The following is a 71,580-nucleotide window of genomic DNA, read 5'->3' on the forward strand; positions in this document are numbered from 1 at the left end:
AGTGAGTCCTCTGTGAGAATCATGAATGTCAACAGAGAGAATGGCACAAAAGACCAGAAAACTCATTGGTCTCTTTTGTCTAAGTTCCTATGTTATTAAAGACAGTCACCCTTAACTCTGAAAAGCATTATTTATTGGAAAGAAATATTAAACGAAGTCTTCTTAATTCTGGCAAGGACAGATATGGCTCCCCTAGCCCCCAAAATATACCTCCCATCTGCTCACGAATTCTTCACCCTGACTCTTGGAATCCCTAGGATTCCTCGATCGGAGGCTCGATCGGAGGCCAGGGTCTACATCTACAATGGATACGGTTCCCAGAAGGCCCGGAAGCGACATGAAATAATGCTACCGACAGTTTCTTATCAAGGGAGGATGGCTAGAAAGTCAACCAATTGAGGTGCGTCACTTGACAGCTTATCTTAAGGTCCAGTTCTTTAACAAAGCCTCATACGAGCCAGAAGGTGAGGCGTTCTTGGGTGAAGTCAGACTTCCATGATATCCTGGTTCACCGAAACTAACGGACGATTCCAAGAAGTCTTCAAAGTAGTAATTATGCCAAGAGAGGAATCCACACGGTCAAGACATGGCTTTCTTAGGAAGACGCAGCTATTTAATCCTAGCAAGGGCAGCCGCTCTTCTTTCTGTGTTCTGGAACAAGGCACGAATTAAAGCTCTTACTTCACTGGAAGAGAATGCAGCTGCCAAGGGCCCTTTTCCATCTGCCCACCTGCAAAATAAAAGATAAAATTCTATTTCCTCTTATGTCTCTGTATAAGCAAGATTTTAAAACTGCTTATTTATTCCCAAATGCTCATTCGTCTTAAATGGAAGTAAAACAGATCCTGGCATCCTTCCCCCTCTCGATGGCTCTACCACCCAATCTCTTTAACTTTTGCTTCTCTGAGTTATTTTGGAATCAACACAGTTAGATGAAGAGATGAGGTTAGGAAGATAACACTGTTTCCCCTTATTCTATACTAAGTCCTGTTTGAACTTGAGAAATATGGCCACATCCTCATATGGTTAAATGGAGTCTTGGGATGGGTAACTATTTTTAAAAATGAGCCACAGGCAACAAACTTTAACCAACAAAGGACTGGTATAAAAAATACACAGTGAACTTCCCTGAATCAACAAGGAAATCACAAACAATCCCGTAGAATAAAGGGCAAAAACCATGTATAGGCATTTTACAATAGAAGAAAAATAAATGATCAATAAAAAGATGCCCAATATCATTAGAATTTAGGGAAATATAAATTACAATGACAATGAACTACCATTTCACACTAACAAAAATTTTAGAGCCTGATAATACCAAATACCAGGGAAACTATGAAGCAACAGGATAAATAAACAACAAAATATCTGTACAACAGAATCTGATACAGCAGTGAACACAAACTACAGCTCTGCATACTCTCACGAGTGAATTTCAAAAACAGAATACTGAACACAAGCAGCAAGTTATGGAAGACTCCGTTTATAGAAAGTTCAAACACAATCAAGACTAAACTCCATTGTTCAGGGATATGTGCAGATGTGGCAAAACTCTAAAGAAAGGAAAGGAAGTAAGTAAAATTCAAGATAGTGGCTGCCTATGGTGAGAAATGTCTGGAGAGGGGCCCACAGGAGTCTTCACGGTACTGGTAATATTTTTCTTAAATTAGGTAATAAGAACACAAACATTTTACTTGTTTTAGACTGTAAATATGTTTATATATATGTATATTTTGTAATATTAAAATATTTTATATGTATACATATGTATATTTTATAATATTAAAAGATTTAAACTATATAACTGCAGGTAGTTTCCTCAGAAAAAAATTACCCAATTAGTTACCATTCTTAGGTTTAAGTGAAATCTCTAGGAGAAAAATTCTTCCTAGGGAGAAAATACGAAGCTAAGATACACCAGTGCTCTAACTGTTCTCCCAACAAAGAATTAATGATTATTAGGCTGCAGAAGGGTTAACAGCAGAAAGAAAATTTCTTATCTGCTGCCCTCTGGAGTCTTACCTAAAGACATTACCTACTAAGGACTTGTAAATAACAAATAAGTAAATCAAATCTTATACTAAGGTAGTATAGATAGTATAGGTAGTATAGAAATCTCATTTTCACTGTTTTAGGACAGACAGCATACACTGAGAATAGCTCAGGCACACCGGTATGACTGGTCTGATACACTGGAACATCTGTAATGAACTAGTAAACCAGGCTAAAACAGGCAGACAGGTAGCTCTGAGGATGGAGATGGACCTGAAGGCCGACTCAGGGAGTTCCCTATGCAAAGTACGCGTACTCATCAATAATTTACCCAGACAATAATAAAAGCACCCGCAAATGTATAACTAACCCATATCTATTCTCTTCTGTGCAGCATCAGTGACCTCCACACACCAGGTATGATACATTAAAGCATGTATTTACTGCTTACAGCAATGTTAACGGACGGTCTCTGGTGTCGGGGAAAACCACCATCCACTTTATTTAAGAAAAGATGAATCTTCTCTATGTGTATGATGCTTAATCTCTAAAGCCACTGTATCCCTGCAGAAGAACTGCTGATTGATCAAACAGTGGTTTGATGCTGAATATTCCATTCAAACAAAAGTCACTTCTCTTTTAACAAATCAAAGTCAATCTTAAAAATGTATCCACTTGGGGCACCTGGGTGGCTCCATCGTTAAGCATCTGCCTTCAGCTCAGGTCATGATCCCAAGGTCCTGCTTCACCCTCTCCCACTCCCCCTACTTGTGTTCCCTCTCTTACTGTGTCTCTCTCAGTCAAATAAATAAAATCGTAAAAAAAAAATTTTTTTAAATAAAATGTATCCACTCTTGGTTAAAATGCGCAACAATTTCCACCCAGGTGTCAGAAGGTTGTCTTCTTAAAAATGCAAGATTATTGGCACAGCCTGCCAGAACATGTTTAAGACCAAAATAATATGAAACAAGAAGTCTTTATGTTATCAAATAGGAGAAAGTGGTAATGAGATCTACACTATTAGAGATTATGCAAAGGCCCCAACTGCTGTGACTCAATATGAAACTTCCCTGAGCAAAATCAAGAAACGGAGAAGAGCACTGCTATCAATGGCACCAATACTTTGTAACTATCTTTGGAGAGACAAAGAGACAGAGAGAGAGAGAGAGATAACCCTCTATAAAAGGGTTATACCCACCGATCCCCAATTTCTTGCAGGCTGGCTTGTAACATCATCATCAATTCCTTGAATGGCATCCACTTTGGCACAAAGACTGGAACCTCTTCTTGGTATTTCTTGTTCTTGCTTTCTTCAGACAGAGGTGCAAATACTTGGGGTCCTTCATCCATCACTGTTTTGCATAAGGAATACAATCTATCAGCATCTTCAGTAGAGATGTCCTGGTTTTGCAGAGAGGGAACACAAAAGAACAAATTGGGCCAGCTTAGCCGTCAGGAAGATCTTTGGTGCATGCTGTCCAAGGGTCAGCTACAGCAACTCGTTTTCCAAGCACCTAAGCACACCTTAGCAGACATGAGATATCATCAGCTCCCTGACAGTACTCCTCATGCTAGAATGACACAAAGTGTGTTTCAAAAGAACGTCAATAACTTAGTATACCTACATGAAGAAGCCCATTTCTCTAGCAGAAATGTTGGACGGCTTGCCAAAAAGCAGGGATATTTTTATAAACGAGGATTTGGCCAATCTATGCTGTAGAGACATCAGCCGGCAGAGTCCAGGCAACCTGCATCTAGGTTCACATATGTAATCCCAACGGCAAGAGCATGCTGAAAAAGTGGTATCGGCACCAGGCTGCATCTCACTTTACCAAATCATTTAGTTCACTTGCAAATTAAATAAATATATGACTTCACACTTTACAATACATCTAAGGACTACACGGCCTTCTCATTCATAATTCACACGATGCAAAAGGGAGAAGCAGTATAATCCTACTTCCTTATATAAGTATAAAAGATAGAAATTAGCAAGTCTCTAGCGAAACAGAATTAAGATGGAACTGAAAAAAATAACAGTATAATGAGTTAGACGTTAAAACATGAGCAATTTCTTCTACCATCTGTGTTGACTAGAAATGAGATTTCAACATCATTTTCTTAGTAAAGTGACAATCTGAGACAAGGACCGCCCTCTCAAGTCTGGTGAGCATCTAACGGCCCTTACCTCTAGAGCAGTGATTCTGCCAATGATCTCAGAAATTGCTGTATTGAGTAAAGTCCCCATGGCCTTGCAGTATATATTCACTGGCAGGACATCCTGCCACACAATTCCAAGTCTCTTCAGCTGGTGTAGTACCTGTCAGGAGAGCACAGCTGCTGACCCGAAAGAGAGACGGGTGCCAACTCCATTTTGCACATTCACACTCGGCACATGGATATGGGAAAAGAGGCATTATAGGAAGGGGAGGTAAAGTCATCAAAAGAACAAGCTTCTTGAAAATGTCACCCTAGTGATAGCCCTGCCAGGTGAAAAGGAGACTTATCCCAAGGATGGGAAAACCACTGCAAGAAGATAAACCACACTCACTGAGAAATGTACAGGATTGTGGACTTACTACGTTGTATGCCTGAAGCCAGTATAATACTGTGTATTAGCTTTCACTTCAATAAACAATAAACAAACAAAAACCATGTGCTCATTTGTTGTCAAAGACGACAAATCACGTAGGTGATTTGTGCCCCAGAGGGGCACTGAGGTAAAAGCTATTATTTCAGATTTCCAAAACTCAAGTTTGTGGATCAAAACCTTGCTAGGACTCTTATTAATAAGTAGTCATGTTATTGGATGGACAGAAAGAAAGATAGCTTCCTACTGCTTGGTGGGATAAGGAAAGGGAACGATCGTAAGCATGACTATAAAAGGTAACCCTATCTTCCCATGGGCGTTATAGAGAATCAGCTAAGCTACCTACTTACTATACATTCTCTGCTGTGTACAACACGAGGGGGGAATTATCTAGAGGAAAAGTACAAATCCCACAGCTAACAGCAGCTGCCCACCTGCCGGACTGCTTTACTCGCTGCGGAGTAATTCTCTTCATCGTCCATGTTGGAAAAGTTTCTAGCACTTGACAGTCTTTCCAGAAGTTCTCCTTTCTGTGCCCTCATCTGGCCCAAAAAACACTCTGTCCCTATGGTGCGGAAATAGAAGAAAGAATTCTAAAAGTTGTTCCGTCGCATACTAGAACTCCAGGGTGGAGGAAGAGAGACAAGCATGAATCATCCATAATCCTGCTTATTTGAAAACAACTGCTTGTCTGATGACATCATAAAGCTGCTGTAAGGTTACTAGAAATAATCACTTCTAATACATTAGCCAGTCCCTCCAAACCCACTCTCAGGATAATAAGTCTTTCCCAGTAGTCTGTCCAGGGTCAGATAAGAAACATTAGTTATTCCAAAGAAGCAGCTACTTATTTTTCTCATAGATCTACACCACCTAAGGGAGAAATCAGGAAGTAAAAAGCTAAGTGAATCATAAACGGTCCCTGCTTTTCTTAGAATATCATTATAGTAAACATATTGATTTATTCCACATTTCATTTCTTTTGATTTTTTAATAATGCCAAGTAAACCTAGGTAGAAGGGCGGAGAGCTATCTTGAGGTTTTGCAAAAGAACAAGCAGTGACATTAGTAAGCTCTTACCGACAATGCTAACAGAATTATCACAATCCAAATCTCATTATGTGTCATTCTACTGAAATGACTTTGATTTGGTGAATTCACGGCACACCAGCCATGTAGCCTGGATCTCTAATGTACCATGAAATCATGTCATAAAAAGTAATACTTCCACAAAGACTGCATTCACTTTATAAAATTAAATAACCGGGAACAGTTGCAAACTAAATGCTCTCCCATTTCCAATATAGCGCAGGACCACCATCTAATTTCTAGCTTCCTCATTCATAAGTTACAAAGACACTAGGCTGAGAAGCTGCATGATCACTATGTTTTCCTAAAATGAAGGTATCCGTTACCAAGTCTCCTGAAGCCAGGTACGAGATCCACAAAGGTCGTGGTGCCATCACAAAGAATGGGGGCAAAACGCGATCTGAACTGATGTCCAAGCGTCAGCAGGTGGTGAGCAATGTACATACAGTTGTTGTGGTGAATAGCGGCCAACTGGGGAAGTTTTTGAAGGTTCTCCCTAGGCCAGGAGGAGGGGGAGAAAGAGAAAGAAATCACAAGTTACTGAGGCTGAGACAAGGTCCAGTCTCATCACTCCCACCCCAGTCAGTCAGAAGGAAACTATTCTGCCCGAGTGCAGCCTGATCCTATAATCCTATCCCTGTAATTAACAGGAAAGAAGGAGCAAGGGAACCCAGATGCTGACCTGTGCTGACTCTGTACGTAAACCGAGCAGAGCTGTACTCAGTCATTCCCTTCAAACCCAACACTGACCGGTCAGTGCAAGCAGACTTGCTTGCCCTTCTGCCAAATTCCTTTTTCACTTAGACAATGAAGCACTAAAACTCTTCTAAATCACTAGTTTTCAAATTGGCTACAGATCAGAGCCACCTGGGAAAATTTTAAATATATAGATGTTTAGACTTGAATAAATAACCAATATTCTTCCAACATGATATTTTAAATGGCTTATTGCATTTCATTCTGAATTTTAGTAACCAAAATATTTTTGGTGGGAACAAACAATTACTGGTTTTAACCCCACTTACGCTTCAGATACACAGGACCATAGAGAAATCAGACACAGTGGCACTTACTTATGATATGTTGGCACGACATCATGGAACAAATGGAAGATATTCCTCACTGAGTAGAAAAGTTGAACAGCACTGGAGAAAAAAAAAAAAAAGTTTCAACAGGAATGCATTAGGATATTGGCAATGAGAAAAAAAGGTCAAACTAAGTGCACATTAGTCATCAACCAAAACTACAGTTCGAGAGAACACCTGCCCTGGTCACTGCTGAAAACACCCTTAATCTAGATGGAAATATATTCTCAACCAGTATTTACTAACTAGATTGCAGCTCTAAAAACCTAGATCTATTAATAATTTTCAGAATAGCAGCATTAACCCAAAGCCTCTTTCCCTTTATCAATTTGCGTTCTGCCAGTACCCAGAGTATCCCTTCAGTAACAAATGGAGCTAAGCCTCAAGCAAATGTCACCCTCTCACTGACACACTCTGCAAAGGGCAAGGTATCAATAAAGGCATTCACTTGGTTCTTTTAGAATCAGTCTGACTTTCAGCTTTTACCTTTTCTCTTCCTTACCCCGATGCAAGGAGATGAATCAACATTTCTAGGATAGACTCTAACCTCAAAACTTCTTGCCCTTTAAATCTGGCCTTGGAACACCTCAAGATTATTATTAAAATGCTCTTAGAGCAAATATAAGGTTTACACAGCTTATTCCACATAAGACTATCTTAAACTGTGTACCTTGAATAAGTAACAGGAATTCCACAAATATTTAGAAAAACAAGCCATGGTTACTATATCTTGAAACACTGTTACTACTTGATTACTATTTCATTTTACTTTGGTGTACTTGTTGCTATTCAAGGTTTGGTAATGGGGAAGTGAGTCATAATGTAGTTGTGTTTCTGCTTGTCCTATTTAAAACTATTTCTTTTGGAGGAAAGAATGCATATAGATATGCAGTACAAAAACTACTGTTCAGTGTTCTGTTATCAAAAAATTGAGGAAATACTGTCTTGCCTCTCTAACTTCTGGTCTAGTATGTTTCAGGTGAAATAAGAGTTACCCCTAAATTTATTTTGCCAAAGGAATATATATATTTTATATATATATTTTTTTTTTCTTTTCTTTAAGGAATATATACTTTTCTACATGCTTGTTCTTCCTCCTTATATTTAAAACTAGATGGGCTTGTGAACACAATTCCCTGAAGTCATGGAAGTATCCTGGTAAACATGTTCTTTCTAGAGCAGAATAAAAGGGTTTGTTTGCACAGGGAGATAAAAACGAAAACTCTGGAAGCCAACCTAAGTGGCAATGTAGTTGAGTCAGGCCCTAACTGGGACAGTTCTCTCCTGTGAGGACAAGGAGTAAAGAACCTAAAGGGGCTTTTGTCAGTTGACTCTACAGCCTGGGCTCCAGCCTGGCCTCTTCTCCTCAATTTTGCCTAGGAGTAGGAGAGGAGCTCATGAAGCAGAGAGGTTGAGAACAAAATATGGACTAGAGCTGGAGGTACCCTGAATACAGGGTAGATTAAGAGAAATCATCATCTTGAAAGGATAAAATCAGATCTTCAGAACATTCTATGCTTTTCCTTCTACCGTTGGCCTTCCAACCAACCATTATTGCGTCAAAAACAAAAACGTAAAATAATTATAATTAGGGACTGGATTTCAAAACGTAAAATGAATGCTAAGCTAAAAGGCCAGGGTAGGCTGCAGCAGATGGTATAACGACCACTATTACCACAGCCAGCAGTAATAAAATGAATATTGGGATACTGATCATTGTCCTGGAAGTATTCTAAGTTCTTTACATGTGCTTCTTCATATAACATCATTCAACCCCTATGGAAAATAGAAATTAAATAAAAATTAAAAGAGCTTTTTGTAAAAAAGTGATTAACATCTTTAATGTCAAAGAAACTCCATTCGTTCATCCATACACATGCTGCCATTTCTAATATATGCTCTGAGAAGTACATGTTATTGCAAATAAAAGTGAATTATTGATATAGATCTATCTGCTACACTGTTTTTCTAGGGGAAAAAAAATATTAACTAATGGGATAAGAAAACCCAAAGAATTCCGCTAATTTTCTCAATAAATGTCTAGTTTAGATGTGCGTATCACCACGTCACGGCCGTTTTCAGAACTCTTACCACTGATCACTGCTGGTTGTTGCCTCTAGTAAAGTCTGATAGGCAAGTTCCATTAACTGCTTCACAGATTCACTGATGCGGCACGTGGGCAAAGAGAAGGAATGTTGGTCCAATGTATTTTCAGGCTCTAAAGTCACCACCTCGTTGTACTGAGTTGTGGACATTTTCTGCACTTCTGGCTTCTCATCCTTCTCAGGATGGGGCAAGTCCGGCACACTTATCTTAGAATCAGGAGTAATCTAAGATTCAAACATAAAACAGAAAATGTATTGTCCTCAGAATAATTCAAATGCAAGCAGACAGAGAGGAATTAAGATACTGGTGGACTTGCATGATGATCAAGTTTTGGCTCTACAGTGTAATCAAAAGATTTGAATAAATATGAAAATTATTTTGATGACTGCTTGATCTTGGGTGAGAGCATGTCCTAAGAAACTAAGAATCCCCTTTACTGTACCATTCTTCCATTTCTTCTGTGTACTCTTCATATTGGTGGAAAGAGCAAAGCTATGAAACTGGCCCAAGATTTCAGGCAAATGAAAGGACCTTCAAAAATCATCTTTCTCGGGACGCCTGGGTGGCTCAGTTGTTTAAGCGGCTGCCTTCGGCTCAGGTCATGATCCCAGCGTCCTGGGATCGAGTCCCGCATCGGGCTCCTTGCTCCGCAGGGAGCCTGCTTCTCCCTCTGCCACTCTGTCTGCCTGTGTTCACTCTCTCTCTCTCTCTCTGACAAATAAATAAAATCTTTAAAAAAAAATCATTTAAAAAAAAAATCATCTTTCTCAGACTAGACACCTAATTACTGCAGACCAGTCTAGTTTTGTATTCTGTTGTCATTAAATTATTCCCCATCAGTAAGACGTATTGGCTTAGTCTAAGAAATAACTCATTCAGGTTACCTCTGCTAAATAAAACAGAACTTCAAACTAAAACCAAAAAAGCTTCCCTAACATTTATACAGAATGAGAATTCCAGGACAGCTGGGTGGCTCAGTCAGTTAAGTGTCTGCCTTCGGCTCAGGTCATGATCTCAGGGTCCTGGGATCGGGCCCCACATCGGGCTCCCTGCTCAGCAGGAAGCCTGCTTCTCCCTCTCTTTCTGCCTGACACTTGCCCTGCTTGTGCGTGTGGCACTCTCTCTCTCTCCCTTTGGCAAATAAATACATACATACATACATAAAATCTTAAAAAAAAGAAAGAAAAGAAAAGAAAAGAAAATTCCTACACTTATCAAAACCTACTGAAAGAACACTAGGCTGCTAGCCTGGAAACATCAGTGATATTTACCTTGACTTTTAACAAAGTCATTTAACCTCTCTGGACCTCAATTTTCTCATCGTAAAATGAAGAAACTGTGCTACAGTAATGGTCTTCAAACCTTGTTTTCCCAAGATGCCAGAGGGGCCGAAAACCAAAGTGACCACACAGGCAGAGCAGCAGGTCTGCTCTGCACATGCTGACCTTCTCCACAAGCCGCTAACAGAAAAAGCTCCAGGTCTAATAAAAATGTTTACATCACCAAATTTGCCTTCCTGATCTACAAAATGGTATAATAATACCCATTTCAAAGGGCTATTAAGGAGTTTAAATGAGAATATAAATGTCTGGGAGCTGGCAGTCAAATTTATGGCAAAGATAGAGAGAAGAAAAAATATAATTATAGAGATGATTTAAAAAACACTAATGTCTGTCTGAAAAATAATGGGCCCAAAATACACACGACCCAGTGAAGTGACTTCTTGGGGAAGTTGAAGGAACCACGATGGAAGAATATAAGATCTGGTCTGGTATCTGGGAAGTTAAAATGTCAAAACAACAAAAAGTAGTTTTAGATCTTTTGGGAAAAGAGTGGGTATATATAGGGAATTGTTTAGAGAGAATTTAGATGAAAACCATTAAAGGCAATTAAATTGAAAATGGCTTTTAGAAAAAGGAAACGGAGCTTTTCAAAGTTGAGCAGTTTAGAAGATCTAACCCGGGGCTTAAATGCGAAGAGAAAGAACCAGGATTGAATCTAGAGCAGTGGTTCTCAATCAGGCACTTTTGCCCTCTGGGGGACATGTGACGATGTCTGGAAACATTTTTGGTTGTCACAACTGGGAGAGGTGCTACTGGCATCTAGTAGGTAAAGATCAGGGATACGACTAAGCATCCTACAAAAGGGCCACCAACAACAAAGAACTACCTGGTCCCAAATGTCCACAGTGCCACTACTGAGAAACCCTGACCTAGCGAAAGCTACTGTTGGGATTTGAGCTCTTGAGGAAAATGTAGTCTTAAAGAATGTCAGAGCTAGCTGAGTAGGGAGCTCAGAGATTACCTAGTTCCATTCTGTCACATTACAGAAAGAAAAATGAGGTCCAGCAAGGTTAAAGATTTAGCCCAGGGTCACAGAGCAATTCAGTAACGATCCTATTTATATCAAGAAGTTTTGGGACAGGAAAATGAGAAATACATTAATTCATTTACCAAATATTTACTCAGTACTAAGTTTATATAGTACTATGTACAGGTATTTTCTTGGTGCTGGAAATAGAACAGTAGTCAAAAGGGTGGCAGGGCAGGGGGAGAAGCCCCACATGGAGCTTATTCTCCAGAGAGAAAGAAACGATAAATAATTCATAGGGTATGTTTGTTGATAATAAGAAATATGAAGAAAAATAAAGCAAGGAGAAAACGGTGCATGATTGGGGGAGGTCACAATTTTAAAAAGAGTTGCCAGAAAAGGGAACAAGTCATCCAGGTATCTGTAGTGAAAATGTACCAAGCAGAGGGGACAAGAGACTCAAAGGTTCTGCAACCAGGTGGGCCCAGCAAATTCGGAGAACAGCAATGAGGCCAGCATGTCTGCAGCCTGTAGCTGAAGAAGAATGTAATAGCAGAGCGGGTCACAGAGGCAATGGTGGGACAAATCCTACAAGGCCTTACAGGCTACGGTCAGGCTACTGGGTCTTTTTCTAAACGGATTTTGTGCAGGAGAATTACATAATCAAGTAATATTTATGTAAAGATAAATAAAAGCCCACAGCACAGTTGCTGACACTGAGTGGATTATAGCTCCTTAATAATCCAAAATACCTCAAAATGTTTTAAAATCTGTGCATCTCAAAGGGCTAATGAACTGTTTTGCTGGGTGGACACCATAACAGGGGACCCCCAAGAAAAAGGGAGGATCGCAAAAGAAGGGAGAGAAGGAAGAAAAGCCTAGTCCCTATCACTGTGACAGGAGAAAAAATGGCTGACGAATTTTCTATTTGGGGACTACCTTCGTCTGTTTTAATCTAAGTAATACCTTGCATTTACCAGATGTTTTATATATGCAAAACAAAACAAAACAAACAACCCAGAAAAGAAAATACACAGACTTATCTAAGGTCAAAGGAGTAAATTACCTCTCATGCAAATTAAAGAGCCCACTGACTTTGCAGATAATTGCTGAAACCCTACAATGATTATCTTTTTTGTTTTATTACTTTAACTTCAAAACTAGTGCCTCTGTTAGCCTAAGACATGAATTCAACACTTTCACAACACGGTATAATCTCTGGACATAACAAAACCCAATCAGGGCACCTGGACGGTTCAGGTCATGATCCCGGGGTCCTGGGATCTAGTCCCACATAAGGCTCCCTGCTTCTTCGGGAGCCTGCTTCTCCCTCTGCCTCTCTCATGAATAAATAAATAAAGTCTTAAAAAAAAAAAAAATTGCAGGGGTGCCTGGGTGGCTCAGTTCATTGGGCAGCTGCCTTTGTCTCGGGTGATGGTCCTGGCGTCCTAGGATCAGGTCCCACATAGGGTTCTCTACTCGGCGGGGAGTCTGCTCTTCCAGCTGACCTCTCTCCTCTCATGCTCTCTCTCATGCTCCCTCTCTCTCTCAAATAAATAAATAAAATCTTTTTTTTAAATAATTAATTCATTAATTCATTAATTTTAAAAAATTACACCTGTCCCAAAATTGTGTACCAAAAACCCAAGCAATGAAATCGAGGAAAAATCTACATAGGTTGATATATGGTCTAATTTCAACAACAGGAATCTCTTATATTTACATGGGCTTTTCAATGTCCACAACGCTTTCATGTACACTATCTCATCTGCGCCCCACAGTATCCTAGGAAAGACGCAGATATCAGGACCACTTGAAAGATGAGAGAACTAACTACTGGAAGATGAATAACTTCCCAGTGCCTCAGCAACTGTCATGCTCTTTCACTCTACTAAATGTGTCTCAAAAATGCATGCCCCTTCCTAATTACAACAGAACATAAGATAACTCCCAGCACCTTCACAGTGTTGTGAATTTCAGAGGTCATTAGGTTTCTGGCTGCCACAATCACATCCTGACATTTCTTGTTAGCAAAATGAGAATTGATGTTACGGGCGTATTTCAGCAAATCGGTAGTATCTCCTTTTAAAAACCTCATCTCCTTGAGGGCATTTTCAAATTCTTCAGTAGACTGTATGATCTGAGAAAGAAAGAGAAATGGGGGGAAAAAAAAAAAAGAATTACATACACACAGTCTATTCCAGTATTAAAATTTCAAATCCAATGTACAAAATATAACAAGGACCAGCTGGTCATTTAAGTTTTACAGCAAACCAGCAGCTTGAAGGTATACATATATTAGACATTCTTCCAGCCCTAAGTTGATTAGGAATAGTACCTGCAATATAAACTTCTGATCTACTGAGTAAAAGTGGGACGATCTCTAAAATAAATACACTTATTTTAGTGTTCAAGGAAATGCTAAAAAAAAAAAAAAAAGCAAAAAAGTAAAATGTCACATAGTAACTACTATGGTTGATGAGTATAAAAGAACAACGGTTTTTCAAAAGGTAGCTCACTCACAAAAATATACTTAGAAAGTAAACACACTTCCCAATCAAAAGGTAGAAAGCAAGGAGAGAAATGAAGTAACAGTATTTTTGCTTCCACTCCCTATTAATAATTTCCTTAAAGATGTTACTAAACAGCAAAAGCTCTCCCAGGAAAAACAAGACACTGATAGGCACCTACAGTCTAGTATAACCTTCTGTGGCATGTCTGCACTCACCTCCTCATACTGCTGTAACTTGCTGCTGTTAGTTGGGATAGAATAAACCAAACAGTTTTTAATGAGGCACTCAGACAAGTCCTCCCAGATCATGTCACCAAGCATCTCAGCCAATACGATCTTAGGTGTTTTTTCATTTTCTAGGTCAGCATCAAGAGGTAAATCTGAATCAAAAGAAAAACTTTTAAACAAGAAGCCATTCACAGTTCAGATTATGCGCAAGTTCCCTAGTTTTCTAGAATTCTTTCATTTTAGGATGAGGAAGAACACAGCACAGACAATTCTACAGTTATCTCCAGTACTTGCGTGGGACAAAGCATGACATACACTTATTACTTTATTTTCAGTGCTCAGCTCAAGAGTCTGCACTGTATTACTGCCTGTACTCTACAACAATGAAGTATTAAGTCATCTACATTATGCAGTAATCATCTACCGCTAATCTACTGATCTGATTATATGACAAGCACTCAGAAGTTCTGTATGCCAAGTTGAAACTCATTTAGAATAAAATCCTAGTTCTTTAATAATAAACATCCTCTGTCATCTCTGCCTAGGATCTGCGTGTTTATCCTAAGTAAAATATCAATAAACATCTTATATTACAGCGTAATACCTAACCTGGCAAACGGAATACTTCAATGCCTCTCTGTAATATATAGTAAGGTGGATTTTTTTTCCCTCAGCACATTTTAATGGAGTTTTTAAAAATATAACATTAATTAAATAATCATAAAGAATCAGTGACCAATGTAGAGGGAAAAGGAACCATAAAAAAGACAAGCTATTTTTTTTTAAAGATTTTATTTGAGAGAGACAGAGATAGCCACAGAGATAGTGAGAGAAGAGATAAGCGGGGAGGAGAGGGACAAGCAGACTCCCCTCTGAGCAGAGACCCCCCACCCCCACCCCTCCACCAACCTGGGACTCAATCCCAGGAACCTGGGATCATGACCCAGACTGAAGGCAGAAACATCACCAACTGGGCCATTTAGGGGCTCCAAGAGACAAGCTATTTTTAACCTAGTTCCCATTCGCCAAGGAAGACCTTAGGGTATGAGAACCTTGAAAGAAAGTGAAGCGTATTATCTCAGAGCCTTGAGAACCTTACAACGTCTAAAGTCTACACCTGCACAGCCACCGGCCACATTTTGCTGCTGAACACTGAGGAACTGAATTTTTTAAATTTTTAATCAATTTCAATTTCAGTTTAAAAATGGAGCCTGGGTGGCTCAGTTGGTTAAGCATCTGACTCTAGATTTCTGCTCAGGTCACGATCTCGGGTTATGAGATGGAGCCCTGCATCTCTCTCCCTCTCCCTCTGCCCCTTACCCCGCTTGCATGCTCTCTCTCTCTAAACAAACAAATTAAAAATAAATAAACAAAATCTTTTTTTAAAAAAATGGAAGCAAAAGTGTGTGATTATAGAGGTAGCCCAAAGCAGCTGTGGTGCTAGAACAGTCCGTATCCTGATTAAGGTGGTGGCTACAGGAATCTATGTGTGGTGAAACTACACAGAACTACACACACACACACACAAATACACACACACATACACACGCACACACACACACACACAGGAGTGCAGGTAAAACCGGTGAAATCGGAGTAAGCTCTGTGAATTGGACCATCGTCAGTTTGGTGGGTTTGATATTGTGCTATAGGTACACGAGATGTTAACACTGAGGAAAATGGCAGAAGGGTACATGGGACCACTGTACGTTTTTTGAATAAAACTCTTAAAGTAAAAGAAAAAAAAAGGAAGTAGTATAGTTTTCTGTTAAGGACAGCTTCGTTATTTCAATAAGACTGCAATGTCACTTGAACCACTGTACCACGTAAGCAATTACGTTGTCTGTACCGCTCATGGCTGGCACACACATCATTTCCAGAACAGCACATGAACACATCACCAATCCTGTCCGTGTAAACAGATTCATTCCATTCGAATTATTTTTTTTCTATTCACCAATGTAACACTGTAATGCATTTATTTAAATATTTATGCATACAGCACAAGCGACAATGGTACCTATATAAACTGTAAAAGGCAATTAAATAGAAATATTTACCTTATTAATCATGGTAGAATTATTTTTCTAACTTTAAGAAAAATCACTATGGACAAGGTGTACTACCAATGCAGAATTAAGTGAAGATGCAAAAGCGAGTAGAATCATGGGAACAGTAAAGGAAAAAAAGACTGGAAGAAAATATGTCACAAATTTCACAATAAATGGCAGCTTCAAATTACTAACACAGAGCAAAACAAAAAAAAACTGTCCTTTTTTGTTAATAAAGTAAACAATATTAAGAGATATTTTCAGCTAATATCAAACATTTCACCATACTACGAAAAAGTACTCTATTCTTATTTTAGTTTTTTATTAAGAAAGGGTACTGAGTTTTGTCATATTTTCCATATCTAACGATGTAACCCCTTTTAATATGCTGACATAATAAACTGGTTGATAGCTTTCTTATGCTAAACACCTCTGTACTCCTAGAATAAACAATGCCTCCTTTCTAAAGGTACTGTTGAATTTAATTTACATATTTTGTAAATGTTTCCATTTATAAGCCAAAGGTAAAATCAGTCAACAATGTCTTCCCTGTGTGTAAACTATCATTATTACATTTTGGCATTAAGTTTATTCTGTTTGGTTTTTTTTGGTTTGGGTTTTTTTTGAGATTTGATTTGTTTATTTGAGAGAGAGAAAGCATGAGAGAGAGCATGATTGGGGGTGGGGGGGAGAGGGCAGAGACAGAGGGAGAAGCAGGGTCCCCCAGTGAGCAGAGCAGCGAGCCCAGTGCAGGACTCAATCTCAGGACCCTGGGATCACGACCTGAGTGGAAGGCAGACACGTAAGTGACTGAGCCACCCAGGCACCCCTATGCTGGTTTTTAAAAACTTAAGCAGAACATACTCATCTTTGTTTCTAATGACCAAAAGAGTTTAACACAGGATTATCTATAAACTGAAACAGACACAGAATTTAGCTATAAACTTTTGTGCCTAATGGTGGCCTTCTTAGTGGCAAGTCTTTAAAAACCTTTCAAATTTCTTCTATGATTATTTGTATGCTGAGAGTTTCTGCTCCTTGGTAAAAATCTGTAATTGAACTTTCTAGAAAATCATTCATGGGAAAAGCTATTTTGAAGCCTTAAACCCCCAATGTGACTGCATTTGGAGACAGGGCCTGGCCTTTAAAGAAGCAATTAAGGTTAAATGAGTTCATTAGGGAGGGGCTCTATCCAGCGTGACTAAGTTTCCTTATAAGAAGAGGAAGAGACACCAAGGATGCATTCTAATAGAGGAGAGACCAGTGAGAACGCTGTCTGCAAGGCAAGGAGAGAGCACTCAGGAGAAACCAAATCTGCTAATACCCTCATCTTGCACTCCCAGCCTCCAAAACTGTGAGAAAATCGGTTTCTGTTAAGTCACACAGCCTATGGCATTTTGTTATGGCGGCCCCGGCAAACCAATACAATATTCATATAAGGGACTGCTTTCTTTTTTATAAAAATGGGCTCATGGCATAGATTTTATACTTTTTTTAAAATCACTTAACAACAGATCACAGCCATCTCTTAAGTCAACATAGCTAGTTCTACTTCAGTTCTTTCCCATAGCTATAAAATGTACCATAGTATGGCTCAGACGTAAGTTATATAACCATTTCTCAAATGAGGCCCAGTCCAGTGTGCAAGGACACATTACTCACGCACACAAACATAAAGCCTACTGATCTCACTTCTGTAAAGAATTAAAAAGTGGAATACCTAGCTCAAAGGAATGCATATTTTAGATTTTACTATACATACACTATAGTAGAGCTTCATACTATTTTCTACAAAGCACTGACAGAAAGCAATGAAGGAGACGATCATTCCACTTTCTTGCCAGAAGTGTCTCCCACAGAATCTCTTAATGTCAGCCCTAAAGACCACAGTTCCCCTTGAGGGTGTGATTTCCATTCCTCTACTAGGGAGGGTAAGCAACACATTTTTAGGTTTATTAACAAATTGCACCTTTTCTTCCATGAGTTGCCTATTCAAATTTTTTGCCTGTTTGTCTATTCATGTTCTTTTTCTTTGGAAAAATGTCCTTACACTAACGCCTTATCTGTCAAACATTTTACAGGAATTTTCTCCCAGTTCACTATTGTCTTTTGGCTTCATTTGCAGGATTGTTTGGCACACGGAACTTAACATGTAGACACAGTCAAATTTCTCGGTCCTTCCCTTTACGCCTTCTGAGCTTCCTCAGCCTATTCACGGCTCCTGAATTTTCTTCTAACATTTTTATTGTTGTTGTTGTTGTTCAACATAGAGGGCTTTAATTCATCTTGAATTTACTTCGGCATAAGTATGAAGCAGGAATCTGACTTTGCTTTATCGCACAGCCGGCCAATTTTGCTAGCACCATTACTAAATGAACTATCTGTCCCACTAAATTGAAATGTGACTTTGATCAAACATCAAGTTCTCATTTATCCTGGCTCTACTTCTGGACTCTTGCACTCCATCGATTTCCTTGAACCAAGAACATGGTTTTAATTTTAAAATTATCCCACGAGTGTTTCTTAAATCTTTATTGGCAATTCTCCAAATCTATTTTTGATAAGCTTTAGAGTAATTTATTGAGTTTGAAAATATATTTCGTTAGAAATGTATTAGATTTATAGACTGTTTTGGAATGAACTGACAATTTTATGAGACTTCTAATCCACAAAAGCCACCTTTTATTCAGGCCTTACTTTATGTCCTTCGAAGTTTTATGGTTTTCTTCACATATGTCCTCCTCTTTTCTCTTATTATAACTTATCTTTATGAATTGTATAGATTTTGTTAGCATTATAAATATCTTTATATTTTAATATAACTGATTATTATTAGTGCACGAAAATGTTACTGATTTTTATATCCTCATACTGTATCTAAATAATTATTAAATTTTATACAATAAATTAAAATTAAATATAAAGAAGAAGTATAATTTAGATTAAATTATAGGGGCGCCTGGGTGGCTCAGTCATTGAGCATCTGCTTTCCGCTCGGGGCATGATGCCAGGGTTCTGGGATCGAGCCCCACATTGGGCTTCCTGCTGGTGGGAGGCCTGCTTCTCCCTCTCTCACTCTCCCTGTTTGTAGTCCCTCTCTGGCTGTGTATCTCTCTGTCAAATAAAGAAATAAGATCTTAAAAAAAGAAACCTTAAAAAAATTAATTAAATTATGAATTTAATATGATTTATAATCGTATTAATTATAAAAGTTTTACCAGAGTCTTTTGGTTCTTATGTATGCAATTATATCATTTATACATAAAGATAATTGCTTCTTTAAATATTCATACTTATTTTAATTTTTTCTTCTTTGCATTAGCACAACCCCTAAAAAATAATACTAAATAATGGTAGTATGCATTCCCGATTTATAACTGGTTTTAATGGAAATAAATCCTTCTTTTTTTTTTTTTAAGGTTTTATTTATTTGACAGAGAGAGACAGTGAGAGAGGGAACACAAGGAGGGGGAGTGGGAGAGGGAGGAGCAGGCTTCCCGCAGGGAGCCCAATGTAGGGCTCAAGCCCAGGACCCTGGGATCATGACCTAAGCTGAAGGCAGAATTTTAACGACTGAGATATGCAGGCGCCCCAAGTATTTAATCCTTTAATAGAATGCCTGTTGTTTGCTTTTTAGAATCAGTTAGTTTTAAAACCAATCATTACTTCAAGAAAATTCAATACAATAAGTATAACATAATTAAGTGATCTATTACATAGCTATATAATTTACTTAATCATTTACCTATTCTTCAAAATTTCATTACTTTCCAGTTTTCAGCATTGTAAGTAACATTATGATGAACAACCTTATATACAACCTTATATATAATTTTATATATTTAAGATTATTTCTGTAGGGCAGACTCCCATAAGTTGAAATCTTGGTTCAAAGGATTTAAAGATATTAAGGCTTTTTATATATTTTGCCAAATTCTTTCCAAATGAATTTTCTTTCTCCTCTTTTAAAAACTCCTTTGTGAGAGGTGCTTAGGTGGCTCAGTAGGTTAAAGCATCTGCCTTCAGTTCCGGTCATGATTCCAGGATCCTGGATCAAGCCCCGCATCTCAGCTCCTCACTGAGCCAGAAGCCTGCTTCTCCCTCTCTTTCTGCCCCTGCCCCTGCTCATGCTCTCTCTCTCTGGCAAATAAATAAATAAAATCTTAAAAAAAAAAAAATTAAATAAAAAAATAAAAGCTTCTTTGTGTACACCTGAAATTAATATAACATTGTAGGTTAAACATAAAAATGAAACTAAATAAATAAAATTTAAAGATATAAAAGCTCCTTTGTCATTGGTATAATAATGCTTTCTAATAAAGAAAAGTTTGAAGGAAAAATACAGATTTAAAAAGGTGAAAAGAAGAGCATATAACCAAAGGCAAACATAAAAGAAAGGGCAAGAGCCCTTAGGAAGTTTCAGAATAACTAAAATCCAAAGAAAACAGAGGATTCCAAAAAGAACTAAGGACTCAAAATGGAATTTTCAGGTTATATTTAGATCAAGAAGATGAAGGAAGGGAATGAATGCTGACTGACAGGTATCAAAGAGAACAAAAAATTCCTGAACTCACTCTGATACCCTCTTCTTTGTCAAAGACAGTGATCTCTAAACCAGAGGGGAAAGAATAAATAGTAAAAGAGAAACTAGAGCCTAAAATGCATAAAAAGAGATTAGAAAAGCACCTGGCAACACTAAATGAGCTGTCTTCTGCTCTGAATATCCTAGATAGAAGAAAACTTACAAAAGAACAACAGGTCTAGTACTGATTAATTTAATGGAACAAAGTAAAATCGTAAAGAGGTCCATGCCAGAACTCCCCAGAGCACGCTCTGACTGTGACTCAGACGTCATCGTGGACTCAGATTAAACTACGTGAAAGCTTGGGTATCCATTATGCCCATGACATGAAAGGGAAAGGACAGGAAACACATTGCAAAATTGTATCAGGTAAAATTTAACAAAGATTAATGTTAATTCCAAAAAGTCAAGTCTAAGATGGGAGAGCAGCAGCTTGCATTGCATTAAGTATGACACAGGATTTTCATTTGGATTGAGCTCAGTGAGTTAACCGTGTAATAAATAAAAAGCCTTTGGCTATACTCACAGAAGCACAGAACTGAGAATGAGGCCATGAATGCTCCCAAACTATGCTGAATTTGTTCATACTATACCTATAAAAGTTTGTCCTGTTCTGAACATTATACTTTAATAAGACTACAGAAGAAATGGAATATATTCATAGAAGAGCAATGAAACTAAGAACTTAAAATGTTATTAAAAAAAAAAAAAAAAACCTAAGGATGTTTATACTGGTGGTAAAATATAAAGGAAGTAACAGCTACTGAAAAGAGTTTAAAAGTCCATCATACGTAATGGGAATTTAACAAGTTCTATATACTAAACATAGTAGAAATAGCATCAACAAAGCAGGCATTACAGAGCACTGTATTTTGAACAAATTTTTTAAACAACTACCTTGAAGATTCAATTTGCAATATGGAGGTTTTGCTAATAGTAATTACTACAGATACAGGAGACATGATTTTTAAAAAACAAACAGAACTCCATACAAATCAGAGCTGCCCAGAGGCAGGGCAGAATGCATCAAGAGGAAGGGACCTCCCCCTCACTAACAGTGCTCACGCTGGCTATGTGACCTAGAGAGACTCCAGCATCCGAGATCTCTGGTTCCTTCCAATCCTTGGATACTTTGTTTATTTATACCTATGTATTATTTCCCTAAGTGAAGGAACAAGAAAACTACCTTGGATTTTTGTAGTTTACACAAGTCTAAAGACTCCTTTTTTTCTTCTCTGCTACTGTTAAAACTAGAACCAGTTCCTTCCTTTACACAGAAATTATTTTATGTAAATAAATGAAACGACTACCAGGAAAGCATACAAACAACACCAGCATTTTTTAGCTTTTTTCTACATCAAGAATGTTCAACTAGTCAGTAAGACAACTGAGAAAAGCATAAAGAAGGTAGTCAAAATAAACAAATAAATATTTTTTAAAAAGAAGGTAAATCAATGGGGCGCCTGGGTGGCTCAGTGGGTTAAGCCGCTGCCTTCGGCTCAGGTCATGATCTCAGGGTCCTGGGATCGAGTCCCGCATCGGGCTCTCTGCTCAGCAGGGAGCCTGCTTCCTCCTCTCTCTCTCTATCTGCCTCTCCGTCTACTTGTGATCTGTGTCTGTCAAATAAATAAAATCTTTAAAAAAAAAAAAAAAAAAAAAAAAAAAAAAAAAGAAGGTAAATCAAGTAACTAAAAAACAGTATTAAAACACCAGAAAAACTTTAGTAGTATGACAACCAAAAAAATTATTCAAAGAAATACAGAAATTGGCTATTTCAATCGTGAATATATAAAGATCTAAACCATAGGCTAAAAGGGAATGTAATTTATTTATGTTAAATCTGGTTTATTTCTATCAGATTAATGGAGATTTTCCTAATGAAATACATAGAACTTGGTTCAGGCCGCCTGGAGGGCTCAGCTGGTTAAGCGTCTGACTCTTGATTTTGGCTCAGTCATGATCTCAGGATTTTAATATTGAGCCTGTACTAGGTTTGGAGCCTGCTTAAGATTCCCTCTTCCTCTCTTTCTGTCCCTACCCCCACATCTCTCTTTGTCCCGCTCTCTAAAAAAACAAACAAAAAACAATATTTAGTTCATCTCTGCTTCTCCCATAATTAAAGCAAGAGTCCCAAAGTGTGATGTTACTAGAAGTCCAGTGAGAGAAGTATATCCTAAAATTCAACTAAATATTACAAATACAGAATCTGGGGTAGCACTAGTGACCCTATTTTCTATATAGGGAGGAGAATGAATGTAAAGCAGAGCAGGAAATAAGCAGGTGATAACTTTACTCCTTCGGCATCATTTATTCACCTCCAATCCTCCAAACATCCTTATTAGGGGCATTTTTATCTACTTTAAAATAATGTTTACTTTTAAAAACAATATCCACTTTTCCCAGACATAAAAATAGAAAAGCACAACCTTGGAGATACAGACCTAGAAGTTGTTTCTGGAGCATTTCCAGTACCAGTCTGATCTTCGCAAAAACCTCAGACGGTGACGGATGTTCCAAGTCAGTCATCACAGATTCAAAACGAATAATAATGATGTTGGGCTGGCTTTCTATAACGGCATGAAGGGATGGGCAAGATGCCAGAGGCCTAAGGATATACTTCAGCAGCATCTGACCTGAAAAATTATATGAACATTCATCACAAATCACTGGAACAAACTTTTAAAAAAAGCAAGCATGCCCCCTCACCACCAAAAAAGATCTTTGAACCCAACCATAAAAATACATATCCTGTGACATCACACACCACTAATGAGTGTACAGATTTTTATTTAAATCATTCAAAAAGTCAAATTAAATAAATAGCAGTAGCTAGTTTAAAAAAAGGAAAAAAGAAAAGTCAATAAAGGATCCAAGCCCTTAATAAAAAGGGTAGTATTTATGAGAATTCCATCTGATGAATCTTAAGGTCAAACCCTAGGATCCATCATCAATATTATTTAGAGAATATTTTATAAATCTCCCTGTCATTCCTTTAACACTAAACATTCTGAGATGTCACAAAAATGAAACAAAGTAGTATGCCTTACCAAATGATTTAAGCTTCATTTGTAGCTCCCCAAGAGTAGAAAATGCCAAGAGGACAGAACTGATTGGTGGTACAGGTATCTTCTCTTCCTTCTGAGACTGTTCAATGCATAAATGAAGTTCTGTTTGCAGGCAAGATTCCAAGTTGCTGGTATCTAAGAAAAAGGAGGAAAACATCAGCTGTCTCAGCAATGCAAGATATTTCCACTTCTACTCCTCAGAGCTCATTCTCTACTGTGATTCCTAAATATGTGGTTTTATTACAATACACTTCTAATGTAACCAAATTTTAATTATGACATACGTGTCGGCACCACTTTAAAACAGGAAATGACTGTATATTATATAGTCATATTCACAGAATATGAATATTCATATTGGTATATTCATAGAATCAAACTAAGTGCAAAAGCAAGACGTGCCTAATAAATGCTTATTAAATAGGTATCGAATGGAGGTAAGGAATGACAAGTAAGGTCCTCGTTTCACTGAAGACCTCTTTTTAATGTTTCCTTGAGTACAGAGAAGAGTCTGCCTAGTAAGTTTAACAAGAAGGGTGTATTATAACAAAGAATTAACATGCCTGCTATCTTCTCTTAATTTTATTCTGCCTGCAAATAGAGTCGAAAATTTTCTAGAGGACTTCCTCCGAAATACCTGGAATACATATGTGCGTGTGTGTCTATATACATACACACACATACACACATATTTAATGAATCTGAAGGCCTTAGTGGGAATGAGAAAAGGGTTGGGGGAGACTGAAACAAACTAAATTTCAATACTAGAAAATATGCCAGGTGTAATGACATGTCCTCTCCATATATTCTCAGGGCTTTGCTATGTGTAAACAAGACATCAAAGGCTCACACCTAGCAGTGAGCAGAGAGCCCCAGAGCCAAGCAGCGTAAAGCAAAGCCAGGCCAAAGTAATTCTACTTTTTTCATCTTGCAAAGCACCCCGTATCTCATGATTTTGCCACCGTTTTTTTCCCCAGAGGACTGAGAAAAACTGAGAAAAACCCCTGTCCCACTGAGTCCCGTGCCTTCTTTCCTCACCAAGAGAGAAAACAGATGAACAGCTTTTCAAAGCTTCCTGGCCAAGGTAAATGGCAGGGATTGGGGCTATTGGGAAAGGGTGTACCTACAATGCAGTGGAAAATCTGTGTGGTCTTTAACTGCTACTGCCTCCTCCACCACACCCTCATCATGTGACTCCCAGCCACCCAATCATCTCCCCCTGCTGTGCTCCTTCCTCCAGAAGGGAACAGAGAGAGGCAGAAGGGAGGTAAATCGAGGAGCTAGTCCTAACATGCATTCTGCTTAGCAGGAGAACTCGGTGCAGCGGAGACTGAGAAATGAAACCTCCTTATCCACCAATATAAAATACTTAGAATACATTCAGAGGCCACACTGGTTCAGGCAGATTAAGCAAAGCAGTCCACCTGAGGTCAGCAGCACCTTTTGATGGCGGGAACTTCCACACAATCAGCTTCTGCCACTCTTCTCCAAGGTGATAAAGGATGTTCTGTTTCTGTATTGTGAGCTCCATGCTGAGAGATTTCAACATTTTTAAATCAAGGCATTTTCTGGATTTCAGTAACTTCAAGCATTTCTGTGCCTGGCAGTAAAATGGAGTGATCATTAGACATTCCATCTGGACTCAGGGTAAGGAGAAGGTATTGGTATAAAAGGAATACGTGGAACACAAAATTTACTAAAACCAAGAACAGTACTGATTGCTGGTACTATGGAGAAACGTTCAGTACCTCTTCCAGACACTGAGCCGCAGTGACATACTTCTTGTCCGTTAATGCGCAATTGTATTCTTCAATAGCAGCAGAAAACTAAAACGATAAACACATCTATCAGGTATTTCATTTTATACATCCCATTATTTCAAGTCTGTCTGCTTGTTTGTTTTTAAAATACAAAAAAAATATCTTAGAATCAGAGGTATACACATTTAATAATTAATCGGAGGCCAACTGGAAAAAAATTACTTTCTCACCAGCAAAACACTCAAGTTTGAGTTGAGTTTACTGACCTGCTGCAGCTGCTTAAGCAAACTTAAGACAACTGAGTCTCTTTCCAACTGTTGCTTCAAGTCGGTAAATTCAGCTGTTGATACATGAAGATCCCGGCGAACCTAATCCACACATCAAAGGTAAGTACTCTTAAGTTATACTATATCCAAGAAATAAAACATTCAGAGCTAAGCAATAAGCTTTATTAGGTGAACATAATTCATACTGAAATTTAAAGGCTGGTTAGGATTGGAAATAACAACAACAAAATCACAGAACGCATTGGGAAGAGATCTTAAGCGGTTCACTTAGTCCAAACCATTGCCCTACGCAGCAGTTCCCACTGCCATCAACATAACAGGCTCATGGCACCATGTAGCCTTAATTTGAACCGTATTTTTCACCAGAGCGCTCACCCACCTGGATGACTAGAGGGGTATCCCCACTGCCAAGTGACAACTCATTCTACAGCTGATAGCTCTCACCATTAGAAAGATTTTATGCTGAATCAGAATCCACCTCCCATTCTGTCCTGCCTTTACAGGCGCAAAGTCCCTTCTTTTCTGTATCTCTACCTCTTCCTAATTCATTTTTCATTCATGAAAGACACACTCGATACCCACTAGAGCAAGGCTCCTTCCTTCAGGTTTGAACATGCTGAAATTTCCTCCATCTTTGAGGAAAAACTCCCTCCACCTCAGCAACCCCATTTCTCAGTGGTTACCTTGTTTTTCTCTTCTCTCTCACGAACAAGCCTCTTGCAAGAGGGACCCATGTTCACTGTCTTTACCTTCTCACTTCTCATTCATCCTACAACTCACCGAGATCTGGTCTCTATCCCCACCAGTTCATCGAAACTATTCCAAAATAGTGCCCCAAACACCAATCAATTTCTTGTTGCTAAATCCAAAGCAAACATCATCAGTGTTTAACTATTTATGAGTACAGTTCCTTTCCTTCCCTTAGTTCCCTGAAATTATTCTCCACTGATTTTCCTCCTCGTTCTCTGGCCATTCATTTTCTTCAGGGAACTTCATTTTCCCTCTGACCACTTCATACAGACTGACAGTCCTCTCTCCCTGGCCCTCCTCCTACTCTGAACCAGTGGTTCTCAAAAAATAATTGTATTTTTCCCCCACTCCCATCTAGGGACATCTGGTAGTGTCTGGAGACGTTTAGGTTGTCACAACTGAGGGAGTTCTACTGGCATCTAGGGAGTACATGCCAGAGATACTGTTAAATACTCCACAAGGCACAGGATAGCCCACCACAACAAAGAACTATCCAGCCCCAAATATCAGCAGTGCCGGCACTGAGAAACCCTGCGCTATACACCCTCTCTGGACAATCAGTGGCTCATGGCTTCCATTTCTAAAGACTCCTATCTCAAGTCCGCATCACCTTCCTAGGCTCCAAACACGTATAAGGATGGGTCATGTGTAAACTGTCCGCTAACCGCCGTTTTCCCGTTCCCAACAGTAACAGCACATGGCTATCCGACGAGACTCTCTCAGTGGAGTGTGACCACGTGTCTAAGATCTCACCAATGAAATACAAGCAGAAGTGATGTGCACCATTTCCAAGTCTGAGTCAAGCAAACAAATGTGCCTCCTCTGTGCCCTCTCTTTGTTCTTAACCTCTGTACAAAACACTCAGTCTGCCCACTGCTGTGAGTAATAAACTGTCTTTCATCTCTCACCCAAGGAGTCTCATGTCTTCTAGTGGCGTCCATGAAACTGTGGCAGACTAACTAGCTAACTTGCAAGTAGATTAAAATCTCAGATCCCCTCACAGTTCTTGACTGTGTAGAATTGGCCTGGCAGCCCAGACTACTGCATTAAAAACCATTTGAGCCACTGCATTTCAAGGACTGCCTCTCCCTCACTCTCTCTCGCTCTCTCGTTTCATTTCTTTTTGAAGTCTAGCCTTCATCTTTATACATTCCAACTGGGCAGCTCCATTTGCATACCCCACAAAAACCTACTCCTTCTTGAGATTCTCTATTTCAGTGAATGGCACATCAGTGACCTTGTTCTCCATGATCCTTCACTCCCCACATTAAGTCCCAAAGATCCCACCTCTTAAATGTCACTAGGATTCATCCTCATCCTCTTCTCCATCCTCATGGCCACTGACTTTACAGCAGGCCCTGTTCTTTCTTCCCTGATTAGTTTAACTGCCTCCTAATGCTTTAACTGCCAGCTCATTTCCCTGTCTCATTCTCAAGTCCTTACTTCAAGTTGCCAGCAGAATGGGATTCTGAAAATTCAAATCTGATGCCATCAAGATAATGTCCACAAGGTCCTTGCTTACCTTTCTAGTCTTATCTCCTATCCCTTCCCACCAAGCTCTCTAAACATGAGTCATATGGAATCCTCGCCCCTCTCTGAAAGCGTCATCTCTCCATTCCATCTATGTCTCTGTAACACTGTCCCCAGTGTCCACCTAAAACGCTCTTCCTTCCTCTTTGCCTGACTACCTATCACTTGAGGTTTTGGTCTGATGCTATTTCCTACAGGAAGCCAAGCTCAGCTATATTTTCCCTCTATTTGAATTATTCCTATTTAATGGGTATCATACTATTTTAGTCATCTACATTAGGCATGAGATTCACACTTTGAAATTAAAAAAACCTTCATTTCTGTTCAGTAACCAGCACAGTATCTGGTGCCCTGCAGATGTTCAGTAAGCATACCAAATGACTGAGTGAATCTCTTTATAATATCTACCTATTAAATCTCATTTTCATTCTCCAGCCCTAAGTTTCAATCTTACTAGGGCTAAACGCCCTCGGTTTCTTTCACCATTCTTCCGATGACAAAATGTTTAAGTATGGACCTTTTCATTTAGACCAGGCACCTTTCAAAATGCAACCACCAGAACTGAATAAATTTCACCAACTATAATCTGGTCAGCTAAAGGTATAGACATGGCTCTCTTGTTCCAGACACTGCATTCATAACAGTACAGTCTAAGACTGACTATTGACTCACAGATCAAACAATCAACTAATTACAAATATACTTTGAAAATACTATTTGAACTGTGCCAGAATTGTAGAGGAACAAATTTGTTTTTATTAAAACCTTGAATCAGAATGATTGATGAACTGGCTGCTAAACAGATTTTTCTAGGTACCTAGAAATCCCCATTTGTCCCTGAAGTTTTATACAGAACTTTTGAAAAACATATCTACTCACTTTCCTTCTTTAGTAAATCACATAGAGAGAAAAGACTTGGGTGTCTTTCCTTGAGGACTTTGAAAACATTTCACCATCTTGATCTGAGATAACAATGAGCCCTGCCCAATAATTTAGCAAGATAGAGAAGGCCTCTAAGATTATGCCTGTTTAAACCTCTAATATCACTGCTTTCCTTGCTTCTAATGACTATGTCTCCTAAAAGTAAAATACAGGAAAGAAAATTCCTAGTGAAATAATACATGTGAAAAATGTTTTTAAGATTACAAAGTGATGGCGGCGCCTGGGTGGCTCAGTGGGTTAAAGCCTCTGCCTTCGGCTCAGGTCATGATCCTAGGGTCCTGGGATCGAGCACCGTATCGGGCTCTCTGCTCAGCAGGGAACCTGCTTCCCTTCCTCTCTCTCTGCCTACCTGTGATCTCTGTCTGTCAAATAAATAAATAAAATCTTAAAAAAAAAAAAAAATTACAAAGTCACTATTTTTGTTTCCAGACTGGCTTGTTTTTGTGATGACAGCACTCCAGCAAACACGGTAAGCATTTCTAAACCACACCAGACCTTGCCTAAGAAGCAGAGCAAGCACTGGCCCAACACAGTGACACGATACAAGACAGACAAGGATTTTTTGTGTGTCCAGATAAAGAGGCTCAATGACAAGCAGCAGAGTGGTTGTAATTGGCAAATCAAACCAATTTTCCAGGAGTAGGCCAAATGACCAAGATTATGCTGAGTCTGGAAAGTGTGGAGGCCAGCCACAGATATAAGAGAATGCTAGCCATTAAGAGATAAAAACATTTTAAACTAAGAGACAAGAAAAGGCCAGATGATTCAGCTTTATTTTGAAGACAGTAAAATTCTAAGATTTTTTTTTAATTTACAAAGTGCTATTCAAATGCAAAGTTTTGCTATGAAAATTGTTTATAGTTCTAGAAAATATTTCTATTTTAAAATTGAAAGTTACTCTAAAGTTATCTAATGCAACTTCCAATGTCCAATAAGGAAGGAAAGTGAGGTCTTAAAAACTTACACACAGAGTTGAAATGTCTTAGGACTCAAGAAGCTGAACTACCACCCTACCAAACCTAACCAATATAATGGACCATTTTTACCTCACTCTCTATCCTGGATTTCAGCAGGTCAATGTCCTCAGATAGCTTATCCACTTGGGTAACGAGGTCCTGGGCACTCTGCATGCTGGGCAGGAATTCACTATACTTCTTGCTGATCATAGTGCACACTTCACCCTATAAAATAAGACAGAAGAATTACAGTGGGATGAGTAGAGAACTCTATTAAAAATATACAGCTCATCTTTCATAAGGAATCCTCCATGTTGGAGCATTCTTGCCAGTTACCCACACCCCTTTACTTTTCCTCCACGCCAATGGGTTTCTTTGAAAAACACATTCCTCCCACCCTTAAGGATCTTGTAACATTATTACGATGCAAGAAGACAATGATCACCAAATTCCAAGAGTCCCCAAAAGTTATACAAATGCTGGAAAAGAAAAAGGGGAAGCCAGAAGTTCTCATATTAAACTAGATTAGCTTTGACTACAGCCACCAACTTTAATCATATAGCTACTAGAAAAAGCAAATGGATAAATTAAATCCACAATCTGTATACTTCAGTTCATGAATTTCTATTTTCTTGCTTATAGAATTTTAAGGCCTAATCTTAAAATTCTAACTTAATTTGAGCTTCATCAATAAACAAATTATTGAATACTCTGCACTGAATGCTTTGGAAAATACCAGAAAAAAATTATGCCTGCCCACATATAAGTTATTTTTAAGCAGGAAAAATACTATACACTTAAGTAACCAGAATATAAAAATGTAATAAAGGAAAAGAGTTATGTCCTCCAGAAACACAAATGAGAAAGAGATCACCTCTGCTTGAGGGAAAAATGGACATACTTATCACGCACGAAACCAGATTTGAGATAGGACATAAAAAATGGGTAGATGGGGCACCTGGGTGGCTCAGATGGTTAAGCATCTGCCTTTGGCTCAGGTCATGATCTCTAGGTCCTGGAATTGAGCCCCTCTTCGGGCTCCCAGCTCAACAGGGAGTCTGCTTCTCCCTCTCCTTCTGCCTCACCCTCTGCTTGCTCTCTCTCTCTCAAATGAGTAAATAAAATCTTAAAAAAAAAAAATGGGTAGAAACACTATAGGTAAAGATGAAAAAGTGGCCACATAAGCAAAATCTGGGAAACAGGAAAAATACTGGGTCTGCTTGGAGCATAGAAAGTAATTGTCAGTTTGCTGAAGATCCAAGTTGGTGAAGGAAACTCAGTGAAAGGAAAGCTAGGTCCAGAACAGTAAGAGCCTTGAGTGCCATGCTAAGGTCGCTGCACCGTCTTTCCACCATATAAAAAGTGTTGAAAAACCCTAAACCCATGTTAAAGGAGAGATGGCGGTAACATGACTACTTACAAGTCAGAAAACCAGTTTTGTACAATCAGAGGTTGTTAGGAAGACCTACTTCTTGTGCCTTTATGACAGGGTTGCCGAACTTGCTCCCTGAAATCCAGACTTAACGCCAGACTTAAGTCCCAAATGAACGTTTCACAACTTCCAGACTTAAATCCAAACTTAAACACTCAACTTTAAATGAAAGCCACAAAGATGTGAACAAATACTGGCAAGGGAAGGATACCAATACAGAGTGAAACTGTCAATGGAGATGTATTTTTGGGTTTGTATCAATCTCAAGGCAGCGGGGTCCACCGAAGCGTTTTTAGTATGTTTTACAACACTCAGGCCTCAAAGGACTTGGGGATGAAGACCAGAGTTTCATACACACGTTGACAGACTGGAACAACAAAAATTTCAGAGGGAAGGACGGTACAATTCTCCCAAAGCTATTTTATGCACCGGCAAATAGCATAAAAAGGAGTGGGCGGGGGAGATAAACACAAATCAGGGAGGTGGACCTGTCCGCATTTCTCGCCTCACCTGCAACCTCCCCGGACACCTCCGGGCTTCCGGTCCCACCTCCCCTGCTGGTTTCCTCAGTCTTCCCGCAAAGCCCCCGACCCGACCGATCCCCACCCTAACCCCAGTGCCCAGCACTCCCGGGCCACCGCCTCCTCCTCCCCTAAGCTCCAGGCCTCCGCGCCTCCTTGCTCCCCAACCCCTGCCTGAGCTCTCCTCCGCTCCCCTCCCCAATCCACACACCTGCCGGCCCTCCCACTTCACATTCTTCCCCCTCAGCCCCTACACCTGACTCTGCTCATAACCCCTCTCCCCGCCCTTAGCCCCCACTCCTTTCCCCGTCCCCACAAACGGACCCGTCGTCCCTTTTCAGTCAGCCTCCCGCTGCCCGGCCTTCACCTTGATCTCCTCCACCCGCCGGGTCAGGCGGCTGATCCGAGTGCCCAAATCCTCCTTCTCCAGCCTCCCGGAGTGTGCCAGAACCTCCGTCACGAAAGAAGCCATCGCCACGACAGGAACCAACACCGACGAGGTCACTATCTTGAGGCCAGCGCGGCAACCCCAGTCCCGCCGGCGGGATTGGCGCGCGGCCTGCCGGGAAACTGAGCCTCGCGGGGCCCAGACTGCGGCTCTGAAAGAGAGGTCGCACTACAACTCCCAGCAGGCACCGGGACCGTCCTAGGTTGGAATTTCCACGGTGTCCCTTCGCTGGCAAACTGGGGAAGACGCGTTTCTTTCTCTGGCTGTTTTCAAATAGTTTGTTCCCGCCTGTTTTTCGCTAGAAGATATGAAATGTTTTTACTTAAAAACCAGTCCTAAATGAACCTTTCTCAACTTCAAAACGCTTAGCTCTGAAATTTTTCCAGCCGGAATACCGGAGGAACCCACCTTGATCTTTTTTCGTTAATTATTCACCCTTAAGGGCCGCAGCTGCCAGCAGAGTCTGTATGAATAGAGCCCTCTGGAGTTGTGCAAATGAAGTGGCGTTACCTCATAAAAAAAGTCTGCCTAAATTGCCCTCCTTTTATGTTGCATAGTTTACAATGCAATCTATGTACATATATTACATTACGTACAACTATGTGCATATATTACATACATACTACATCTGTGTAACAAATACACGTGTTTCTTCTATGTAATACATTACATATTTATAAATATGTTTTTAAAGATTTCATTTACTTATTGGAGAAAGAGTGCACTGGTGAGCACAGAGGGAGAGGAGAAGCAGACCCCCTGCTGAGTAGAGAGCCTGACAGGGGCTCGATCCCAGGACCCTGAGATCAAGACCTGCGGTGAAGGCAAACGCTGAACCAACAGAGCCACCCAGGTGCCCCCATTACATATTTATATTGTTTATATGACTTAAGTATAAATAACATTAGTACTGTGTAGATTAGAGCAAGATATTTAACACTTTCTATCAGAGGTTACAAATCAACTTTATCTGAAGTTTTTAAAAAATTGTTCCATTATTTACATGTGTCACATATTGAAAGATGTTCATAATATACCATGTAGAGGATGATTGTTTTTTAAAATAAATAGATATAGATACATATATAGAGGTAAAGGGTATACACCAAATTATCTGAGTGGCAAACTTATGGTATTTTTTTCTCTTTTTTGCCCTCTTTTCTTATTTTTCTGTCATAAACATGTACTGCTTTGATTAAAATGTCATCTTTAATTTTTAAAAAAGTATCTGGTGAGAGTTGACCCCAGGTAGATGCTGACCCTAAAGTCCTTATCATTTTTAGGTGTCTGTAGGACTATCTGCTTATCCCAATGAGCCAAGGGCAGCTTTCTGTGACACGAGCAAAGGAAATGAAACAGGGGTTGAGACAGGAAGCACAAAGGACAGCCATAACATGCTGGAAAGGCATCCCTCCCTAGAAAACCAAATTCGTTTCTGATCAGTAGACCTGTCAGCCTCACTTTGAATTTTAAATGCTATGACTACTAAATGCCCAGTGAGAAAGAAGGACCTGCAGGGGACATTCCTGAAAACTTACATTCTATTTAACTACATATGACAGACATTGGGCTAAGCTGGAAATCCAAAATATGTGAATAAATAATCCCAGGAAATATGATCATTGCCATCTTGAAGGTAAATGAGAGATCAGTCCAGATTTTGGGGGGGCCTAAATCTTATCCAGTTGCTGGGAAGGGGAAGACTCTTTAAGGAAAAGAATATAAAATAAATTCAAAGTTAGGTGCAGGCCTAAGAAGGGACTTGTGCAAGTAACAGGCCCAGAAGCTAAGTCACCTCTGAGGAAGATACAAAGGGCAGAGGAAATAATGGAGTAGGTCGTCTGGCAGTCTGATTGACCCAGAAAAGTTTCACAGTAAAAAGGAATCTGAACTGAGAATGGAAGGAGGTACCACTTTGAGGTTGAGGTTCTGGGATCTTCTCCAGGAAACCGATCCATGGGTCAGACCCACAGATGCAACTGCAGAGCTTTGCCTCTCCCTGGGCAGAGAGGCCATTGGATAAGCTGCAGACGGTCCGTCAAGTTTGCGGGGAAAGGCCAGGAAGAGCCAGAGTTAGACAGAGGAAGGAGAAGAAAGAACAAGAGAATGGAGTGGAGTTGCTACATACGCACAGTGCATGCAAGCGTGAATAAATATCTGAATAAATGAAAAGAAATTAATAAGATGAATGCATTCTCTTTTCCCTCACTAACCTGACCTCCCCCATGGTTCACACTTATCATGATTTATATGTCTCCCAACTCACAGATTTTCACAAATTGTCAAGAAACAGCCCTGAATGGGGGGACTGGGTGGCTCAGTCAGTTAAGCTTTCAACTCTTGATTTCAGCTCAGGTCATGATTTCAGGGTAATGGGATCGAGTCCCGAGTCAGGCTCTGCACTCACCGAGGAGTCTGCTTAAGATTCTCTCTCTCTCTCTCCCTTGCCCCTTCCCCCACCATGTCTACACTCTCTCTCAAATAAATAAATAAATTTTTTAAAATATTTTATTTATCTTGAAGAAAGAGAGAGAGCACAAGCCAGGGGAGGAGCAGAGGGAGAGGAAGAAGCAGGATGTCCACTGATGCAGGGCTCAATTCCAGGACCCTGGGATCATGAATGCAGCCAAAGGCAGACAGTTAACTGAGCCACCCAGGTGCCCAGATAAATAAATCTTGAAGGAAGGAAGGAAGGAAGGGAAAAGAAAGAAAAAAGAAAAGAAAGGGCTCTGAAGAAAAGGCAAGGGAATAAGGATAACTCTTCCTGACCTATCAGAGCTCATACACCTGTGGCATGCCTGTGTTCAAGAAGGAAAATATCAAATACAAACCTGGATGAATAAAATGCAAGCAGACAGCATTTCCAGGGATGCACACTGTTTTGCCATTGTGTTGATTAGAACATGTAGGCAGAAGGAGCCTACAATCTGGGAGAGCCCCCCATTTGCTTCAAAACAGTGTGACGGGAGGGATGCGGATGGTGGATGTGGCCATGGATGAGATCAGATTGGTATGTGTGGATAGTTTCTGAAGCTAGGTGGTAGGACATGAAATTTCTTTTTCCATTTGCTCTACTTGTGTATTATTGAAGTGTTCTATAATAAAACATAAAAGAAAAAAGGGGACGTGAGACGATTCTGGTCACCTCCCTCCACTCCCACACCACTGATAACCTGATCAGACTGTATTGAGACATCATTCAGATAAAGTCAAGGTAGTGTCTTCTTAGATCCTTTCCCCATGCTTCCCCTTCCCCCACACCCCTGCTTCCCCTTCCTCACCGTAGGACTATCAGTAGCTTAAAATATGAATAGGGGAATACAATGGCCGACATGTATGTCTTTATTACAAGAAATCCCAATTTTCTTGGGTATTTGTTCATAAAGATGAACTGTGCCCAAGTGCTCTGTCACTGGTGTGCAGGCGCAGCGAAGGGGGAGTCACCGTGGTGGCCTGGAGACAGGGCCATGAAGTGACACAGTCTGAAACCACCTGGCCCAGGAGCTAGATCTGTTGCTTACCAGCTGGGGGACCCTGGCACGTTACCTAACAGGCATCTCATAGCACTGGGGTGAAAATTCAATAAGGATAAAGTATCTGGTCAAAAGTCTGGCATTTAGCCATACTCAGTAAATGCAAATTATTTCCTTTGCTGTCAGAACCTGCCTTTTGGCAGCAGCAACACATAGGAACGGAAGCTGGCATGAGTAAGTACCACCTCTTACAGCTACTGTCCTACAGCAGCGGGAGTTTTGTGGCAGCGGGGGGTGCGGGGGGCACATCCCTCCTGGCAGATTCTGGTCTGGATTTCTTCCTTGGTTGGGGAATTTTCCATCTGTTTCCGGCTTACAAAAATATTAACTGATACACTTACAAAATGTATAAAATATATAGATAATTACAAATAAGGAAATAAAAACTATCCATGATCCTTCCACTAAAACAACCACGGTTAACGTTTTGTGGCATGTGATACGTAGATAAAGACATACACTCTTTTTAAAAAGTGAAATTATGCTCTACATGCTCTATACACTGATTGGTCCCTTGCCTGTCTCACTTAACGATGAATCAAAAATATTTTTCACGTCACTGAAATTCTTTCTACATCACTTTAAAATGGCTGCCCAGTACTAACCAATATTTCAAATGGGCATTTTCATAAGTATATACTCACCATAAATTAGGGTCAGTTCCTGGAGGTAAGGTGCTGGGTCAAAGTACATGCATATTTAGAAGTATGAAATATGAGAGATGCCTGGGTGGCTCAGTGGGTTAAGCATCTGACTCTTGGTTTCAGTTCAGGTCATGCTCTCAGGGTCCCAGGACAGAGCCCCATATGTGGCTCCCTGCTCAGCAGGGCGTCTGCATGAGGATATCTTTCCCTCCCCGTCTGCCCCTCCTTCGTCTCTCTCTTTCTCTCTCTCCCAAATAAATAAATCTTAAAAAAAAAATAAAAGTATGAAATATGAAGTCATGTTGCCCTCCAGAAAGATTACATCAATGTATATTCCCAGAACACCATTCTCATCAACTGGGAAGTGATTTTACTTTCAAGTTTGTGAATTTACTCATCAAATAGATATTGATAGTCTACTGTCTGGTTGGGGTTTTTGGGGGGGTTTTGGGTTTTTTTGTTTTATTTTGTTTTGGGGTTTTTTTTTTATTTTTTTGGTTTCTTTTTTTTTTGCCTCTCACGAGGCCCTCCCCCAGAACCCACGCCCACATCCGATCTTGGGCACACCCCCTAAACCCAACCTTGTCGAGTTTCTAGCACCTGCCTTGGCTGCTGCCTAAAAACAGAAACAAGAGCCCTCAATGAAAGATCTTCCACTGGGCCGTCCCCAGAGTACGCCCCGCTAACCCGTCACTGAGCCATCTGTCCTTTGCTTTCTGCCTCTGTAGTGGGAACAGCCATGGCCTGGAGTCTCCGCGGGAAAGCCCAGCTTGGAGGACTGCTCCTCTCTCTCCTTGGCTGGGTCTGCTCCTGTGTCACCACCATCCTACCGCAGTGGAAGACTCTCAGTCTGGACCTGAATGAAATGGAGACCTGGGTCATGGGACTTTGGGAGGTCTGCGTGAATCAGGAGGAAGTTGCCGTGTGCAAGGCCTTTGAGTCCTTCTTGTCTCTGCCCCAGGAGCTCCAGGTATCCCGCATCCTGATGGTAGCCTCCCACGGGCTGGGGCTACTGGGGCTTCTGCTCTCTGGCTTTGGGTCCGAATGCTTCCAGTTGCACAGGATCAGATGGGTATTTAAAAGGCGGCTTTGTCTCCTGGGAGGGACTCTGGAAGCATCAGCTTCAGCCTCTACCCTCCTCCCAGTCTCTTGGGTGGCCTACGCCACAATCCAAGACTTCTGGGATAATAGCATCCCTGAGATTGTGCCTCGCTGGGAGTTTGGAGATGCCCTCTACCTGGGCTGGGCTGCTGGGATTTTCCTGGCCCTCGGTGGGTTATTCCTCATCTTCTCAGCCTGTCTGGGAAAAGAAGATGTGCCCTCCCTCCAGATGGCTGGCCCTACAGCCCCACCATTCTATGCCCCAGCAGACCAGTCCAGTGACTCCTTCTATCTAACACCAAGAGCCAGGAACCTATTCATCTAGCAACTGCTCCTGCCAAGGAACCTGTGGAATAAAGGAATGTCGGTAGAATCTTTTCTCTTCCTTATCCTCCGTCACTCTACATTTAGTCGTCTCACATGGGGGTGGTAGTCACTGTCCTATTGGTTAAGGATTTAACTATCTTGGTGATATGGTGATCCATAATTTTGGAATAAAAATCAAGGCATGCCTGTACCCCTGGGGAAAAAAAATATATGTTTATAAAAAATAAAATTAAAAAAAAAAATCAAGGCACGGAGTGCCTGGATGGCTCAGTCGGTTAAGCGTCTGCCTTTGGCTCAGGTCATGATCCCAGAGTCCTGGGATCGAGCCCCACATCAGGCTCCCTGCTCAGCAGAGAGCCTGCTTCTCCCTCTGCCTCTGCCTGCCTCTCTGCCTGCTTTGTGCTTCCTCTCTATCTCTCTGTCAAATAAATAAAATCTTTTTTAAAAAATCAAGACAGAATTTCTAATGAACATGTTTTTCTGACTTAGATTTTACTTGTTTTAAATGCTTTTAAACTCATAACATTAATTATATACTCAATTCATTACTAAATATATTGCAAAATTACAACTATCATAGGAAATCTAGCGTGAATAGCCACTGTAGATATGAATGGAAATGCTGTGGGGTGCCTGGGTGGCTCAGTCGGTTAAGCATCTGCCTTTGACTCAGGTCATGATCTTGGGGTCCTGGGATAGAGCCTGTGTCATGCTCCCTGTTCAATGGGGAGCCTGCTTCTCCCTCTCCCTCTGCCCCTCCTTCCACCCACAATTGTGTCCAGGCTCTCTCTCTCTTTTTCGAATAAATAAAAATCGGGGCACCTGGGTGGTTCAGTGGGTTAAGCCTCTGCCTTTGGCTCAGGTCGTGATCTTAGGGTCCTGGGATCGAGCCCCGCATCGGGCTCTCTGCTCTGCGGGGAACCTGCTTCCCCTCCCCCACCCCTGCCTGCCTCTGTGCCTACTTGTGATCTCTCTGTCTGTCAAGTGAATAAATAAAATCTTTAAAAAAATAAAAATAAAAATCTTTTTAAAAAGAAAAAAAAAAAGAAAGAAAGAAATGCTGGAGAATATGCCTTGGCAAATGAAAATGAATTATTGCCCCAGGATAGCACCTTAACATAGGAAGCTTCCTTGTGTTCGTTCTCTTTCTCAGGTGCACAATCTGTAAAGGGAACGTCACAATATCTGTGTGGTTCTATGGATTCTTAACATCCCAGAGGGAAGACAAGTTCTTGTTTCTGCTGTATTATGAGGCTGTGAGTGGTCGGCTCTATCTTCCCAGAGAAATAGTGTGAATGAGCCGTAGGGTGAACAACTGTCCCGGTTTGCCCAGAACTCGGCACTTGCAGTGCTAAAGCCAGGAGAGTCCCAGGCACACACGGATGTGGAGAGAAGTAGCAGCTTCTCAGAAATGTCTTCTACACTAGGCAAATTAACATTACACTTCCTTTCAAGTGGAACCCAAAGGTCAGCAGATCTACCCAGGCTGTGGCTACAAATTAAGTCCCCTTCACAACAGTGACTCCAGCTCCTTTGCACCTGCCCTGGCCAGTAGTGGGCCTGATTACCCCTCCCCCAGGTCTTCCTTAGGCTTTTGTGCAAGTCCTCAAGGGGGAGCCTCACACTTACACAGGAACCTATGTGTCGGCTGAAATCACCACGCGTTACCCACCCTGGTCCTCTCACTGCCATCTGTCCCCCACTCCCTTAATCAGTGGAGAATGAGTCCGTGATTCCTGCGGTAGAATAGAGGTGCTGGCTCCCAATGTCCCCGAGCGGATCACTTCCCCAGGCCCAGAGGCAGGCCTGATTGCTTGCAGAGCTGAGTAGAGACATCGTCCCCCAGGCCGGGCTCTGAGGTATGACCAGCTTGCGGGCCTTCGCCTCTCGCTCCTCCATCAAGCAGCCCTGGTGCTTTTAGGGAGCTGCTGCTTGAGCAAGAGGTACACCAACATGAGTGTAAACGAGTTTGCCAACATAGCCCAGGCTGCTTTCCTCCTTAGAGAAATAACGTGGGTTTTTGGTTGGTTTTCCTGAGGAAACGAGTCTGTCCAGGCACAACTTCATTTCTGGCAACATCTACCTTCTTACCCAGAGTGTGGGGGGTGGGGGTGGGGTGTCTCTAGGAGTCATGCTTTCTCCAGAAAGCTCCTTTCCCTTTAATGTCCTTTCGTGTATATGTCCACTCGATGTCCATAAATCCAAATGACTTTCAGCAGATAAATTTCCGAGCATAAAAGGGCAGTTTGCACCAAAGTCATAGTCTGGCTTTCTGTGGTTCCAAAGCCCATTTCATCAACTGCTCCTTCTCAGGACTGAGCCTCAAATATCCAACACTTACGCCTGGGTCCCACCGGATCTCCAGGATGGACCCATCTCATCATTCGTCCACCTGGTCCCTTGTTCATTCAGTGAACAAACACGCACTGAGGACCTACCGTACTCCCGGCACCTTGCTAGGAACCGGAAATAAAATGGTAAAAGACAAAATTTATCCCTGCCCCTCGTAGAGGCAGATGGGGAGACAAATATGAATGTGAAATCACTTAAGTAAAGGGAAATCATGATCATGACACGCTTGACAAATTTGGAACGGTACGTGTTTCTAGAACACGCAACAGGAGCAACTGTAATGTAGTCAGGGGGTCACGGACGGATATCCGAAAGGGGCGATAACTGGCTGAAAGGTGAAGGATGGAGAGCAGTTCTGGGTGAAGAGAGGAGAGTGCATAAGGCTAAGGCGAGGGAGGTAGGATGGAGCCAGATTTGCAGAGCCTGTCCCTCACATTATGGAACTGTCTCTACTATTGGGACCACAGGAAGCCGAGCATGCGGCCAGGAAGTGGAACTCAGCCCCCAGGTGATCGCAGCCGTTCCTGCTCCCCCTCCTGTCACCCTCATCCCCACACGGTTTCCGGATGACACAGTTGTGCAGGGCTTCAGAGTTTACAAAACACCTCCATGTATCCTGGGAGTTTTACTGAACACATCTTGAGGGTTGAGTGTTTTTTGTTGTTGTTGTTTTCTTTTGTTTTTGTTACTTGAGGTCGGGAGAGCTACTATTCTTTGTTTTGCTAAGGAGGAATTTGAGATGCAGAAACTTTGGGCCAGTGCACCCGGTGAATCATGAGCTGCCTGGGACGGGAACCCACTAAGGCCGTGATGCCAGGGCCGTCCGTCTCTCTTCGCACGGTTCCTGTCGCTTTGTGACGTCGGGTTGCTGGGACAGTCTGCTGCGGAGATGGTCTGCCAGACCGAAGGAAGAGCTAGCACTGAAGCAAAAGAAAAACAAATCCAAGACCTACAAAGAAAAATCGTATCCTTTGTGCTTTTGTTGAGGCCTAAACAGGGTTCAGGTGGCTCACCTGTTCCTGCTGCTGCTCACAGCCCTCCTCCTAATCCCATGTTTGCATGTTTGCAGGTGCTAATGGGATACTTATCACCAGCATGTGATTACGGCTTCCACTGCCAAAAAAAAAAAAAACCACAAACTACAAGCCAAAGATTTGTTAAGAAAATATTTTGTCTTCCTAATTCTTATAAAGGACACAAAGGTACTTTTTAAAAAAATGTGATGGATGGGGATTGTTGATTGACTCCCAAGTAATCAACAGCATGTCAACTCCCAGAAGGGAGTGTGAATCCACATTTAGAGAAGGAGTCTGAGGAAGAAGATGAGATTCACTTAAAACCGCCACTGTTTTCATCTACCTGCTTTGTAGGGAAAATAATGAGAAATAAAAATAGAACTAATTAAATCTTAGTTTCAACTCAGCCTTTTTTTCCTAAGGACTCGCAGCAAATTATCCTAACATTAGGAACATTTCCTTATTGTGGTTACCCATGGAGAGCTGTGTGTTGTCATGTGTATTAGAAACAGCAAAGGATACCAGTCAATCAGAATTCTAAGTCAAAAGCTTTTGTTATATGCAAAGCACTGTAAGAAAGTAATTCAGGGACTCACCAAATTTGTTGTCATTGGAATTGGCTGTGCCTCAGTCCCGTCTTCGCCAACAGCCTGTCTTTGGGTCTGAAAACTTCACCATGAACAGCTAAGGCATTCCAGAAGGTCCCTATTAAGATATTCATGTGTTGGGCGCCTGGGTGGCTCAGTTGGTTAAGCATCTGCCTTCAGCTTAGGTCATGATCCCAGGGTCCTGGGATCGAGTCCTGCATCAGGCTCCCTGCTCCATGGGGAGTCTGCTCCCTCTGACCTTCTCCCCTTTCATGCTCTCTCTCACTGTCTTTCTCTCAAATAAATAAATAAAATCTTAAAAAATAATAAAAAATAAAATACTCATCTCTTACCCTTGCGAGCTTCTGAGACTAGATCTAGAGAAAAGGTCCTAAGGGAAGTCGATGTGGGTTAGACACATTTTGGGATGGGAGAGAAGTCAGAAATAGTTTCATGAGCTTCTAGCAGCCAGGACTAAGACAATAAAACAGAATTAGGAAAATGTTTGTAGTCACCGGCCTCAAGCACAGAATGAAAGACCCCAGAGGTTACTTTCCACTCTGAATGTATTTTAAAAATTATTTTAAAAAAATAATGACTTATTTTTAAGCCATTCTTCTTGCTATTCTATCCATGTTTATATAGAATGGACCTCTCTGTTGCCCAGAATTTTTAATAAAGCCTCAAAGCCAAGGACAATGGATGCCATGTGGCCCCTAGTCTAAAGAGAGAGGCTCAACCACTGCTTCCAAGAAGGGGCCAAGCTGGCCAGCCCCACACCGACAGCCTACAAAAGAGAAGCACACAGATTCATTAGAGAGGATTCTGGGAAGGGAATCCGTAGCATTGATGGGTATGGTGGTGTTCCCTACCCTTCCATGTGAGGAATGGGTGGAAATGGACCTTAAGAGAATGACGCAGAGATAGGGGCTCTTTCTAAGAAGGAAGATGGTATCTGAAACACACCCATCCCACACTGGTTGAGCTCCAGAAACTCTATAGTCCCATGTCTGCTGCCCTCGGGATGGTGCCCAAGAAAGTTCTTGAGAAAACCGGATCTGAGCTCTGGAGGCGCAAAGAAGGGAGCCTGAGGCCCACCGAGCGGTCTGCAGCAGGAGGCTGGCTGGAGTTGCACTTGGCCCTTGTGGGGGGCGGGGGTGTGAGCTTCACACAGCCCAAGTGAGTGCTGGGGAAGCCGTCTGGGTGACCTGTGCCAGAGCACTGCTGGGAGGCGTGAATGACTTAACTAGGAGCTTAGGAGGTCTGCAAGAGGTCAGCCAGGAAGTCCAAAAGCCACATCAAAGGACAGTGCGGAGCTTTTCAATGGGGTTCTCTCGAGAACCCGAGAACCCGTAAAATATCCAACACAAGAGCTAATAATCACATTTCTGACATAACAAAGGACATTTGAGAACCAAGAGGGCATTTCTGTTTTTATTTAAAAAGTAGACATCCTTTGCCTTCTCTTACAAAGCCTCCTCCCACAGGCTCTAGGGGAGCCAGGAGTTGGGGGTGAGGAGGGGCACGGAGCAGGGTGAGTGGGAGGACACCCTATGGCTCCTTCCTTACTGCTAGTCCCTGACCTTCAGGCTTTGGCCTGAAGTCAGGTGAGAGGAGAAGCACCTGAAAATGGATGAGTAAACTTTTGCTCTAGATTGGTCTGGGCTCTGCCATACATGAAAATCATTGTTTTAATACTCCCACATGCCAGGAAAGGTACGCCATCTTCCTGAGATGCTGTCAGGGGCAGGGAAGGAGATCCATAGGATCGTATTGGAAGGTGGCAGTGGAAACAAAAAGGAAACTATTGTCTTGCTGGACCTTATTGAGTTCAAGCTTTCAATGACATGATTAAAGAGAAAAATGTATCTAAAACAGGAGAAGAATCGGATAGAAGATGCCATGATTCTTCTCTCCAGCATAAGTTCCCTTCAGTGTTTCTTTCTCCCACATTGGCCAATACGAACACTTCTATGTACCAGAGCCCCACAACCCTTTAGATATCTAGCTATGCCCTGGTTATTTAGAAGCCATCTGTGGGACCTACACAGGCCAAGCCTACTCTTAAAATTCTCACCCTGTGACAAATTCCCCCATGAGAACTGCATCTAGGGCTCTATTCACACTGAGTCATTGCTACTTCTCTCTTCTTCACTCTTAAAACATTACTACGAGGTAAGTATTTTCCTGTTTCATAGCCTGGGAAAACAGGTTCAGCCAGCATTTGAACTCAGATATGTCAGATTATGATGTCAATATTTCCATGGAACATCTTTTTGTTTTTTATTTAAATTCAATTATCCAACATATAATACATTAGTTTTAGAAGTAGTCTTCAATAAGTCATCGGTTGTGTGTACCACCCAGTGCTCATCACACCACGTGCCCTCCTTAATGCCCACGACCCAACTACCCCATCCCTCCACCCACCTCCCCTCCGACAACCCTCAGTTTGTTTCCTATAGTTAAGAGTCTCTCATGGGTTTTCTCCCTCTCTGATGACTTCCCATTCAGTAACCCCCCTTCCCCTATGATCGTGTGCACTGCTTTTTATATTCCACGTGAGTGAAACCATATACTTCTTTCTCTGACTTATTTCACTCAGAGTAATACCCTCCAGTTCCGTCCATGTTGATGTAAATGGTAAGTATTCATCCTTTCTGATGCCTGAGTAATAGTCCATTGTATATATACACATCACATCTTTATCCATTCATCTGTCAATGGCCATCTTGGCTTTTTCCATAGTTTGGCTATTGTGGACATTGCTGCTATGAACATTGGAGTGCACGTGCCCCTTTGGATCACTACATTTGTATCTTTGGGGTAAATACCCAGTAGTGCCTTTGCTGTCTCTCTGTCAAATAAATTAAATCTTTTTTTTAAAAAGGGGCAGGAAAAGAAACCCACAAAGTCTTACAAAAGAGATACAAAAGCAAAATACAATTCTTTAAAAACACTAGTAAACCCCTGATAATACTAACCAGAAAAAAGATACATGTCACCCAGCATCAGTAAGGAAAAGAGACATCGCGAGAAATCACAGATCCTACGGTCATTTAAAAAAAAAAAAGAAGAAGAAGAAAAATAATGAGGTGTTATGAACTTTCTGCCAGTAAAATTTAAATTTTAGTTGAAATGGACAAACTTCTAATAATTTCCAAAATTCACATATGTAACCCCCCCAAATATGAAAATGTTGTATATATGAAAGAAACTGCATGCATAATGAAAAGCATGCCTACAAAACACACAATTCTAAGCTCAGATGATGTCAAAAACAAATTCTTCCAGACATTAAGAAAGAAATAATCTTATCTTATCCAAACTCTTCTAGAGCAGAGAAAATGAGAGACTATTTCCCAATTCATTCACTAAGACCAGAAAAACCTTAATACCAAAACCTTGACAAGGACAAAATAAGAAAAGGCCAATCTCCCTCATAAATATACATGCAAAAATCCTAAAAATAAGAAAAATTCCATGTACATATAAAAATATCATGACCACTGTGTTTTGGCAACTCATGGTTGGTTTAACATTTAAAATTAGTAAATGTCACACAAGAACAGAAAAAAGAGAAGATCCATGTAATCATTCTAATAGGTATAGAAAAAACATTTGATACATTTCAACATCCACTCATAATTTTTTAAAAATTCTTTGCAAAATAAGAATAGAAGGAATCTTTATTATATAATAAATGGAATTTATAAAAAGCCTACAGCATACTTAATTGTGAAATGTTGAAAACCTTCCCACCTGGTATTAGGGGACAAAGATGCCCACTATCACCACTTCTATTCAGCATTGTACCTGAGGCCCTCGAGTGTGATCAAGCATGGAAAATCATTGTTGCAAGGGCTTGCAATAAAGAAATAAGTCATCATTCACAGATAACATAATTATGCACAGAGAATCTTTAAAAACTACTGATCAAATTACAATTAGTAAATGAACTTATTAATGTCACTGGATCCACGTTTGATATAAAAACATCAATTTCTTTCTCAAATTTGTGTCTCATCCTTGTACAGGGGCGCTGATAATCTTCTCCGTATTGTTCCAATTTTAGTGTATGTGCTGCTGAAGTGAGCACATTGTTTCTAGATACCAGCAATAAACAATTAAAAATATAATTCCAAAAACGACATTTACAATAGCTTGAAAAACATCAAAGATCTAGGAATTGATTTATGAAAGATATGGAAGAACTTAATACAGAAATTTAAGAACTTAATACAGAAATTAAGAAATTTAAGAAAACCTACATACACAGGATATATTGTGTATATACATATAGATTAGAAGATGTCAATTCTCTCCAAATTATCTATAGTCACTGCAAACCTAATCAAAATCCCTCAAAATCTGTGTGTGTGTGAAACTGACAAACTGATCCCAAAATGTATATGGCAAAATTTTGATTAATAACAGACAAGATGATCTTGACTTCATCTTGACTTGAACTTGACTTCAGTTCAAAACTGGATGATTTATTGTACTGGGAGTCAAGACTTATAAAAAGCTACACAAATTAAGACAGTGTGATGTTGGTACAACCAGACAAACATACTAATGGAACAAACAGGGCCCAGAAGGATACCCCTATATAGACATTTGATTTATGACAAAGGCACAGCACTGGGAAGAAGACAGTAGATGGAGGAGGTCCATCAGCTAACTGGGAAGGGTCAAAAAGCAAAACTTCTGAGAGATAACACAGAATGTCTTCATGACCTTGGATAATGATTAGAAGAACGGGTAGATTGGACTACACTAACATTTAAAAAATTGTTTTCATCAAGCCATCAGGAGTGAAAACCCAGAGTGCGAGAAGATCTATGCAATGCATATAACTCAAAAATTTCCATAACTGGCTATTTTTTTTTTAAACTCCTACAAATCAGTATGTAGCAAGATAGTAAATCCAACAAAAAGGCTGGCAAAAGACTTAACTAGGTATTTCACAAAAGAGAATAGCCCAAGCAATAAGCATATAAAGAGATGCTCAGCGTTGTTGGTGTGCAAGTTCAAATTAAAGCAACATCACATGGCCATAATGGCTAAAATCTAAAATACCGACAAAACCAAATCTTGACAAGGATACGAAGCAACTGGAGCTTGTAAATTGTCGGGGGGTGGCAGGCAGTCTCAGTATAACTGCTTTGGGAAACCATGTGGCAGTGCCTAGTAAAGACACAGACCCTTATCCCTATGACCCATACACCCTATGACACAGCAATTCTGCTCACAGTTCCATGATAGAAACACCTTCGTGTGGGCATCGAAACACATGCACATGAATGCTCCTAGCAGCATTATGGGTAGTAGCCAAAAAACTGGAAAGAATTCAAATGACAATTAGCAAATAAATTGTAAGGTATAGTCATACAAAGAAAGAGCAATAAACCAAGCAATGAAAATGGCTAAACTCTGCTCCTGTGAATCTCTCCTTTGATCCCAGCTCTGCTTCATCAGCCTTCCTTCAGGCCTTGCCTCCGGTTCATTCATTTTTTGAAACTGTTGTGTCTTTCCTCTCACAATTCTTTCTTGAAGCAGGGAGGGGAAAAACGAGCTTATACGGCTTGGAGTTCTTAGAGGAGCTAACAAATCTGAACAGAAGCAGGTTGTGATTCCAGCGAGCCAGAGGAAGTCTAACCCCAGTGTCAAGGGAATTTATGCTGAGGTCAAGTGCCCTGATAAATCCTTGAAACATTTTAGGTTAAGAGTCTCGTAGGTTTCTTCCCCACACACCCGCCAACCCCACCTGGCCCTCATCCTTTTTTGTGATCCTTCAAACATGTAAAAACCATGCTTACCCTGAGGTAGTTTGTGGATTCCTTAAGAAACCAGGTTGTCCCTAAAAGAGCCAGCAGATGTGAGGAGAAAGAAAGGACTCCTCAGCACTCCACCTGAGGGTCTGAAGTGCCCAACACCACACATACAAATGGCCATCTGTTCCTTTCTTGGTTAACTACAGATTCCCAACAGCTGACCAGTAAGTAACAAATGTGGGAAAGTACAGAGCAAAAGATTTTTTAAGATTTTATTTATTTGAGTGAGCGAGAGAGAATGAGAGAGAGAGGGGAGAAGGTCAGAGGGAGAAGCAGACTCCCCATGGAGCTGGGAGCCCAATGCGGAACTCGATCCCAGGACTCTGGGACCATGACCCAAGCCAAAGGCAGTCGCCCAACCAACTGAGCCACCCAGGCGCCCGAGCAAAATATTTTTCCCGACTACTGAGGGCAGCTGAGCAGTTGTTAAAAGGCCATGAACGTGGACTACCAAGACTTAGCCTCCTGGCTCTGCTCCTTAAAACATCTAGGACCTTGGACAAACCAGTCCCCACCACCATCACAGGACTCTTACAAGAAACCAAACAATTTAACTGTGCACAGCACTCAGTAATGACAAAGATGAGAAAGGGAACAGCAAATGGTGGTACTCGAAGCTTAAGTAGCAAATCAAATCAAAAGTAAGAAAATGGATCAATTTCCCATGAAACAATTATCTCTGCAGTGAGCTCTGAAATGCAAAAGCACTTCTGAAATTCTGTAAAAGATGGCCCACCACAAATTAGTCAAAACGTAAAGTCCACCTTAAGAGAATAACTTTTTCCCCTCCTAAATTCTACAAATTATAGGGGCGTCTGTGTGGCTCAGTCAGTTGAGTGTCTGCCTCTGGCTCAGGTCATGATCTCAGGGTCCTGGGATGGAGCCCCACATCCGGCTCCCTGCTCAGCGGGGAGCCTGCTTCTCCCTCTCCCTCTGCCTGCTGCTCCCCCTGCTTGTGTTCTGTGTCAAATAAATAAATGAAATCTTAAAAAAAAAAATTCTACAAATTAGACAGTAGATAGACTTACAAGCATTGCAACTGGCAAATGGGAGGGAAGACACCAGCCACCACTAGGTGCTGCCCAAGAATCACTCTCCCCCAACAAGGTTCTCAACACTTTCGTCTGCTTTTCTCTTCTAAAGAAGTAAAACTTCTTTAAAATGCTTACTGAGTGCCTAGTTCCAGAAAGTACGTTTAAATGAAGGCCACAGCACACACCAAAGGTACAACAAATACTTTTATTGCACATTTATAAAATCTGCATAGTTGTATCAAGTGTTCTTCCCACCCGCTCTTCCCTCATTCATGTTAAAATTTGGTTAAAACACAATATCCAATCTGGAGCCTTTTAAAAATGGTCAGTTGGGGATAGTTCTCTCTCTACATATACATATATATAGATACTTTTTTTTCTTTTTTACAAACCCACAGCCCTTGTCTTTTCAAAGCAAAAAACGGGGGTGGGGGGTGGGGGGTGGGGGAGGGGCATCCAAATGTTCTTTCGGGCCAGCAGCAGCCTTAGACATCTGTTGTTGACAATTTTTGGACACTAGGAGATTTCAATGAAATGGGGAACAACGCTCACAGTGCTCTCCTGTCTCCATCACGTTTCACCACGCCGTTGCATCTACGGTCCTTAGTGCTTTGCTTTCTTTCACTCGGGACTGAGTGTGAGGTTTTCTGGTTTATTGAGAAATATAAAATAAGAGAGAGAGAGAGGAGAGGAAAGGCAGCTTTCTTTTGACTTTGCAGCATCCTGCTGCCATGTGCCCCTGTGTTTCCACCTACACGTAAAAGGCTGGCAGTTCATCAGCAGCCCACTGCCATCTCCTGTCAAGAGACAGGCAGAGACTTCTCATCTCTTGCCGTTAAGAACTTTCAGATGTCACCTGTATTTGATAAAATAACTAGTAGCTGTTCATCTGGTTCAGGTTCTGATGGATCATTCTTCTATTCCACTGTCAAAAATATTTATGCCTACGGGATAATTTTAAAAGTGGCAAGAGGCTTACTGAAGCCCAAGTACTCCTGCAGGCATAGGAGGCATTTCAGGTCTTCTGACATAATTCAATACCTTAATATACAACGGTTCTTGTCTTTTTTAGTGAAATTGCTTTTCTGATTCTTTACCTAAAAAGTGCAATTTTATTTTCAATCCTTCTTTACACGCAGAGCATGGCTGGGGTCTGGATCTGAATCTTACTTTCCCGCCTAATCCCTCCCCCAGGGGAAACACTGTGACAACAGACTTCTGTGCAACAGGCCGCCGCAGACCAAACTGGGTCTTGACCCCGAGGGGGCTTATTTCACTGTTACAGTTGAAACCCCTTGAATTGACTCCATGACAGCTGCAAATCGGCTACAAAGGTCATAGGGAGAATTGGGTCGAATGGTCGGAGGCTCCTTCAAGACAATGATTTCTGCAGAAGGATCCAGAAGCCTGGGTAGAAACTCTCCTAAGCACAGCTGTAGATTTTCTGTGGAGGGAAAAGGGATCATTATGTACACAGTGAAGCAGGTCTCCAAGTAAAGACCAGCTAAGTCTGCAGCCAGAAGGTCTTCCCTAGAGCCCATTCATGCCCCAACCTCAAAGGTCAAAGCATCACGCTGGCCAGCTAACAACAAATGATTCGTTCGCTTCAAACCAGGAGCAAAGACTACTTGCCAGATATACCAAAGCATTAGGTCACTGCTTTAAACCATTGATGTGTGGCAGGAAAATACTAAATATGCATTTCACTGACAGGCCTTCTAATCCATCCTTTTAAAACTTGAGAAAGTGGGTAAGATACTCCATGCCATAAATATAATGGTGTCATCTCCTTTCAATGATTAAAACACAGGTGCGTACGTATGGCACTGTAAGTAAAGCTACGTGTCACACAGAGTCAAAGGAAAACTGAAGATATTAAAAAGAAATTCCTAACTACTAATCATAGAATTTTCCACTCAATATTATAAACATGAATACTTCAAGAAGTCAATACAATATCGTTACGTCAGTGAGAAACGGACAAAGAGGCTTCATATTAGAACACAGACCAACTTTCTAAGGCTACCAGAACTCACCTAAAAATGACTAGTTTTAGGCTCCCTCTCCAAAATGCTTTGGACAAGCTAGGCCATTCCATTTCTCACTTTATGAACCTTGAGGGCTTCACAGTTAGTAACCATGCTCTGTCTTGCAAGTTCAAGTCACCAGAAAATTTAGTTATGGCCCCACCAAGTCATCAAGCTACATAAATAGATTTTGATTTCTCAGCTACAGAGTTCCGATTCTGATAGATGAGAAAGTCAGACAAGTGTGACATCCCTGAAGAGGAATCATTTTATCAAATAGGCTTGCAGACTGTCTATGGGGGTGTTTCAGCAGCCAGGGGGGAGGTAAGGAGAAGCTGAGAGGGACAGAGGCCCAGGATCCTACCCCTTGTTTCACTAGAGCAGAGCCACTCTTAACTCACTGACACACATCAATAAGCCTTCAAAAAGGTTTGAGAACCAGTGCCAGAGTGAAAACACCGTGCTTTCTAAAAGTCTGAAGAGCCACAGAAATCATCACAAGTGCCAACCGCAACCTACCAGCGATGTCTTGCCCGAGGTAAGAGCACCAGTGGTTTCTCATGACCTCGATGGCATGTAGGTCATCCTTGGAGATGTCGTTATTAATGATAAGGTGAATGCAGGGAATGATCAATTCATTCATCACATTAATGCCCTCCGTTACAGAATGGTCGTCATTTGTTTCAAAGAGAGAAGCTGCTTTGGCATTCAGCTCCTACAGGGAAAAAGCAGAGTGGGGGGAAAAAACATTCTGAAAAAGATAAATACCTATTTTAGAAGAGCCTAAACAAGTGGTTCCCAAACTTTACTGCATACTGCCTGGGAATCTCCACAGACTACGGACGCCCCACCCCAGACATGCTGATTTGACTGGCAGGCTGGTGACCGGGACACTGGGATTTTTTAAAAAAGCTCCCGAGGTGATTCTAATGCAGCAACGTTCGTGACCCACTTACCCAAACTTCCAAGTCAAGGTCTCGCCTACCACTTGCTTCTACTATAAGGCTTTATTCTATGGCTGCCAATCTCCACTAAGCTCAGAATCACCTGCAGAGCACACGCTGGTGCCCAGACCCCTCCCCAGCCTCTGGTCCGACAGTCTGGGGAGCGGTCGCCACAGAGAGCTCCCTGAGGGACTCACATGCACGCTGGGGGTTGCAAGCCAGTGATGGGAAGAACCTCAATCACTATTGCCACTGGCCAGGGGAAGATGAGCAGGACATTCCAGACATAATCTGTACTTGGGGATTTAAAGCATAATAAAGTTCAGATCCATCAAATCTACCAGGACCTCTTTCCAGCTTCAAAATGTCCTGCCACACCCTAGAACTGATATAGAAATCAACATACACGTCAGAAAAGGAAGCTCTTGAGATGAATGTTATGTCATGACTTAACCTCCTCCATTTGGTAGTAGCAAGGCAGGGGCAGAAATGCTGGCTGCACTCTTCCCAGGACAGGCAATCCTGCCGGGTGGCAGGGAGGCCCAGGGCGGCTCACAGGCTGAGGGCCAGCCAGCGCTCTGTAGTTGTCCCAAGGACCAGCACCTGTATAACCCATCTGCTAGCCTGATGGAATATGGGTCTGCCATTCCCCGTGACTGCCAAACGCAAGCGAGGCCAGGCCAGGCCTCCAGCGCTGTGCGACAGCGATAGTAACAGAACTGCAGAACTAGTTCTTAGGGTTTATACCATTTAAAAAAACAATGAAATATCTCAGGAGCTACTCAAATTCTCATCTAGTAGCTTAGCAGGGAACACTGCATAGAACACAGAAAAAACACTGCGTTCCTTCAACACATACCTGTTGCACGCTTACATGTGCCAGGAACAGAGAAAACAGCCCAAGAACAGGGTCTGTGCTCAAGGAGCTCACGATGCGGTAGAGCAGTGATGTGATGATACACACCGTACTGCAGGTGTCCGAAAAGGAACCAGGAAAAGGAAAACACAAACTGATTCTCACCCTAACTTCAACCAGGGGTCGAAGAACACTGATATTCATTTAAGTAACTTAAAATCAATGTACGACTACTCTGAAGAGTTGAGAAAAATCTAAAAGCTATTGAAGATTATTCTGTTTTTTAAGTTGTATTTCTTTGTGGCTTCAAGGAACAGAGGTGAAGACAATAAACTAATACAAACTGCGGGGTGCCTGGGTGGCTCAGTGGGTTGAGCCTCTGCCTTCGGCTCAGGTCATGATCTCAGGGTCCTGGGATCGAGCCCCGCATCAAGCTCTCTGCTCAGCTGGGGGCCTGCTTCCCCATCTCCCTCCGCCTGCTGCTTTGCCTGCTTGTGATCTCTCTCTCTCTGTGAGATAAAAAAGCAAAATCTTAAAAAAAAAAAAAAAAATTGTCAGGTTCTACCGACAGTACATACCAGAAGGCATTTTCTTCGGTATAAAGCAATAACCGACTCCTTCACCCCGCGGCGAGGCCCCTTCATCAGAAGAGCGGCGTTGCTCTGGTATGCATAGACCAGGTAGGAGAGCGCCTCTTGGTACCTGAGAAAACGGCAGATCAATCGAGGGCTTTGACCTCTCTGTCCCCCCAAAGGCAAATATTTACAAGGTGGCAGTTAATGGAAGCCCCCAAGGACAGAGGCAGCGCGGTGCGCTGGGAAAAGCCTGAGAGCCAAAGATGGCGGCTGCTCTCGGCTCTTCTGCAAACTGGTCAAGAAACCCAAAGTGCTTCATGAAACTTCCTGCACTTCCGTTTTCCTCAACTCTAAAGAAGGGGACTGCATGTTTACTGAGGTCCATCATGATTCTAAAATTCATTTTCTGGGTTCACCTTCATTTATCAAAAGGACAATCTGGCCATTACATATCTTTACCACCATATCCATCACTACGTGAAGGATGAAAAACCACATGTGATGCTTAGTGAAACAGCGGGAAAAGGAGAGGTGCCCTAGTGCATGAGGTAAGGGAGGGGAGGCACGGCTATGGTTCTCAGTACTCCCAGGTGGGGCTCCATTAACAGCGCCCTGACCAATAATCCCAGAGACGTAAAAGGCCCACATACTTTCCTTTTTGGTAGAGCTCCAGGCCTGTGAGGAGATACACAGACACCTTTCGAAACAAACTATAATCTTCATGCCACTTCTGAAAAGGAATGAATGCCATTAGCAATTATGGTCACCATAAACTATTCCCTCACTTGCCACTGTGGTCAGTGTTACGTGCCATACAAATGCTTATCGAGCATGAAAACCACAAACACAAAAGCTTTTCGATAATGATGTATTGACCATTCACGATGTAAGCCCACTGCTGACCTTCATTTTCAGGGACCTGTTACTTCCTCTGAGAAACAGAAATGTTTACTTCAAGTGAGCTTTAGAATGTATCATCTTAATTTCCAGTAACCCCGTCAAAGTCCTGCAGCTCTGGTCTGAACAGATGACTGTCACGGTCTCACAAGAACACGTGCGTGCAGGGAACTCAGAAGGACAAGGCTGTTCCAATTACCTACAATAGCCCTCAGCTCGGCAGGTGCTGGGGTACCCCGAGATGTCACAGAGCACTGTTACTTGTAACACAAGTCTTTTTGGGGAAATTTGTATTTTTCCATGCATTTTAATGCACAGAAATTTCACTTCAAATATAGAATTATTCAGAAGATATTATTTTAAAACAAACCAAAACCACAAATCAAGAATTTGATTTCCTAGATCCAAGGCTAAAGTAGGTATTAAAAGGAAATAAAGGGTTAATTTATTCTAACGGAAGAATGGAACAAAGAAACTGGTTATTCTGAGGGTCAGAAAACATCATTTACCTCTTCTCACCCAGTTGTTTTTTGGGGGGTTGTGGGGGCAAGGCAGTCTGTGATGACGTGAAATTGTTAGTCTGGCCTCAAGAATTCATGTTTTTGTTTTGCAGACTTAAAGAAAAGACTTCACCTTGTACTCTTCCATATTCATGTCGTCGGGACCAATCTCCTTCAGTTTAGCTTGCGCCACCTTCATGATGCTGATGGATCTGTGTGGCACAAGGGTCAGAGGCCGTGAGCAGGGCAGGGCGCCGCCTCCCTGTCAGAGCCGGTCACTGGGCCCGACCCAGAAGCGGCGGGTGATGCGTCTCACCTTTCATCGTAGCTAAGATTCTTATCTGCAAACTGTTCCAGGAGGGTCCGTTCTACTACTCTTTTGGGCGCTTCATTTTGGAAAAAGTAGACCAGCACGTGCTGGAGCCGAGGGTCGCTGTGAGCAGTGGGCGTCTCTTTGGCAAGCTGGTAGAGCCTGGAGTATTCTTCGTGGAATGCCTGGGAAGGACAAGACTGGTGATCAGAACAAGGTGTGCTCAGGGCTTCTGCTCATAGAACCAGATGCCTGTGCGCTACAGAGGTCCTCATAACTCCAAGGAGACTTCCCAGAAACTCATACTGGGGAATCACAGAGGCAACCATGGAATCCGTAAGCTGTTTACATTCCATGAGGGACAGAACTCCTGTGGTGCCAACGATGTACTACACTTGGGAGAAATTCGTTTTTCTCATAAGGCTCTAAGAAAAACAAATATTTAGTTTTAATTAGTATCCTTGAGTCCTGAAGACTGGAATTTTTAAAATGCACATAAATGCAATTTATTCAAGTACCTTAAATTTTATTGAGGTGCCTTAAAAAGCATGGCCGACTTTCTTGTATTATGGCTCCCAAACCATAAAGACAATGTCTCCTTCCCAGTTTTATTAATAGATATTTCCTAAGGACAACAGCAAGCTCTCTAGGCGGGGCCTAACTCAGTTCAGCACAATTCGCCGATGCTGCGTTAGTGCCGAGGGGAGGCGCCATCAGTACCATGAGAGGGCCTGTCCCTCAGTTGGCAGGCAACAGAGTTTTAGTTGTTACTTTAAGGGACAACATTCTTCATCTCATTTTTTTCTTACCATCTAATAAAATTAAGTCCCTGTTACTATGATACCTCTGGTATAAGGATTAGATTTTTAAAAAGAGATACCTTAATAAGCCCTGCTTCAGACCCATCTCGGTCAAAGGTCTGACGGGCTTTAGCTATGGCCAGGATGACCCCTTGCATGGCGGGGCTCAGCATCACCTACCACAGGAAGGCACAAAACATAGACAGAAAAAGGAGAGAAAAAAAGTTCAAGAGAAGACTGAATGGAAGAAAGGCAAGCGGGTTGCTAAAGGGAAGAGTGGCTGCGAGCCCGGGACCAGCACCTGCCGCCAGCCCAGACTCACATACTTGTGCCCACACACCCCCATGGCCCTGTCCCTGTGCACCACAGCCAGACCCTGCCCAGGGAAAGCTATTCCAAAAACGCTAACGTAAGCAGATAAATAAAGAGGGACATCGGAGAATATTTACAAATGGCACTGCTAAAGAATCAAGTTAAATGATTGCTCCCAGGGAAGTGTCCCCCGTGAGAAAGCCAACAGGGTTCTGTAATTTGGCTGTGTAGCTAAAATGATCGGTACTTTTAAAACAGTCTGGAAATTAGGTGGTATACAAATACGACTTCATAAAGTCAAAACCTTTCAATGATCTGGAGAAAAAAAAAATCCCACAGGAAGAAACAGAACCCTGAGGGACAGGATTCACGACTGTCATGCGCAGGACCAGCGTAAACGGGACCAACCATAAGTAACTTGGGATCCCACAGCTTCTTCTGAAAGTTTTAGGATTAAAAACAACTTTAATTTTCATTTGTTTGGCCTACTAGACACCTGGAAATTTTAGATTTGGAGGAAAAACAATGGAATAATATTACCAAAGACAGAGGTTCCTAATTTAAAAGGCATTTTTTTCCCCTCATAATGCCAAGAAAGGAACCAAGTGCTACGTTTCTGAGCCACCTAGACCCTGCGGCGCCTCCATCAGTATATGCCTGGGCAGACAGATACCAGGGGCAGCATGTGCTGGGAACCAGGAGAGCTTCTACGAGACGTAGCTGAGGTCAAAACCAGGCGGGCCCTCCTGTTCATTATTTGTTCCCATATTAACTATTGCCAGACACCTTGGCCAAGCATATGGGGTCAGGTGGGAGGGAAAGAGAAGGCTGGAGAGACAGCGGAGTCCTGCACTCGTCTCTGTACCTCCTCATCATATCCATCTGCATCAGCTCTAACCAGAATCCTCCCCACACTGGGGATCTCGACTTCAGACGCCTCAGAACTAGGCGGGGCGGCAGACTCTGCGTCCTTCGCCTTTGGGGGCTGCTCTGACTGCTCTGCAAGGGTTGTTTCCAGGGGCATGGGCTTCTTGGGTTCAGCTTCCTTAAGCTGTGGCAGCAGAATGCAGAGAGAGAGTAAGAAAAAACAGGAGAAAGAAAGAGCGACCGGTTAAACGCAGCCAAGACACAGAGTAACGGAAACGTGAGAGACTGGGGGTCTCTGCTGCGAGCCCACCCCTCCCGCCCACCCGCATGGGGGTGGCCCGCCTGTCACCTCATTCAGCGCCGCCTCGACGCCGCTCCTCTCATAGGCCTGCGCGGTGTTGGCGATGGCCTGCGCCGTCTGCTCCTTGACAATCACCGCGTGCTCCGACGCCAAGCAGCGGGCTCCGTGTGAGGAGGCTGCCGCAGGCTCTGATAAGGAACGGGACAGAGGGGTTAGCGTCTGATGATAAACAACGTCTAGAACACTGCGAAAGGCAAGCAAGACAGACACAAAGCTTCATCTACAGCCCTTCTAAAGAACTTTTAAAACAGAATCCAGTGCAGACGTTCTCCAGAAACAAGTGACTCGAAGACACATTCACTTTATCAAGGACGCAGTGATGGTTCCGGAAAGTTTAATGGGCTCCTGACTGTCCTATTGCTTTAGGTCAGTGAAGCCTTCCCACAAATGGCCTTTGTTAGGAAGATTGTCTTCGGAGATTGTTTTCACAGAGTCTACTTATTCATCCTATCGTAGCTTCTCCTACAGCCTGGGAAGCCGTGAAAACTAACCGAGGGAGAGTATAGGGAGCTCGTTTTGCTGATACACGTCTGCTCATCAGAAAGGACATCCTAAAGCCATAAGTTCCTCTGCAGGTCGTGCAACACCAGCTACGCCTGAACTAGACATCGTGCAGATTGTGGCAGCCCCTCCCTGGGCTAAAGCCCCAGAGCTGGCCTCAGGAAGGGCAGGGTGGAAGCTACCAGACCACAGGCTTGCAGAGACCCCCGCCCCCCACCTCCAACCTCTGCACCTGGGGATGGAGAGAAATCCTGTGACGCTGAGCTGCTGGAGGATTCCATTTGAGGGATTTTGCAAGACTGCTCTTCTTCCCACTCCTCGACTTCCTGCTCAAACCTCCAGTTATCCTCCTGGATGTAATGCTTCAGTTCAACAGACAGCGCATCCACTTCTCCTAACATCTGATCTGATTCGCTCGGGGCTGCCTCTGAGACAAGAACAAAGACAGAGTTGAAAGGCAGCGCCATCCAGCAAAAGGTCACAAGGAATCAGAAGGTCCTCCCTAGAAAGAAGGAAGTAAGACGCTTTGTCCTTTTCCTTACTCTATGTGAAAAATACGCACATACATAATCCGTCAGAAGCAGGGACGACATAAAGCCAACAGTCACACCACACCAGTAACAGTGCCTGGCAGATTAGCAAGTAGGAATACCTATTGAAGGAATGAATCAATCAATCAACGACTGATTAATAGAAAGCAGGGATTCGGAACAGAGGCCAACCACTGGCAAGACAGCAAGAACGGACTGAACATTTGGAAATACAAAAAAATCATTAGATCCAATGGAAATTTCAAGCTGAGCCGTTCTATCAATGTAACGACTACAACTATTACTGATAAGAATGTCCATCCCCAGATGGTTAGAGATGAATTCCAAGACATTTATACTGCCTCAAGTTCCCCACAAGTGAGTGCTACCAGAAAGCAATGTGATACAACTGTTAGATGGTAAATAATTCCTGGCGGATAATTAAAGGCCTGGATGAAAAATGGCAAGAATATCACGGACATGTGGAATCTCATTTTTTTTTAAGATTTTATTTTTGTTCTCTGTACACCAAATGTGGGGCTTGAACTCCCGACCCCGAGATCAAGAGTCGCATGCTCTCCCGACTGAGCCAGGCAGGCGCCCCTAAATTTTAATTCTAAGCCTATGACCAAATCAAGACAAGAAGTCTACAGTAGAAAAAGCCATCCATTTCCTGGGTGCCTATAATTAGTCTTCCCATTAAGCAAATGACAGTTTCCATTTATCTGTTTCTATAGTGCAAAAATGAAGCATACGTGTAGTAGCAAGGCTCCTATCGACTACCAACAATAGTCTGGTCATTTGTACAACTCCCACAGGCAGCTCCCCCTAGTCTGGAGCTGCAAAGATGCAATTAGGAGGCTCAGTTACTGCTAAGTGGTCATTCTGTCTATCCCCTGTCCCCCAGCCACACCAGCAGATCAGAAACACAATGCACTGCCTGGACCAAATACCTTGTGCTTCCTTATTTATTCAGCCCAGGACAGTTTGAATAGGATAAGAAAAAGCCTTCCAGGATCTTAGATGTGAAATGCTGGTCACCAGACCTTTCCCAGAACACATGAAAGGAAGAGAGAATAAGGTAAATGGATGACAACATGGAATTTGGAGTCAGAACCGGCTCTGGACCTTGGGTTTGCCATTTATTCCCTGGTTGTAGGACTCTGGGCACGTGGAACACCTCAGCTGGCACACAGTAGGTAATAAAAATTCCCATCCTGTCTTTTAGGGTTGTAAGTTATGAGAGAAATAAAGTTTGAAAGCCTGTGGTAAGGAGGAAAAGTTCCAATATAAATGCTAATGATAATTGCTCTCAGAATTAGTAGTATTAGGAGAAGGATAAAATTGTTCAGGCAAAGCCACTCATAAAATATAGCTATTCTCAAAGAGTGCAAAAACCTGTGCACAAGGGTATCACTAAAAAAAGGAAAAAAAAAAACCTCGCACCAACATAAAAGTCTATCAATGGGAAGCTGGCTTAATAAATTACATACATATTCCGTGCGATGGAATTACGATGCAGCTGTTAAAAAGGAGCTGGTTCTATTTATAAAAATATAGAGATCACTAATACGCATGAAAAAGATGTAGGATAGCAGAGTAAAATATCCCATTTGGGGGAAAAAATGGGACAAGGACACATATCAGTAAATTAAATCTAGCATCTGCCCAGAACATTTCCTGAATACTCCCTAAGAAACCGAAGAATGAACACATGCCAAGCTCCAACATGGGGGAGCAGGAATGCAAACTTATTTTTTAAAATTCTCTTTTATACTGTATTTTTTAAATGCATTATTATTTTATAGTAAATTCTAGTTTAAAATTTTTTTTAAGATTTTATTTATTTATTTGAGAGAGAGAGAGATCACAAGTAGGCAGAGAGGCAGGCAGAGAGAGAAGGGGAAGCAGCTCCTCGCCGAGCAGAGAGCCCGATGCGGGGCTCGATCCTAGGACCCTGAGATCATGACCTGACCTCAAACTATTGAGCCACCAAGGTGCCCCATAGTTTAAATTTTTTCTTAAAAACTGTAAGAGCGGGCGCCTGGGTGGCTCAGTGGGTTAAGCCTCTGCCTTCGGCTCAGGTCATGATCTCAGGGTCCTGGGATCGAGTCCCGCATCGGGCTCTCTGCTCGGCGAGGAATCTGCTTCCCCTTCTCTCTCTGCCTGCCTCTCTGCCTACTTGTGATCTCTCTTTGTCAAATAAATAAATAAAATCTAAAAAAACAAAAACAAAACTACAAGAGCATTCCCTTCTGTGAGGAGGGCTTCTACCAGGCTATTTTTACCTGCACTGAAGTGGGGTAGCTGGTCGTTTATGTACATGAGACAGTAGGCACTAACGTTCCTCAGGCCCCCGTAAGAATCTCTCTCAAGTTCTTCCCAGGAAGACTCAGTAACAGAGATGTCATTGTACTTGAGCCAGACTTGTCGGGGTTGATTATAGATATAGGCCCAGTAGTGTCCAGCGTTGGCTTGCCCTTCATGAACGAGAACAGCGTGCAGGCGATAAGGCACCTGTGGGGCAGAAGACACAGTCCAGAGTCAGATGAAGCAAAGTAAAGGACGTTTTAGGTCATTAAAATCCAAACTTACCACCAACCATCCGATAAGAAAACTGACTATACAGGTGCTTGGTATGGGGTTAAGGGAAACATCCTGACGATTCAACGTGAACTAACAGAAACACAGTCTTGGAATCTACCAATTATGTTTCAATTCCTGACCTACTCGATGACTCTTTAATTTCCTAAGGTCACAGATCTAAGGTCAAAGATAAAGCAGACCAATTTAAACCCCCAAGTCCAAACTCAGTTTATCTAAAAATAGAAATCACCATCACAACTCAGGTTGGGAAACATGTACTGCACTCTCTTGGTCTATACTGAATTTCAAGCTGGCACATTTCATCACAGACCAGTCATATGGTCCCTACATTTCTTCTGCCAATGACCCATCTACCTATCTGGGGCGAGGACCCTTTTAACTCCATTACTTGCTGGTTTCAGCATTTGAAAAGCATTTTTGGGGCGCCTGGGTGGCTCAGTGTGTTAAGCCTCTGCCTTCAGCTCAGGTCATCCCAGGGTCCTGGGATTGAGCCCCGCATTGGGCTCCCTGCTCCGCAGGGAGCCTGCCTCCACTTCTCTCTCTGCCTGCTTCTCTGCCTACTTGTGATCTCTGTCAAATAAACAAATAAAATCTTAAAAAAAAAAAAAAAAAAGCATTTGTTTTTTTCAATATGGAGAAAACAGAGCAAAGCTTTAGGAGCCAAGTAGGTGCTGATGATAAGGCAAATCGGCCAGATAATCAAGTTCAACCTGCATTCAATTAGTACGTTGACAGGTTTTTCTGGTGGGGACATTTCTGAAATGATATAGAAGAGCAGATGGAGAAAACCCAGGATTTACAGGGCACGTCCCTGCAGTGCCTCGTGAGACCTGGCAGCAGACACGGCTCTCCACTACCTGCCGCGCACACGGAAGCCAGTGGGCGCTTGTGCTCAGGATGGCGGCATCTTTTCCACTCCATGCCCACGATGGTATGCCCAACAAAAATGTATGTGGACAGTAAGAATTTCTGCCTTAACCACATTCCCTTCTGGAGTTTTCAGGGAAACAAAGCCTGAAAGCATGCTGCTAATAAGCAAAGCATCGCCGTGGATGACAAAACTTTGGCAAGGGTGGATACCATCTCTGGTGGGGGTTTTCCCCACCGCACGACTTAAAGGACCACTTGATGAGAAATTCTTAACACTTGACAGCAAACCTTTCTACTGCATGAAAAAACAGCAGGTGGCAGAATCAAAACAAATATGTCTTAAATTTTATTGTTAGTAGAAGAGACATCCTTGTTTCGGCCTACAAATAAACAGAAAAATTCCTATTTCTGTCCTAAGTTTATTCTTTTAACTCAGGGAGGTTCCCATTCAGTCTCAGAGAAAACTACCCACTTTTCTTTCCGGTCTGCGTCCGCACATGAGGACATGGCTTGACTACCTTCCCATCAATTAGCATCCTACCTGCCGAAGGAGAGGGTCACAGTACATCTGCTCCATAGTCTGGGTAGTGCTTGCAATACAGTTCTTTAAATCTGTTAAAAACACACACACACAAACTTAGTTAAAATGATGTCATTCCATGCCACGTGGGGTGCTTCGGACAAGCAAAGAGAACTGCTTCTCGGGGTTCTGACGATTTCAGCCTCACTTCATAATCACAAAGGACTGGAGGCCTTCCAGGCAGCTAGTGCTCTAGGTTACAAAGGCTTTTAGTTTAACCTAATTCCATTAAGGGTTTAAAGAAGTATCTCTTATAATTGGCACCAAAATTTCCCCCAAAAGAAATAGTCTCCATTTAGAAAAAAACCTTCATGGGTCATGTTGGGTGTAAAATGAATGTCCCGGAGATGGGACCCGAGAGGAGAAGGCAGAGCAAAAGGCAGGGCAAAATTTCTGTGATGAGAATGTGGGAGGAATCTGGATTTGATGATTTGATTTAATTTGACTGATGGGATTTGACTGATCTGATTATTTTATTTATTTATTTAGCTTCCTAGATAAAAGAAAGGAAGGAAAGGAGGGAGAGTCTGAGCAACAGGACAATGAGGCCAAAAGACCTTTAAAAATAGAAGGCTGAGGGGCGCCTGGGTGGCTCAGAGGATTAAGCCTCTGCCTTGGGCTCAGGTCATGATCTCAGGGTCCTGGGGTCGAGCCCCACATCCGGCTCTCTGCTCAGCAGGGAGCCTGCTTCCTCCTCTCTCTCTGCCCACCTCTCTGCCTACTTGTGGTCTCTGTCAAATAAATAAAGAAAATATTTAAAAATACAAAAAACAGAAGGCTGAATAATTCCATTTTACATCGTGTACATTGATCGAACACTCCCTGCCTCATCAGCCTCCAATAAAACCTGCTTCATACAGACAAGATTCATAAACGTGGAAATCTACGAGAGCTAAATTTTAAGTCCAGGTCAACTAAAGCCAGAGTTCACATAAGCTACAGGAACAGAAATCAGAAGGTTTAGAAAAATATCAGCTGAAGGTGATTGTGAGTGTCTAAGAGTCCTGAGAGTTCCCAGAAATTTTGAGGAGGGTTTCTAGGAGGGATCTTTCCACAGTTGTATGATGGGAGGAACTGAAAGTCCAGAAGCCTCCCAACTCCTGAGTCGTGCCTCTCCATCATCTATGCCTAACTTCCGGCGGAAAGGGAAAGAGTCATTGTCCAACAAGCTTTAAAAAAGCCAACCTTGTATATCTTGTTCAATCTCACTCCTCCACCTCTGAAGACAGGTCTTTACAAAGTTTATCTCCTCATCTGTGACGGTCCGAGGAGCTGGCTGGGCCGGCATTTCCATGGAAGACCGGGAAGATGCAAGTGGCTTATTCATTGCCTTAGACTTGGGCAGAGAATCTTCAGAAGAAAAGGTACCTTCAACATCCTGAGAAGAGCGTTCTTTACTTGAACTGAAGAAAGATAAAAATCGCATTCACATGAGAATTTCCAAAATATGCCTTGGCCTCAGTGTACTTTGTAATGCTAACTGCTGTATGGAAAAGTACTGCTATAATGTAGTGCGTATTTGCTCTAGAAAGGCGCTGAGCCAAACCATGTGTTTATATGCATCATCTCATTTAACACTAGTTGCTTCTTAGGCAGATACTATTATCATGCCCAGTTCACTAGTTACAAACCTAAGGTTTAGGTAATTAAACAACTTACCCAAGCTCACCCAGCTAGTAAATTATGGGATTTAAATCCAGATCTGTCTGAGTCTATGATTTATGCTCTTATCACTTCCAAGAAGGGATGTGAAGGAAGAGTTCAAAGAAGACAGGACGGGACTGGCAGAATCGAGGCATCACTACAGGCATCACTACATCACTCCGTGATGCAGAAGACTGAATAAAATACACGAAAGCAACATACGTGAAGCACGGACTCTTTCCCAGTGGGTTCTAGTGATTTTATTAGCCAGGACACATACAGCCAATCTGATCTGAACCGGAAGAGAATCAGAGGGCTCATGTGACCTGGCTTCCTGGTTCCTTGCCAAGTAAGCCCCTCTTGGCTGTCCTCTTCAACGTCTCGCCAGTTCTTGAACATGTTTTAATTGTCTACTCAGGAATAAATCTTTCCCTAAGGTTGACTTGGTAGAGCATCCTTCTCAGCAGGTGTGAGAACGGGGGGCAATCCCTGGGTGGCAGCTAGCTTATAGATGGTTCAAATCAAGGGACGCTTGGTGGGGCTTGAACACCACTGCAGATCATTCAAGAAGCCTCTGAAATAATCCCACCCATCCTGTGGGCAAGACAAGTGAGTGCCCTGGTGAGAATCAGGAAGACTCCCACCTATGTGGGCGGTAAATGCTTTCCTTTAAGACCAAGAACTCATAGCCCTTGCCCTCTAATGGGGGGAATCTTTTGTCAGGTGGGAAGTTGGGGCACAGTTCAAGTTACACAAAGACCCCAATGTGTACCATCTTTTTTTTTGCTGTTAAGATTTTATTTTTAAGTCATCTCCACACCCAACATGGGGCTTGAATTCCCAACCCTGAGATCAAGAGTGGCATGCTCCCCCGCATAAGCCAGCCAGGTGCCCCGCCCCGCACCAGGTGTACCTTTCCTCGGACGCCAGGTCAGAAACTGGGCAGTGTGCTGACGAAAGCGGTAACATTGTGTGAGCATCGCTTTGAGACGCGGTGCCTTCTGAGGCCGGTTTTGTACTCGCAAATTCAATAACGTATTTCAGCATATCAGGGAGCGGGAACCGAGCTGGGCCTGAGCCGTACTTCACGTACCTAGGAGGCAAAGACAATGGCGCTCTACTGGCTGAGTCTGTCTGGCACCCTGCGGCTCACTTACAGACCCTCTGCTACTGCGTGGACCCCACACACAGGCTTACTCCCGAAGGCTATGCAGTAGGCGATGCATCCAACAGTCCATAAGGCGAGAATTCTCTATAAAAGTAAAAACTGGCAAGTCCACGGGTTTACATCTGGCAGAAAACATTTCAAATGGGCGCCTAATTGAAGTCATGTCTGTTATGCTTTCTCTTGATAGCTTGTCACATCTAGGCTCTGGCCAGAAAAGTAAATTCTATTTCTTAAAGGAAAACAGATATATCAGCAGTAGGCAAATCTGAAAATCACGCTGATGTACAGGTACCCGAGGGTCTATTCTTTGCTACCCGTAAGACCCCTACTTGGAAATTAAGAACAATGAGAGAAAGCTGGAAATGAAAAGTAGGTGTTCATAAAGGATAGAGTTGAAGAAAACTGGCAAATCTTTCTTTTGTAAGGTCCTTATTAGTAACCTATTATTCATGCACTCATTCAACGGCCTAAACCAGTCACAAATTACTGAAGATTTCTTTGGGATTACTAAATAATACATATCTTCAATATATAACCAAAATAATTAACAAATTATTTTAATACTATCCAATATTCTGTCATTACCAGCACATGTGAGACTCAGTAAAAATATGAACTTTAATGAACTCTGTAATTCACTAGAGGGGACAGCATTTAAATAATACTGGTTCACTGGCTGGGTCAGGTGAATCTTCTAATTATGGGGTTCCACTTACAAAGGGATAGGGAGGCACTTGAAAAGAAAGAAAAAAGTACAGAACTAGGAAGAAAGAAAACTGTGTCTGTATCAAAAAGGACATTATGAAATGAGAATACCAGTGGAAATAAAGTACAATGCAGTTCAAAGTCAACCACATGTTAGAGGGTAGGGAGCAAAGACACTTCATCCTCATTAATTTGAAGGAGAGGTGGAATTAGCAGCTGGCTGTCATGGAGAGCGGTGGCCTTCCCTGAAAAGGATGCCAAATACGTCAACTCAGAGGAAACTTAGAAAACCATACGGTTCCCTAGATGTATTTTCTTGTCTTTACTTCAGCTACTATTGGCGCATCTAAGTAAACTGCCTACCTTTCAAGATCTAGTTTCTCCATGACGTCTTCCTCCACATCCTACCCACCCACCGTCTCCCCCACCCCTGGTGAACTTCTACAGGACAGGCCCTGAACATCAAGTCTATACCACAGACATGGCCTTCAGAAGCACACAGGTTTGTGGAAAGAACTAATTTACACACGACTGGCCTGGATCAAAGGAAACATTTCTTACTAGAAATGCTGCATAGACACAATAGGCCATAGGATCGCATGTCATCATTTACAACCAGCCCTTTAACACTTTCATACGATACTAGTAATAAAACTTCAGGAAAAAATGTTCCTCTAAAAAACTTGGCTTCAATTTTCTGACATAATCATTGTCCTGTTCTACTGAATTAATTCCTTTAGACACACTGCTTCATGCAAGGCTGCACCTGTATTCAGTTAGTAGAATCTGAGCAAAAGTAGCTTTAAAAAAGATGTCTACACTATATGCAAGAAATCTCATTTTTCTATTATATCAAGGTATCCTAGAGAAGAAATGATGAACCTTTGTTTCCTGATAAAAATAATGCATTTGCCTGGTACGAAAACTCAAATACAAAAGAGTGTAAAACAGATCATAAAAGTCACCCACTCCCATCTTGGTTCTACTACCTACTGGTATCCGCTACCAGTTTCTGTATATTTTCCCAGGAGCAGGTCACACTTAGATAAGCGTTTTTTTTTAACTACCCAAATAAAATTATTTGAGATTTTCAAAGTTATTTTATTTATTTACTTATTTTAAAGCTTTTATTTTTAAGTTATCTCTACACCCAACATGGGGCTCAAAGCTACAACCCCAAGATCAAGAGTCACATGCTCTACTGGCTGAGCCAGCCAGGTGTCCCTTAAAAGTCATTTTATTTATTTATTTTTAAAGTAGTATCATACTATAGGAAATGCTCCTATACTCTATTTTAAAATTTAAAGTCAGAACACCCTGTTGGATACTGGCAGATTGAGTTTTTCTAAGTTATAATACATCAGGTATATTTGGTTCTATAAAAACAATTACATTTTTCCAATCTTACAAGCCACCACTAAAACCTTAAAAAGTAAAATATAGCCGCAAGTAGAGTCCTGTAAATCACTTCCAGGACGGTATTTGAAGAATCAATCCTCAGGGCACCTGGGTGGCTCAGTGGGTTAAAGCCTCTGCCTTCGGCTCAGGTCATGATCCCAGGGTCCTGGGATCGAGCCCCACATCGGGCTCTCTGCTTAGCAGGGAGCCTGCTTCCTCCTCTCTCTCTCTCTGCCTGCTTCTCTGCCTACTTGTGATCTCTGTCTGTCAAATAAATAAAATCTTAAAAAAAAAATAAAAAAAAAAAAAGAATCAATCCTCAGCTTAAGTCTATAAAAGACAACTAGAGAACTGATCACTGAACACCTTGGACAAGTTCTTCCCACGTGAGAGACAGGAAGCTGGAAACAGGGACCTACAGGAGCAGGGTCTACCTTGGGCTGGTAGAGAAAGTGTTGTCTCTCACAGAAACGAACGACCACACAATGGAGTGGGTAGAGGAGGGGTGGTGGTCACAGCAACACTGAAGTAGATAAAGGGGGGAAAAGCCATTGACGTTATATGGGATTTCCTTCTTAAATGCTAAATCAATGGGATCGATCTTTACTAGAAAGAAATTACATTGATTCCTCCTTAGAAAGTCATGGGGTGATTTCAGGAAACAGTCAGTGGGAAACGAATTGACAAAAAGGGAAAGATTCCTCCACAAGGGAGGACTTTGTCTGTGTCACAACGGTCAGCCCTTTGAGTCATTTCGCACATGCTCCGGGTAGAACAGCACTGTTTTCGTTTTTAGCTTTCCCAGATCCTTAAGAAAATGCCTTCCCAAGACAGAGGGACTGCAGTACCGTGACGGTTACCTCTCTCGTGGGTGTGAAGATGACAACGAGGGGAGTAGAAAAAGTAAAGGCTATTAACTCAGAACACTGCCAGGGACTGACCACGTGACTCTATGTCCCACCAGCCCTTGGGATTACTGTTGGCTCACGGATACTCCAGCCCTTCGTACAGACTGCTTCATGCTTAGAGAATTTTCCTTAGCTATTCTATAGAACACACTAGTTAATACTTAACATCCAAATTAATTTTTAAATTTAAGCAAATTATCTGGTTTTAACGTTCTAATCTTTGTTTCACATTTCTAAGCACAAAGGGGTCACGACTCACCTTTCCAGTTTTTGCTGTAGAACTTTTATTTCCTCCTTCAACTTTCGAATACACTCTCTCTTACTTCGAATAAGCTCTTTGCTCTTATACATGTACCTAAGTAAAGGATAACACCACAAACACAATTTATATTTAAAAGCATTAATGGCACACAGTGCCAGCAAACAAGGGGTACAAAGGAACTTCCTCAAACAGACAAAGGGCATCTATGAAAACATATAGTTAAGATCACACTTAATGGTGAAAGACAAAGCTTTTCCCCTAAGATCAGCAACAATGTAAGGATGTCCACTCTTGTCTCTTCTACTAAATGTTTGGCCAGTGTAAGAAAGGAAGGAAAGGAGGGAGGAAGCAAGGGAGTGAGGGAGGGAAGGGAGAGAGAGAAAGAGGGAGGGAGGGAGGGAGGAAAGACATACAAATAGAAAAGGAAAAAGTAAAACTGCCCTTCGTTGCAGATGACATAATTGTCTACATAGAAAGGACCAAAGAATTTACAAAAATGCATCAGAATTAGTAACTGAGTTTAGTGAAGTCAAAAGATATAAAGTCAATTAAAAAAGAGGGGCGGGAAATTATCTACTGCATCTCTGTATACTTGTGAAGAACAAACAGAAAGCAGATTTTTTTTAGAAACCATTAGAAGATCTAAAGAATGAATTATTTCAGTAAAAATTTCCTCAGACATATGCAAGACCTATATACTAAAAATTACAAAACAATGTTGAGAGAAATTAATGATTTAAATAAATGGAGCTATACCACGTTCATGGATTAAATAATTCAAAATAGTTTCCCCAAATTGATCTAGAGATTTAACATAATGCCAATCAAAATCCCAACAGTTACTAGGTAGTTAACTGACAAGCTAATTCTAATATTTACTAGAAATGCAAAGGATCAAATAGCCAAAATAATTTTGAAGAAAACAGAATTATAGGACTTAACATGATCTGATGCCAAGATTTATAATAAAGCCACAGTAATCAAGATAATGTGTCACTCACAGGTTTAAGATTAGACAATAGATAAAACAGAGACTTCAGATAGACCCACAACTACATGCTCAATTAATTTTTGACAAAAGTACCAAGGTAATTCAATGGGGGAAAGTATACCTGGACATCCACATGCCTCCTTTCCCTCCCCTACAAAAAAACAAAAACAAAAACAAAAGCCCTCATCTCATACTATATATATAAAAATAAACCCTAATGGGTCACAGATATGAATATATAAGAGTTAAAATTACATAATTTCTAGAAGAAAAAATGGAAGAAAATCTTTGTGGCCTTAGGTTGGCAAAGATCTCTTAGAATATAAAAACACAAACTGCAAAAGAGAAACTGATACATTAGACTTTATCAAAACTAAAAACCTGTTGTCTCCTGACGACACTGGTAAGAAAATGGAAGAGACAGCACAGATGGGGACTATGTGGTTCTGTAACCAAAACATTATCAAAGAACTCACTCTTTACAACTCAGGATGAACACAATCAACCCAATTAAAAAATGGACAGGAGATCTGAAAAGACACTTCACCGAAGAAAATATCCAAATGACCATTAATGAAGCTCAACATCGACAGTTATCGGGGAGATACATGTCCAAAGAAAAATACAATATTCCTACAAACCCACTAGAATGATAAAATTTAAGACTGATGATTCCAATTATGGGCAGATCTGGAGCAAATGGAACTCTCATACACCGCTGGCGAGAAAGCACAATCATACAGCCACTTTAGAAAGCAGTCTGGAAATTTCTTATACAATTAAACATACACTTTTCATACAACCCAGCAATCTCACTGCTTTTACCCAGAAGCACTAAAACCACACCAAGACTTTGGGTGAACGTTCACAGCAGCTTTATTCACAACAGCCTAAAACCAGGTACGTCTGAAATGTCTGTCGACTGGCGAATGGGAAGACACTGGAGTATCACTGCAGTGAAATACGACTCAGTATGGATGAATTCCCAACACACTGTCCTCAGTGTGAAAAGACAACCACAACGGAGTGTGTTCTGAATACTAACACCACTATTGTGTCATTCTAGAAATGGCAAAAGTACAGGGCCAGGAAACAAGTCAGGTGGTTGCTAGGGCCGGGGGTGGGGGAAAGAGATTGACTGCAAGGGGCATGCGGGAACCTTCTGGAGGACGGAAATTCGCTACATCTAACTGTGCTGGCGGTTACTTGACTACAGACGTTGGCCAAAACTCATTGGCTCTACACCGAAAGAATGGTAATATTGTTTTGTGTGTAAACTATACATCAATAAACCAGACTTTAAAAACATTAGAATCCTATGAAATCTGTCTAGGAATTTTTTTTTTTAGGAATACAAACACTATTGAGATTGGAAAGAAATGCCCTGCGGCTGCTCCACACTCTGCCTCTCCCCAGAATGAGCAGGCTGTCCTCGGAAGCCCAGTTACTCAAGTTGTCCCAAGACGACACACATCCCCTGCATCACCCTGACGGCGTCTCCGAAATGCCAACTCCTGCGCCCCAACCTAGAGCCAGAGAATCCAGTGACTCCACATCTGCGTATCATCGAGACCCCCAGGCGATTCCTACGTACACTACACTTGGTAAATGCTCCCTTCTCCCTCTGTCATACACCACGAAGACACTCAACCACAGAACTCACCTGTCCATGTAAATGATCTGAGGAAATTCCAGCTTATTGTGAATTTTCTCTGGCTGGCCGAGGGATTGATTGAACTCGAATCTTGAGAGTTCGAAGGTCAACACTGGAGGTAGCTTTGTAAACCAACGCTATGTCAGAAGCAGAAATGCGAAAGAAAGAAGTTAATTAGGAAACCACAAAAGCCAGATTTAAAACATCCGTCATTAAACTTTCTTCTTCTGGCACAGAATTTATATTCAAATCAAATTCACCCTAGAGGTTTTTTTTTTGTGTGTGTGTTTTTTTTTAATCCCAAATACTAAGATGACCACTTAGCCTTGTACCCTCTCAGAGAATGTGGTGAAACATTCCTCAAGACTCCAAATTTATAAGCCAGTCAACAACATTTTACTCGACTATCATCCTCAGAAATACCCATCCTTAAGTAGGTGAGCTGCGCCAAGAATCCTCATTGCTTACCAAGTCATTAGAAGTCAAAAGAGGGTCAAAACCTGAAGAGAATGGGCAGCCTGACCAAGGAGTCAGAAATTATGACCCAAGCAGCAGCACAGAACTAAGGAGCCAATTATCTCCATGAATCAGCACAGAAGACGTGTGTGTGTGTGTGTGTGTGTGTGTGTGTGTGTGTGTGTGT

The 71,580-nt window shown here is 41.7% G+C and overlaps 3 protein-coding genes and 1 non-coding gene across 9 annotated transcripts in view; 1 reads left to right on the top strand and 3 right to left on the bottom strand.

Annotated features, from left to right (window-relative positions):
* Window positions 1-587: 587 nt before the first annotated feature.
* ZW10 (zw10 kinetochore protein) lies at window positions 588-32,322 on the bottom strand. Its single transcript, XM_032838328.1, has 16 exons — window positions 32,159-32,322; window positions 29,929-30,063; window positions 25,640-25,741; window positions 25,362-25,439; window positions 25,054-25,213; window positions 23,596-23,748; window positions 22,990-23,181; window positions 13,904-14,067; window positions 13,133-13,315; window positions 8,851-9,089; window positions 6,748-6,819; window positions 6,001-6,170; window positions 5,020-5,150; window positions 4,184-4,315; window positions 3,194-3,396; window positions 588-730 (listed from the first exon to the last, which is right to left on the bottom strand). The coding sequence occupies exons 1-16, from the start codon at window positions 32,261-32,263 to the stop codon at window positions 610-612; spliced, it is 2,340 nt and encodes a 779-aa protein (XP_032694219.1). The 5' UTR covers window positions 32,264-32,322; the 3' UTR covers window positions 588-609.
* Window positions 32,323-37,099: 4,777 nt separating this feature from the next.
* On the top strand, window positions 37,100-37,887 carry CLDN25 (claudin 25). The gene has a single exon (XM_032838356.1). It carries the CDS (start codon window positions 37,156-37,158, stop codon window positions 37,840-37,842), a length of 687 nt encoding a protein of 228 aa, XP_032694247.1. The 5' UTR covers window positions 37,100-37,155; the 3' UTR covers window positions 37,843-37,887.
* Window positions 37,888-45,791: 7,904 nt separating this feature from the next.
* LOC116855622 lies at window positions 45,792-45,898 on the bottom strand. Its single transcript, XR_004380404.1, has one exon. It is a non-coding gene; the product is annotated as a U6 spliceosomal RNA (small nuclear RNA).
* A 3,201-nt stretch (window positions 45,899-49,099) lies between these two features.
* The window catches only part of USP28 (ubiquitin specific peptidase 28), a 59,070-nt gene continuing 36,589 nt past the window's right edge, over window positions 49,100-71,580 (bottom strand). For 4 of the 6 annotated variants that reach the window (XM_032838307.1, XM_032838306.1, XM_032838308.1 and 1 more), the window contains 16 exons: window positions 70,947-71,074; window positions 68,290-68,385; window positions 64,765-64,944; window positions 63,393-63,610; window positions 62,169-62,239; window positions 60,439-60,667; window positions 57,853-58,047; window positions 57,108-57,247; window positions 56,757-56,942; window positions 55,660-55,755; window positions 54,786-54,964; window positions 54,603-54,681; window positions 53,723-53,802; window positions 53,076-53,199; window positions 51,217-51,412; window positions 49,100-50,114 (listed from right to left, as the gene is read on the bottom strand). In XM_032838307.1, the coding sequence (XP_032694198.1) occupies window positions 49,939-50,114; window positions 51,217-51,412; window positions 53,076-53,199; window positions 53,723-53,802; window positions 54,603-54,681; window positions 54,786-54,964; window positions 55,660-55,755; window positions 56,757-56,942; window positions 57,108-57,247; window positions 57,853-58,047; window positions 60,439-60,667; window positions 62,169-62,239; window positions 63,393-63,610; window positions 64,765-64,944; window positions 68,290-68,385; window positions 70,947-71,074 (2,373 nt within the window). In that variant the 3' untranslated portion in view covers window positions 49,100-49,938. The remainder of the gene's footprint in view (window positions 50,115-51,216; window positions 51,413-53,075; window positions 53,200-53,722; window positions 53,803-54,602; window positions 54,682-54,785; window positions 54,965-55,659; window positions 55,756-56,756; window positions 56,943-57,107; window positions 57,248-57,852; window positions 58,048-60,438; window positions 60,668-62,168; window positions 62,240-63,392; window positions 63,611-64,764; window positions 64,945-68,289; window positions 68,386-70,946; window positions 71,075-71,580) is intronic. The other 2 variants (XM_032838310.1, XM_032838309.1) reach the window with 1 other exon arrangement.

The sequence above is a fragment of the Lontra canadensis genome, unplaced genomic scaffold (assembly GCF_010015895.1).
Source record: "Lontra canadensis isolate GAN:19392208 unplaced genomic scaffold, GSC_riverotter_1.0 scaffold104, whole genome shotgun sequence".
NCBI classification, from domain to species: domain Eukaryota; kingdom Metazoa; phylum Chordata; class Mammalia; order Carnivora; family Mustelidae; genus Lontra; species Lontra canadensis.

Excerpts from the sequence above, each read along its gene's own strand:
- CLDN25 (XM_032838356.1), top strand. The coding sequence starts at position 37,156 with ATGGCCTGGAGTCTCCGCGGGAAAGCCCAGCTTGGAGGACTGCTCCTC.
- ZW10 (XM_032838328.1), bottom strand. The coding sequence starts at position 32,263 with ATGGCTTCTTTCGTGACGGAGGTTCTGGCACACTCCGGGAGGCTGGAG. Across the intron at positions 25,440-25,639 it reads TGCTTAAGCAGCTGCAGCAG|TTTTCTGCTGCTATTGAAGA; the intron begins GTCAGTAAACTC and ends TTATCGTTTTAG. Across the intron at positions 23,182-23,595 it reads AATGAAGCTTAAATCATTTG|GTCAGATGCTGCTGAAGTAT; the intron begins GTAAGGCATACT and ends ATAATTTTTCAG.